Source organism: Hibiscus syriacus, unplaced genomic scaffold (genome assembly GCF_006381635.1).
Source record: "Hibiscus syriacus cultivar Baekdansim isolate YM2019G1 unplaced genomic scaffold, ASM638163v2 tig00110159_pilon, whole genome shotgun sequence".
Lineage (NCBI taxonomy): Eukaryota > Viridiplantae > Streptophyta > Magnoliopsida > Malvales > Malvaceae > Hibiscus > Hibiscus syriacus.
Genome location: NW_024062607.1, coordinates 652,957 through 725,045, shown reverse-complemented (window position 1 = coordinate 725,045; position 72,089 = coordinate 652,957). Strand labels below are relative to the sequence as shown.

The 72,089-nt window shown below is 35.0% G+C and overlaps 2 protein-coding genes and 1 pseudogene across 2 annotated transcripts in view; 1 reads left to right on the top strand and 2 right to left on the bottom strand.

Moving 5' to 3' along the window:
* The window catches only part of LOC120216231 (chalcone synthase), a 1,606-nt gene extending 1,447 nt beyond the window's left edge, over window positions 1-159 (top strand). Inside the window, exon 2 of the mRNA XM_039213719.1 lies at window positions 1-159. This exon is cut by the window's left edge and continues 1,090 nt beyond it. The gene's annotated coding sequence lies outside the window, so the exon portion shown is untranslated.
* Window positions 160-21,950: 21,791 nt separating this feature from the next.
* Window positions 21,951-39,676, bottom strand: LOC120216230 (annotated as a pseudogene).
* A 2,402-nt stretch (window positions 39,677-42,078) lies between these two features.
* On the bottom strand, window positions 42,079-45,482 carry LOC120216229 (transcription factor ICE1-like). The gene is made up of 4 exons (XM_039213718.1): window positions 44,328-45,482; window positions 43,789-44,013; window positions 43,012-43,182; window positions 42,079-42,383 (listed from the first exon to the last, which is right to left on the bottom strand). Exons 1-4 carry the CDS (start codon window positions 45,366-45,368, stop codon window positions 42,300-42,302), a joined length of 1,521 nt encoding a protein of 506 aa, XP_039069649.1. The 5' UTR covers window positions 45,369-45,482; the 3' UTR covers window positions 42,079-42,299.
* Window positions 45,483-72,089: the final 26,607 nt, after the last annotated feature.

Genomic DNA, 72,089 nt, shown 5'->3' with positions numbered 1-72,089 from the left:
ATGAAAACATGAAAACTGTGCTATGGTGTTGACGTATTTTTATATTTTGTAAAGCGTATGTGTAATTATGGTGTGATCACCTATCCCCTTGATTAAACAAGAGGAGGTTCACATTTTCGTGGAACTGAATTAAACTGGAATGAGTCCTTTACCTGCCCAGTGCCTCCACAAATCGCATTTGAAGGTTGGGAAAAGGATTGTCCATCTATATTCTGTAGCCCTGGTATTAATATCACTTTGTTATGTGCCGTTGCCTTCTCTCTCCTCCTCTCCTCTCCTCTTCTTCTCAATTCAACGTGTACACTAATAATTGATATCTAATAAATATCTAATACCAATAAATTAAATACTAAATTAATATATATATTCAGAAATACAAGAATTATAAAAAATTATTTAAAATTTAGTTGTTCAAACACATTTGTTTTTAAACCTTTGAACTAAATTAGGAAACTTTAAGTTTAATGATAAAATGTAAACTTTTTATCAGACTAAATAAATATTGATAATTGAAAAATTATAAAAGAATGAATTTCAGAATTTTAGTAAAAAATATAATAATTTATATAGTATAATCTATGAATATTAAAAGATGTAGTAGGAATGAAACAAAAATTATTTTAGTATATTTTTGTGTGACTTTCCAACTGAATTTTTATATTTGTTCTATTTATAGATATATGTCTGTACTAAAACATTATTATTATTATTATTATTATTATTATTATTATTATTATTATTATTATTATTATTATTATTATTATTATTATTATTATATCTTAAAAACGTATACAATAAATATAGCTTTGATAATTTGAAAATGAAAAAAAATAAGTAATACGGAATCAAAACAAGATAAAAGAATAAACTACACCTATAAAAATACAATACTTATAGAAAATTTCGTGCAACAACAATTTATGAATTTTATTTATAGGAAATTTTAGGGTAAAGTATATAAATGGTCACTGAACTTTTCAGATGCTTGCATTTAGGTCCCTAACTTTTAAAACTTGCAGTACAATCACCAAACATTTAGTTCGTTTGCAATATGGTTCCCGAAGTAACGACCGTTTCACTGTCATTAGGGTAAATTATATAAATGGAGACTTTTCAGGCGCTTGCATTTAGGTCCCCCTAACTTTTAAAACTTGCAACACATTCATCAATTATATTCTAAACCCCCAATTTCAAAATGCTTTAATTACATTCTAAACCTCAAATTCCAAAAATACTTCAATTACATGCCCAACCCCAAATTCATAATCCATTCTCAAAATCTTCCATAACAAAATGAACTTGAAGCAACAACCCTAAACTCTCAAAACATAACCCTAAATGTTAAATTTCCCCACCAATTAACCCCACATAATCAACAACATTTAGTTCATTTTGGGTCCATAACAATAAGTGATTATGTTGGGTTTAGGATTTAAAAGTTCGATTTAACCAACTATAAGTGAAAAATACTCAATTCGATTTGAAAAACTTATTTTTCGACTTGAATTGATTAAAAAAATTTGATATAAATTGACTTTGAGTTGTAATTTCATAAACTCAACTTAAAAAAATTTCAAGTTAAAATCGAGTTGTAAAATACAACTCGAATATCTCAAATTTTTTAGTAATTAGTGGATTAATTTTTAAGTTTGAGTCAAGTCCCTTGACTCTGTATGATATTGTATATCACATATGGAAAAAATATGACGAAATATATGCATTGTATACGGTTAAAAAACTATTTAAATTAGAATCAAACAATATTATAGTATTATAAATATATAATTAAATTTAAACAGAAACTCAAAAATTCGATTCAATTCGACTTGATTTAAATTTTATAAACTCAAATCGAAAAATTTTCGAGTAAACTATTTTATAAACTGAACTAAATTAAAATCAAATAATATTATAATATAATAAATATGTATAATTAAATTTAAACAGAAACTCGAAAATTCAATTCAATTCGACTTGATTTAAATTTTATAAACTCAAATCGAAAAAATTTCGAGTCAATTATTTTATAAACTGAAATAAGTTTTTAGGTCCAATATAACCCTAAACCCAACATAATCACTTATTATTCACTTATATTTGGTTAATTTTTTTTTGAAACATTTATGTTTTGAGGGTTTAGGTTTACTGCTTCAAGTTCAATTTGTTATGGCAGATTTTGAGAATGGATTATAAATTTGGGATTAGGCATGTAATTGAAGTATTTTGGATTTTGAGGTTTAGAATGTAATGCCCCAAATATCGAATTAGGGACTTTATTGAAAAGATTTAAAATTTGAGGATTTATTTGATTAAATGATAAAAGATGAGTAATGATTTGGATTAGTGGTTAGACTAAATTGTAACTATGGATGATTAAGAGGGCATTTTGGTCCTTTAAGGGGAAAATGAATTTAAAATTCATTTTAATAAGTTATTAAAGTAAAGGGGAAAGGGGAAAATAGGTTACCAAAAAGCCATCTCTATTTTCTTCTTCTTTCCCGTGGAAAAAGCTCTCTTCCATAGCAAATGTAAAGTTTTATTTGGTTAGTGTTTCCTTTCGATTCTGGTTGGTTCTTGCAAACTTAAGTGATATGTGAGCTTAAAGAAATGTTATATAAGATTAAAACTATGAGATAGAGGAAATATTGGAGATTTAAGAAAATGGGTTTTGAAATGATATGTTAAGATAAGAGTGTTTATTGATGTTTACTAGTAGATTTGAATTATCAAAGAGGTAAATGTAGGTTGAAAATGCATAAATCTGGCATTTTGTAGGACGCGAGGTTCAAAATACAACCCGCAATAAATTTGTTAGGCGATTCAATTTCTCGTAGACTTCACATTTTGCAAAACACGATGTCATTTATCCAAATATTAAATTGTATTATATGAAAAGTGTTTCCAAATTGAACGGGTCTCGATTCCTATAAAATGCAATATCCTTTAATACGTTTTACAAGACGTGAGGTAGTATTACGTGAATAATTTAGGACATTTCCAAATAATTCCTCATGTATACCATTTTCTTAATAAATGATTTTTTGTGATTTTTTTTTATAAAAATGCCTATCAAAACCTTATTCATTCAATTCCGATTCATTTAATTTAGAAGAAAAATAATTAGACATACTATCTTGTCTTGGATGGCATTTCTTAGAATATAATCATCACCTGCTATGCGTGGCTTGGGGTTAAAAAATATTATCGATTTTTTTATTATTTAAATAATAAAATCAGTAAAAAATTATTAAAAATATTATTATTTTTATCGATTTTATTGTTATTAGACGTTTTACTAATTTTGTTAACAAAATCGGTAAAACGTTATCGATTTTATTATTTTTTCTACAAATTTTATTATTATTGATCACTTTACTAAAAATATTAAAAAATAATATTTTAAATAAAAAATAATAATATTTTAAATAATTTTTATCAATTTTATTAATTAAATAATAATAAAACTGATAACATATTTTTTTTTATTGTCACACTGTAAAACTTTCCAATTTGCAGCCATGCTGAGTATAGCAGCTAAAGCAATAGACCTGCAAATTCATTCCCCAGCTATTTTGACTAAAGCTGATTCACAACTTGTGGTCGGCAATTCATTAGTTGAAATGACATTTATGCAAAATGTGGCAGATTTGAAGATACTCATGCCTGAATGAGATGCACGGATAAGATCATGCTATTTGATCACATTATTTAATTGAATATTTTTTTTAACATCGTTTATTTTATATTTTTTGAAGTGACATCCTTTCGACTGAGGTGACGAAAGACGAATATCCGGAGACGCGCTTTACCTGATTTTACGTTGAGTTGGATGCCACGTGTGAAAGGCGCATTTCTAGGGATGCGCTTTATCTTTATTTTACTGATTCAGTTGCCACGCGGTATTTTTTTTAATAATAAAAATTTTATTTTTATTGTTATTATAAATTAGTAATATATTATGTAAATTGTTTCAGTTATAATTTAATAATTATCGAATGTATTTTTTTAATATGTGTTAAAGGTGAAGTGTATTATCCACATTAATCGGATAGAACAACAGATGAAAACTAGTTTTTATTTTATTGTAGTTATATGAAAAATGTATAAAATTATTATATTACACGTATGGTTATATTATTATTTTTTTATTTTGATTATCGATCTATTAATTTTATCACTTAATTATTTAAATATTATCAATCTAGTCATCTGTTATTATTATTTAACCAAAATATTGATGCATAAGTTAATAAAATTAGTATAATTACACATTTAATATGTTATTATTATTATACATTGAGAAATTATAGAAAATGCAATTACATTTAAATATTAGAAACAAAAACATTCGTTTAAATAGAATATTAGGTTACATAAGTGTTAACGATTATGTGATGATAATAGAGCTGAACATTTTTTTCTATTGTGTTCGATGTTTCTACAATGCCCACATCGTTTTTGTTCTGTTTACTTCTCCTGAATATCCATATCATAATGTATTCTAGTAGATTTTGGACGACCTGAGTCCCTCAATAATAATAGATATGGTACAATTGTAAGCCAAGTTTGAATATCATCTGGGTCTCTTTCGTTTCCTATGGGCGGAAACTCAAATTCATATACCTTGAATACTTGTGAAAGTTGGTATACGGGATCAACATAATTTTTGTAGTCCAAATGCGAATGTGAGCAAGCTGCAATGACATGAGAGCATGGATATTTGAGTGCTTGAAAGAAACCACAATCGCACCACCTCTCATGCAGATTAACTCTGAAATAGTTAGCTTCAATCCCTTGTAACGGATGTGGCATTTCGGTTACACAAAACAATTCACGGGTGCGAGAAAAAATTGTAACTAACATCCCATTTGATGCAGCCATTTTTTTCTGTAAATCAGCTACTAGTCTTGGGTGGTAAATATGACCGTTTTGCATCCAAGTAAGAGCTTGTCCACCGAGCTTTGCAAAGAGTTGACCCAAACGAAAATAAGTCATTTTGACTAATGTCATGACTGGTAAATGATGCGCCCCCTTTAAGGTTGAATTTATTGCTTCAGCCAAGTTTGTTTTCATATGACCATAGCGATACTCCCCGTCATACGCATTTGTCCACATTTCTTTACTGATGTCCATAATGTACTCGCACCCTTTCTTATTTTTGCCAAACAACTCTTGTAGCATCGACTCATACCTTTGAGGTAAGAGTTCGTAACCTAAGCCATTAGGAATATGTAATAGTTAATATGAAGTATAAATAAGTAATATGAAAATGATAGAAAAATTGGGGAAAAGTAACATACCCATCCGCACGACTAATTGACGTTCATCGTTCTTCTTGTATTTTCCCTAATAGTTTGTAGCAATATGACGGACACAATAACGATGTTGAACATATGGAGGTCTATACATTGTACCCAAAGAGTCCATTGCTTCTTTTATCCCGGCTCCTCGGTCTGAAATAATGCATACTCGTTCCCTGGTGACAACATGTAAACGTAAATTTTTAAGGAAAAAAGCCCAAGACTCAGTGTCTTCTCCTTGAACGAGGGCAAACGCAGAGGGAAGAATATTGTGGTTTCCATCTTGGACCACAGCCAATAATAAAACTTGCTTGTATTTCCCAGACAAGAAAGTGCCATCAATTTGGACAACTGGTTTACAGTACTTGACTGCATTAATACACTGAGGGTAAGTCCAAAAGACACGGTGGAATTGGCAGCGATCACGAACCACTCAATCATTCACGTAATGATGTTGAGTTTCGAACTCAACAATTATCCCGGGATTGATTCTTTGCTCAACATGAAACCAACTGGGCAGCTCGTTGTAAGATGAATCCCATTCTCCATGAAGTTTGCAAATGACATTCTGTTTTGCCAACCAAGCTTTTTTATATGAGACGGTGTACCCATATTGTGATTGTATAGCAGAAATCAGCACTGCAACAACTATATGAGAGCTTTGCTTCACAATGGGCATGATTGCTTGGCAAATAATATTGGAGTCCAAGTTGGGATGATCCTGGTTTATACCTCTTGCACAACACGTATGAGGACCGTTGTATCTGGTTAATTCCCATAATTTGTTCTTCCTCTTTGATACACGAACCATCCATTGACATCCGTTGTCACGTTGGACGCAGTAGCAGACATATTTCTCTGTGTTAGATCGATCAACTCGGGACTGAACTGAGTTACGAATATTGTAACTCTTTATTGCCATCATTCATTCCTCCTTCGATGCGAACTCCATTCCAATATGTAAATCACCATCATTAACTGTTGATTGAAGTCCATAGTTGCCAACATCAGAAAGATCCAGAAATTCAGGCTCATACATTGCATCATAATCAGCCCCATACATATGTGCAGGAAGTTCGGCTGGTGTTGTATTTATCGGAACGTCATCCTCGTCATCATCAGAATGTTCGTTAAACTGTGGTGAGTCAGGTTCAACGAATAATCCCATTTCCGCACCATCTGTACCTGGCTCCCGAAGAGGTTCTTCTGGTGGAGATGATGGTTCATCCGATAATCTAATGTTGAGGTCAAATAAGTTCTCGCTTGTGTGTCCTTCCCTTGAACTTGAGGTCATTGTATCATGTGGGATGTGAATAGACTGTCGTCTCGTTGGCATTTCCATATGTAAGTCGAAAACATTGGCAGATGAATGTCTACCCCTTGAAGTAGAAGAGATGTTGCCATATGCATTATTGGTGAAACCACGTGGGTTGAGATCATAAGCAGTTGCAGATGAATGCCTTCCTACTGAACTTGATGGCATGGCATCTGGTGTTGGATTCGCCATTAATGATGTGAAATCATTACAGATCAGTTGTGTCGGGCTATCAACTTGATCAGCTTGATATACAATGCCAAAGTGAGAGGAATATGAGAGATCACGAGAAGCACGAACCTCAATAAAAGACGCAAACATTTCAATAAGAGATTGTGAACTTCCCATATGAGCATCAACCATTATAGAAACATCATCATCGTTTGAAAGCTGAAATGATGTATACGTGAGCGGAAAAAGTTCAGTAGAAAATCTGTACTGAAGTGAAGATAGTCTTCTCCGGCCTGCTACACAAATCTTTAACGAAATTTTTGTGATTAACTCCTCAAGAGTGATGTTTCTCTTCAAGGTTAAGGGGATATAATGATCTGACTCAAAAACAATCCCCTCTTCAGCTTGTTTAATTTCTCCATCATACAAAACAACAGCAGAAAGACAACTCATTTTCAGAGAATAGAGGATTGAGATTTTTGAGAAATTTAGAGTTTGAGAATTTCAAAGCTTGTGAATTGAAGTTTGTTTTGAAAGTTTATAATACGTTGCATATAATAGTGTCTATAACTGGGGTACTATTCACGTGAAGGCGCGTTCCCGGGGGCGCACCTTCCATTATTTTGTCAGAGAATATGTTATTATTGCCCTATTATGTCACTTATGTCCCCCAGGAACTATTCATGTCAATACCTATTATTCCTTAGGGGACCGTGAAGGCGTGTTCCCGGGGGCGCGCCTTCCATTATTTTGTCAGAGAATATGTTATCATTACCCTATTATGTCACTTATGTCCCCCGATAACTATTCATGTCAATACCTATTATTCCTTAGGGGACCGTGAAGGCGCGTTCCCGGGGGCACGCCTTCCATTATTTTGTCAGAGAATATGTTATTATTGCCCTATTATGTCACTTATGTCCCCCATGAACTATTCATGTCAATACCTATTATTCCTTAGGGGACGGTGAAGGCGCGTTCCCGGGGGCGCGCATTCTATTATTTTGTCAGAGAATATGTTATCATTACCCTATTATGTCACTTATGTCCCCCGGGAACTATTCATGTCAATACCTATTATTCCTTAGGGGACCGTGAAGGCGCGTTCCCGGGGGCGCGCCTTCCATTATTTTGTCAGAGAATATGTTATCATTATCCTATTATGTCACTTATGTCCCCCGAGAACTATTCATGTCAATACCTATCATTCCTTAGGGGATCGTGAAGGCGTGTTCCCGGGGCGCGCCTTCCATTATTTTGTCAGAGAATATGTTATCATTACCCTATTATGTCACTTATGTCCTCCGGGAACTATTCATGTCAATACCTATTATTCCTTAGGGGACTTTAAAGCACGTTCCTAGGGAACTATAGATGGATGGTGAAATCAGGTAAATTATAACCAAAATTTAACTTCTTTTGGAAGTTCACCAAGTTAAGGATAAAATTATATATATAGATAAATTTAAGTTCATAACTTAAATTAAAATGTTATGTGAAGTTTGAATAAATTAGATAAAATGTTATGGATAAATTGAATAAATGTGAAGTGATAAGTTTTTTGTGTCATTGAAATTGTATAGAATGAGCATCGACATGTTTTTACGAATAAATGTGAAGTGATAAGTTGATTTTAATGTATACGATTTAATATATATATGTTAATGATAATATCATATGTATGGATAAATTTAATTTCAATTTAAGTACTGTGAACTATAATTGGAATATAACTTTTAATTTCGAATACAATTGGAATATTAACTTGAATTTAATGTTAAATTTCGAATACTATAATTTATATTTTAAATCTAAATTTTGAATAATATTATTTATATTTTAATTTTAAATTTCGAATACTATAATTTGTATTAAAAACATTTATTAAACATTTAATGTTAAATTTGAATAAAAAATAACATTAAAAATATTGGTAGTAACAACCATGAAACATTTAAATAACATAACCAAATTACATAAATTTCTGAAATATAACTATTTAAATAACATTAAAATACAACTGGATCACCGATGTCGTCTTCTCGAATGAGTTCCACATGGCGGTGGTTGTCTATTTCGCGGAGGATTTCTTCGTGGAACTTGTTCTTCAGTCTCCTCATCTTCACTATCATCATCATCGGTATTTTCTTCATTTGGCGTAGATGATGCTGAAGGGGCTGAAGGGCCTGTATAAAATAACGACCCTGGAGGAGTGCTAGTAACCATCCCACTGCTCCCCGGGAACTGTGAAAACTGTGGAAACATTGGCATTGATGTCTGTGATCCAGATGGAGATTGAGGTGTCTGAGGAGAAGCACCACCAACCAAATAAGATGCATATGAACCATATGTTGGATCATTAAACATTGTCGTATATGCACCTCCATATGGTATAAAACCCTACGGGCTAGGCATGTAACCTGACGGGCTAGGAATATAACCATGCGGGCTAGGAATGTAACCCTGCGGAGATGACATATGAAATGGTGGGCTTGGCATATACCCCTGAGGAGATGGCATCTGAAGTGGAGGGCTGGGCATGTACCATTGTGGCATCGGTGGATAAGGATGTTGTGGTGGGACTGATGTAGAACCGGTAGCACATTTTCTCCGTCCATGCATCGGAGGACGATGATATTGAGACGGTTGACGTCTTTCTCGGTGCCTAGGAATGCTAACCCCTCGTGCTTCCGCCGAAAGTAGAAACGACTTCCCATTTTCATTAAACCAGTCCATATAGTTATCCGTAACCATATGACCAGTTTCAGCGTAATATTGTCGAGGGGCCAACTGTGCATACCGGTTCTCCCAAAGCGCAATCCAATCTTTGTCTCTCACCACCCAGTTAACATTTTTCTTTCCTCGTCTATCTATGTTATGCACGTCGTCTAAATTCCTAGGTGCTCCAGAAATATATTGCGTACAACCATACTGACGGAGCACGCGATCAACTGGATGCCACTCAATAATAGCATAACATATAAGAGGTATAACCGATATCCAAACCTCTAATGACCCACCAAGGTGGGGTGGGATGCAAGCCTTCACTTCATCGCTCGCATAAGGTATCTATTGAAACTGAAATATAAATATACAATTCAAATAAATAAAATATTCTAATTATATCTAGCATTTTAAATTAAAATATTAATATTTAAACAGGTGTAAAAACATATCTCAGGCCTAGCTTTTGTATCAATAAGTAGACAAATTTCCTCTAACCCAGTAGGTATACTTCTATGGTTCTTTCTTTTCATCGACCACCTATGAAATATAATATAAACTAAATATCACCCTATTTAATTAAAAATATTTAAATCAAAATTTAGTTCGATAATTACCTCAATAATAAGGGGAATACGTATGGTTCATTCACGATCGGACATAAGAAAGGCATGTGGAACCACGCCCGTGATTACAGAAGCAGGAGACATCCACCGATAGCATTTTTCTTATAATTTGTCGCCCGACACATTTCTCTAAAGAGAAATGCCAAAACTGCAGAGTCCCAACTATATCTTACAGCTTCATCAAAATCGATCAGATGTCGCAACCACATACAATACACCTGGTTGCGAGATTTGTCGGGCATCAATATTCCTCCAATTATTCATAGAATATATGCCCGAGCACATGCCTTTGCTTGATCCTCTGAAGCATTTTCATTTAAAACCTCAAAATTAGCTTTCAACCAAGATAAAGCTATTCTACCTCCATTAAACTCTGGCGGAGCAGCTCCTAGATAATCAATGCACATTGACTGCCAATCACCATTCGCCATACCACACATCATATTTTCGTCGACGGGAAACCCCATATGCATAGAGACATCCTCCAATGTAATTGTAGCCTCTCCATATGGAAGGTGAAAAGTATGTGTCTCGGGCCTCCACCTCTCAATCAATGCAAAAATTAGGACATGTTCGAGTTTGCAACCGCCAATGATTGTTGCAATATATCCGAACCCGGCAGAAGCCAAAAATGGCAAAATACGTTCCTGTGTCGATATACGTGGATTTTTAATAAATGTCTCTAAAATACGATCAATATCCTAAATAATATGCATTATAAAAAATTAAAATTAATATAAATTCATAATAAATTTAAATTAAACATTACAATAAATATTAACATTAATTATAAAAAAATATTACCATATCGCTAAAATGTCTGGAGATATGGTCAGCATCCAATCGCAGCAACATTTCACTTTCCATTATAACTGTAGACAAAATAATAATTAGCACAAAAATAATTAATTAATAAATTTAAATAAATAATAATTATATAAATATTATTTTAATAAAAAAATAATATTTATATAATTATATTAATATAAAATATAATAACTATTTAAAAAAATAACTGAAAAATAAATTTCTTACCACTAATAAGAAATTTAAAACTCAAAGATTCGGAGAATTTGAGTTATATAAGAAAGAAGAAGAAGATTTTGGTGTGAAGAATGAGGGAGGGTTAAGGGGGTTAATATAGGGGAGGAGGAGGGGTAGTTGGGGAAAAATCGGATGGGCATTTAAGACATTTAATGAAAGACGCGTCCTCAGGGATGCGCCTTTCACACGTGGCAACTGAATCAGCAAAATAAAGGTAAAGCGCATCCCCGGGGATGCGCCTTTCACACGTGGCATCCAACTCAGCGTAAAATCAGGTAAAACGCATCCCCAGGGATGCGCCTTTCACCACCTCAGCCGAAAGGGTGCCACTTCGGGAAATATAAAACAAACGGTGCTAAAAAGGGAGATATTCGATTAAAGGGTGTCAGTTGGTCAAATTGCCTATGCTAGCATCTGCTAATTTGGCTTCACTGCAACTGGGGAAATAGATTCACTCATTTGTAATCAGATCAGGTTTCATGAAGTGCACTTCTGAATGGATACGTATGCAAAATGTGGTGTGGTCCCATAAAAGACAAAATAAAACCATTACTTCTTACAACAGAAAGAAGAAACAAAGTAGTTGTAACATCAATGAAGCGAAAACAAAATTGAATATGACAAAGGGGTTTTTCTATTGATAATAATCACTTGGATTTCTTGTTGAGAAATTCATCAGGGATAACTTGAAGCAACTTCTTTTGCTTCAACGGGGCAATCTTCTTCAGAGTATTAGGGTTAGTAATCTTCTGAAACTTAGTTCCAATGAAACTTAGTTTCAATCCTCAATATGTTCTCTTTCTTCTTCTTCTCTCTTTTCTCTCTCTTCTCCTTCTTCCCCATCTTGTCTTTCCTTATATATTCCTTCAACCCATTAACCCTCTCTCTATAAGCTCTCTTTATCTCCTTTTGCCTTTCCCTCTCCTCCAGACTAGGCCTCTTTGCACTCAAGTGCTTCACCGACGCACGCTGCTTTCTCTGCTACTTCAGTTCCGACTCGACACCCTATCAGCAATCACGTCGTTGTAAGTGGGTTGACCAAAGGTGGGCTTGTTGGGATCGTCTGAGGAAGGCAGGGCTGAACGTTTTGCAAGTGGGGGGCAAGAATCATCGACGTCCATGGCCGCGGCGACGACAGTAGCGTCGCTGACATCAGCAGTGTCGGCAGCGATTTGCGATTCTTGGCGCCTTAGTTAGTAGGTTTTGCCGCCGAAACCTTCATCAAGGCGGCGAAAATCAATAATGCAAGCCATAACGGCTGTTGGGTTCTCTGTTAAACCTTAAAAATAGGGATGGCAAAAAACCCGAACCCGACGTGGAAAACTGAAAATCGAATTAAACAGGGACGGGGAAAAATCGTTTATGCTAAACGGGAACGGGGAAAAACCGTTTATGTTAAACGGGGATGGGGACGGGTTTAGTAATCCCCGCCCCGATTACCCTGCCCGATAAATATTAAAAATTATTTTATATATATATATATATATTAATAAATTTAAATTAAATTAAAAAAAATATATATATAATATTTATATATTTAATTTAAATATATATACCCGACCCGATACCTGTTTAAATAACTGTTTATGTTAAACGGGGATACCCGTTTCCCAGCGGTTTTCCCTGATTACCCGATGAGATCCCCGTTTAAATCCCCGCAGTTTTTTTAAGCGGGGACGGGTACGGAATTTTTAAACGGAGACGGAGACGGGGAGACCAATACCTAGCCCGAACCCTACCCGTTGCCATCCCTGCCTAGAAAAGATTGTGATGGCGGGGATTAAGAGAGTTATATTAAAGTGTAGATTGGACTTGGTCTGTTTAATTGCCATGTTAAGAATTCGGTCCATTAAAAGATTGTTGCGTTTTGGGCTAGATGGAGAATAGGGGTTGCACATTCGATTTTAACCTAATTAATTTGATTAATCGATTGGTGGTCAAAATAACTTTAATTAAGAACATTTAATGATTGTTTCAAATCATTTAATTTAATTAATTAAAATTTTAATATATAATTAATTTATTTTAAGTTTAAATTCCTCTAATGACCGATAATTAAAAGAGGATTGAAAACTGTGAATGGTACAACATTGCATGCATCTTAAAACAAATATGGTCACTCTTTTGATTCTTGGACTTTATTTGAGTAGCTTGGCCGAAGGCATATCCCCGTAGAAATACTTTCTAGCAGGCTAAGACTAATGCTTTAGTTATGATGTTGTAATTGGCCAACACTCCTTAGCCTCGAGGAATTTAGCCGACTTTGCAAAACATCATATCATTCAAGGAAGTTGGGTTCATTGTTTCGCAAGACTTGAGACTTTGGGTAAGTCACCGGAAAACTATCGATTGTATTCGACGGAAACGCCAGCAGAACCAACCATCACATATTACCATTCATCAGTACTAGTGCTCATTGGAATGAGTTCATGAATCTGCTACAAGTCTTACAGAATTGAGATGCAATAATGATTTCAAAAGGGCAACATCTAGCAACGTCAACGATAATTCGCAATCTAAATGGCCACTCATCAAAATCGTTCATAAGAAAATAAATTTCTCTTCATCAACATGCAGAATCAAATTGATCTAATGCAGGGAGTCCGCTTTCAAAGAATGTTGAATGAAGAGCCGTCACACACTGCTCGGCTTCATTGTCGTTAGGGATGGCAGTATGACCCGAACTCGACGGGGAAACCCGAAACCCGGTCAAGTTCGGGTCGGGTTGAATGATATCGGGTCGGGGTCGGGGATTTTTTCGGGTCGGGTTCGGGGCAAGGTATCCCCGCCCCGATTATATATATATATATATATATATATATAATATTTATATTTTTTATATTAATTATATATAAAATGTTTTCGGGTTCGGGTATAATATTTCGGGTTGGGTTCGGGGACGGGGCAAAAAAAATCCCCGATGGGGCGCTCCGAAAAAAAACCCGTTGGGGATCGGGATCGAGTCGGGGTCGGGGATAGAGATTCATTTTGGGTTCGGGGACAGGGCGAGCAAAACCCGCCCCGAACCCGACCCGTTGCCATTCCTAATTGTCTTTTACTATCAATGATATATTAATCGGGCTGTTTGGTTCGGGGAATGTGGGATTCTCATGGGAATGGAATCCACATTCTCCCGTTTGATTGGCCGGGAATCTCATTCCCGGTAATGTTTTATTACCAATAGTTGATTTTTTTTGGATATATTACCGGGAATGTCATTATCCCTTCCCTTAGGTACTGTTAGATTACCGACGTTTTGCACTAAAATACCCTTTGATATGATTTCGATTATATGTTTCGAGTCATATATGAGAATGCCCGATCGTGATTCTAACAAGAAACCCCGTAATGATAGCTTGAACTCTGAAATTGCATAAATATAAACATAAGAAGGCAATGATATGAAATAATAATTGAAATGATGGAATGAAAAGAATGGGGAAGTTGTTTGAAGGTGATGGAAGAGTGATGGTTGTTGTGGTTTAATGATAATGAAAATAGATGGTGAAGTATGAATGGTGTTGTCGTGGTAAGTGTTGTAAGGTTAAAGCGGATTGTGACCCGTTAGCTATTTGGAGCTAAGAACCAACAATATAAAAAGATGGAATCAAAATGGTAGGGTATAAAACGTGACCTACTAGCTATAGATGAGCTAGGAACCAACGTTATAACAAAAAGGAAATTGATGAAGACTACAAGAATATCTTGAAGCCGATAAAGTTCTATAAGAGAATGAGAATGAAAGCAACCTCTCAAAGATGTTTTATATATTCAAAATGTGTCTATAAATGATCCCAAAGGTGTCTATTTATAGTGTTTCTAAGTAGCATATGAAAAGACTTAAAAGATGAAAATATTCTCATCAATTTAGCAATAAAATGCACTTGAATGCTTTGTCTTCTTATCTTCAAAGTTAGATGAATATTCTAGATCATTTTGGGGATGAATATAGACAATTTGAAGCTGAATTTGGTCTTAAATTCGTCCAAGGGGTAGAAGACTCTTGCTATTCCATGCTGAAATTTTTTTAACAAGCGAATTAAATCACCCTTCATTGCATGATCCCTTGAAGAATATGAACAACCCTTGAATTTAGATGATAACAATCAGTTTTGAATGCCTTGAATGAGTGAATTAAGAGTCCTTCAATGGCTTGTCACTTGGATGAAGTTGAAAAGACTCTCCCTTGTGTCACGCCCTTAGAACTTCGACGCCTCAGAACGTGCGGCCTTAGTCGCCTTCTTAGTGATTGCGACTAAGTAAGCCTGAAAATGTCCCAAGCAAGGATGCTTAGAACCTCGACGGAAGCTAGACAAGAGAACTAGCACAAGAAGGAAGATAAGAAAGCTTTGAGAGAAGAATGCTCTTATGATTTCTCAAAGTGAAAGAGTGAGTACAAATGAGGATGGGAGGCCTCTATTTATAGCTAAAGCTCCCCTCAATGAACGACTAAGATCTAATTACATCGACGATCTAGATTGATTTCTATCTACCAAAAACAAGTAGGCATTATCTATACAATTTTAAATGCCACTAAAGTCTTTGTGGCTTCTAGAAGGTCCAAACCACCATTTGGGTTGCTCTTCATGGGCTAACCTCGGTTGTGGGCTCTTGGTCTGTGACATTCTCCCCCACTCGTTCCGGTGACGTCCTCATCACTCGTTTGGCATGGAATTGGTCGATAGGATAAAGTCCATCGGTATGCTCCCAACTCCCTTCGCAATCGGGTTATCCCTTCCATAGGATAAAGTACTCATGCCTCGGGCGGTGCCCCGGCCGTCGAATAACTCTCTCCGCTTGTATGTCCTGGATCTCCTTGTCATATGAGACCGCTACTCCGACTGGCGCTCGGTGAGACTTGCCTCGATCTGGATCTTTTGTATCCTGATGGTACGGCTTGAGTAGGCTAACATAGATAACATGATATGCTCGGATGGTTAGAGGCAACTCTAATTTGTAGGCCATGGTGTCTACTCGCTTCACGACTCGAAAAGGACCCTCGTATCTTCGCACAAGTGCCTTGTGCACATCCGCACGACGTAAAACATTAGCCAACTTTGCAAGGACAAGGTCGCCAACTTCAAAGTTCACGTCCCTTCGTTTTCGGTCTGCCCACTTCTTGGTCCGTTTTCCCGCCTTGTGCAAGCAAGCTCAGACTAAGTCGTGTTGCTCGTGCCACTCCTTGGCAACGTTGTGTGCTGATGGATTGGGCCCTTCATACTTGGTATCAACCGTGTTGGGTGTCAACGGTTGTTGCCCGGTCACGATCTCGAACGAACTTTGGTTTGTCGCCTCGCTCCGTTGTAAGTTGTAGGAAAATTGGGCCACATCCAATAGCTTTGGCCAGTCTCGTTGTTTGGCACTCACGTAGTGCCTCAGATAGATCTCTAACAGAGCATTCACTCGCTCGGTTTGCCCATCGGTTTGTTGATGAATGGCGGTGGAAAAGTTCAAGCTTGATCCCATCAGTTTGAACAACTTCGTCCAGAACCTCCCTGTGAATCGTGTGTCCCGGTCACTAATGATGGTTTTCGGCATTCCCCAATACTTCACCACGTGCTTAAGGAAAAGTCGAGCGGCCTCTACAGCTGGACATACCTTAGACGCAGGTATGAACGTCGTATACTTCGAAAACCTGTCAACCACAACCATTATACTTGAAAGTCCATCAGTTTTGGGCAAACCAATTATAAAATCCATGGAAATACTCTCCCAGGGGCGCTCAGGAATGGGCAACGGTTGTAGTAGTCCCACCGGCTTCTTCGCCTCGATTTTGTCTTGTTGGCATACAAGACAAGTCTTCGCATAAGCCTGCACATCTTCAGCCACGTGTGGCCAATAGTATTGCTCCGAGAGTAATGCCAATGTTCGATCAACTCACGGATGTCCCACCCACTTGGAATCATGGCATTCCTTCATGAGCTCCTTGCGTAAATTTCCATATCAAGGCACAAAGAGACGATGGCCTCGGTGGTAAAGCAATTCTCCTTCGAGACAAAACTCTCGGGTTCGCCCCTCCTTGGCTCCCTCAATGATTCGTTCGGCCACAGGATCATGGGGTAATCATTCTTTGATACTCTCAAGGAGAGTACCTTCCACAGTTTCGATGGCATACCTCCGGCTTAAGCCATCTGCTACACAGTTCACCTTCCCCGGCTTGTACTCCAAGGAAAAGTCGAACTCAGCAAAAAACTCTTGCTAACAAACTTGCTTGGGAGAAAGCTTCTTCTGGGTGAGGAAGTAACTGTTGGCAACATTATTCGTGAACACCACGAACTTGGACCCAAGCAAGTAGTGTCGCCATGTCCGCAAGTAGTGTACAACTGATGTCATCTCCTTCTCATGAACTGAGTACCTCCGCTCGGTCTCATTGAGCTTCCGGCTCTCGTATGCAACCAGATGCCCCTCTTGCATGATGACTCCACCAATGGTAACATCGAACGCATCGGTGTAAACTATGAAAGGCTTGGTGTAATCTGGCAGCACCAACACGGGCTCATTCACCATGGCCTCCTTGATCTTTTCGAATGCGTCTTGGTAATTCGTGGTCCATTCCTACACCTTATCCTTCTTGAGCAAGTCGGTCAAAGGTATGGCAATCTTGGAATAGCCCTTCACGAATCGTCGGTAATAGTTGGCTAATCCCAAGAATGCTCGCAATTCGGTCACCTTGGTGGGTGGCTTCCACTCGTCAATTGCTCGAATCTTGTCATTGTCCATCTGGAGCTTGCCTTCTCCAACGACATAGCCTAGGAACGGTACTTCCTTCTGGGCAAACGAGCAATTTTCCTCTTTAACATAGAGCTCGTTCTCTCGTAAGACTTGGAACACCCTTCTCAAGTGCTCGACGTGTTCCTCTAAGGTCTTACTGTATACTACAATATCGTCAAGGTAAACTATAACGAAATGATCTAGAAAGGGTTGTAGAACCTTGTTCATCAATGTGCAGAAGGTGGCCAGAGCATTCGTGAGGCCAAAGGGCATCACAAGGTATTCGTAAGAACCGTACATGGTCATACAAGCTGTCTTCGGTTCATCTCCTTCGACTATCCTAACTTGGTAATAGCCCGATCATAAATCTAGCTTGGTGAACCACCTTGCACCACCAAGCTGATCGAACAAGCCCGCAATAAGGGGAATGAGATACTTGTTCTTTACTGTGAGCTTATTTAAAGCTCGGTAATCTATGCACATCCGTAGAGAACCATCGTGCTTCTTTTGAAATAGCACCGGTGCACTATAGGGGGACTTGGATGGTCTGATGTATCCGGTATCGAGGAGATACTTCAATTGTCTATGCATCTCCTCTAATTCGGGCGTAGCCATTCGGTAAGGGGCACGAGCGGGTGGCTTCGCATTCTCCACAAGTTCAATCCTGTGATCCACCTCCCTCTTTGGAGGCAACTTCTTGGGTAATTCGGCAGGCATCACATCTTTGAATTCTGCCAAAACATGACCTACCACGTCGGGAACTTCCTTGGTTGTAGTTGGTTCGTCACACACCAAGATAGCTAAGAAGGTCGGTTCCTCCTTGCGCACCGCCTTCGAGAATTGAATTGCGGACAAAATTTTGGCCTCTACTCCGGGTCCTCGGCTTACTGGAACAATGCATTGTTGCTTTGGATCCAGGATGCACAAGCAATCGGCAAAAGGAACTGGGAAAGCATTTATTCGGTCCAAAAAACTTAACCCAATAACAAAGTCGAAGTCATCGAGAGGGATTACCTTGATGGCTTCCTTTCCGGACCAACCTCCGACGGTTAGCTCAATTCCCTTTGCGACTCCCGCAATTGGAACTTCTTCGCATTCACGGTTTTGATGGATCCCGTTACCTTCTCCACATGAAGGCCAAGTCTTTTGGCAATTTGTTCGGACATGAACAATTCTGAAGCACCTGTGTCCACCAGTGCGCTCATTTTTTGGCCTGCGATAGTGATGTCTACGTACATCAATCCCTTCTACTTGCGGCCCTTCTTGACCTCCATGGTGCTAAGGATGAAGCCAAGCTTGAGAGTCTCACTCTCCACCCCATCGTTCTCCTTGATGGCAGCAACTTTCACAAGTTGAGGACAATCTCGCTTCATGTGATTTCCTCTATAATTGAAGCAAGATAGTTCACCTTTCTTCTCCCAAGGATTGGTGAGCTTTTTCAGTCGGTCGTGTTGCCTCCCATTACCCCCTGTTGGCTTATGGAAGCTTCCTTTGGCCTTCTCTCCCCCACTATTACCTTTGGGTTTCAGCTTGGATTGGAGAGAGTCGACCTTTTTTACTTCAAATGGGGCAATAGCCTCGGCTGCATCTAATGCCTTAGATAGGTCGGTCACTCCCCTCCTCTGGATCTCCATGTTGGCCCAACGTTGTAGACCATCCATGAATACAAAGTACCCTTCTGATTTGCCCAAGTTCGGGATTTGCATTTTGATCTCTGTGAAGTTTTTAACATACTCCAAGATGGAACGATCGTGCTTCAATTGCTTCAGTTTTGCTCGAGCCTCGAGCACAATATTTTTCGGATAAAAATGCTCCTTGAGTTCTCCCACGTTCCTATTGGATTTGTACTCTCGGAACACCTACGACGCCACCATAACATAGCAACATCGTTAAGATAAATGGAAGTAACATTTACCTTGGTGGTATCATCCCCTATACCCATGCCACGAAAGAATTGCTACATGCCCCAAATGAAATTCTCAACATCTTGGGCATTTCGACTCCCCTTGTACTCCTTCGACTTAGGGACGTCGATCCTGGGTCTTGGTGCTTGCGCCTCCCCAGTCACTCCATTCAACACTGCAACCTTGTAGACAAGTAGTTCGCTCTTGAGCTCCTTTACCTCCCGCATTATTTCGGCCCTCATGGCCAAGTACATGCTCTCGAGGCCTCGGGTACGCTCATCCGCTGTCTCTGCCATACTGTTGACGAGCGTCTGAGTTTCTTCGCGAAGTACATCCTCCACAGTCTCCAGACTCTCTAAGCAAGATTCAACCGAGTCTTGAGTCTCTTGGACTTCATTATATCGATCTTCCAACCTGCTGACCCTTTGCTCGAACGAGGCCACGATATCCTTCGAGCTCCCTCGTTTCTTTGCCACGGCAGCGCGAGTCTCCATCACTTCGCTTGTGGGGACCTCGTCTTGGTTGTGTTATGTCATTTCCCATAGAACTAGCTCTGATACCACTTGTCACGCCCTTAGAACTTCAACGCCTCAGAACGTGCGTCCTTAGTCACCTTCTTAGTGATTGCGGCTAAGTAAGCCTGAAAATATCCCAAGCAAGGATGCTTAGAACCTCGACGGAAGCTAGACAAGAGAACTAACACAAGAAGGAAGATAAGAAAGCTTTGAGAGAAGAATGCTCTTATGATTTCTCAAAGTGAATGAGAGAGTACAAATAAGGAGGGGAGGCCTCTATTTATAGCTAAAGCTCCCCTTAATGAACGGCTAAGATCTAATTACATCGACGGTCTAGATTGATTCCTATCTACAAAAAACAAGTGGGCAATATCTATACAATTTTAAATGCCACTAAAGTCTTTGTGGCTTCTAGAAGGTCTAAACCATCATTTGGGTTGCTCTTCATGGGCTAACCTCGGTTGTGGGCTCGTGGTCTGTGACACTTGGCTCAAACTCATCCAAATCATCCATGCATAAAATTCCAGTAACAAAATTCCAGCCTACACTATCTTCAATAAATCAATCATATCTCAAGCCTCCAAATCAGATTAAGGTGATTCAAAAGGCGTTGGAAAGCTAAGAGATAGAGGAATAATTTCCAATTGATTTATAGAACCAAGCACATCAGAATCACATCCAATATTGGAAGACATTCTAACTGACATTCTTGCATATGATGAAACCATTTAACTTCTCTCATGCACCTAGACACAAAGTTGAACTTTATTCAATATTTAATTGAAAACATGCATGAAACAATTAAGAGTTGATTTAATAAACGAACTAGTTTAATTAATGAACTACTTCCCTAAATGAATTAGATGATTTAAATGCAATGCATGCTTGAATGAACAACACACTTATTAAATGCAATGAATGTTATGTAAACTTTAAATTCTCATGCAAATTCATGCATAAGCAACGTAGAGTGTTCCTCCCTTATTATTCCTCCTTCATCATGTTCCAAACTTGATGTAAACATACTCTCCACGAGTGCTTGAAACTCCTTAACCCTTGCTCGTGTAATGGGATCACTTGGATACTTCTCCGGGTCTTTGCTATTGGTGATCATATCACCCTTAATTTTTTTTTTTTTAAATATCATTCTTCTATCAGTGAATAATAAAAATTCTACGAAAGTTAAATTATAAATTTATCCTTAAACTATTTTATATTTACAAAAAAAATCTATAATTAAAATTTTATATGAAGTTCAGATATTAAAATAAAATTTTACCCTTTCATTAAACCTTTTTATATTTTCAATTTTGTAAAAAAAATTATAAAAATTTTATGAATTTAAATTTTTTAAAGAAAATATATAAATATTTTCCAACTTGTTAAAAAAACAAATATATAATAAGAACAATTTGATTAAATATACATTCCAATAATCTTTTATTCCTTTAATTAAACACGATAATCTTACATTCTTGCTAAATCAACCAAACACAAAATACAACATTCCCAGTAATCTTCTTCCTTGATAATCTTTTATTCTCACTGGTAATCTTACATTCCGTGAACCAAACGCACCCTAACAAGTATTAACACAAACTCTGTGTTACACATACATCACAATAAATATATTTGACATCATACCATTGCTAATATCGTCAACTGACCTTAGATGCGCCCTGAGAGATCATTTGAACATTCACTCCACTGGTCCTTAAAACGTGGAATGCCTGCCATGACATTGAATTATCCGTGAATACTAATGTTTGGTTTCATCGGATAAGATGCCATCTAATGGCGGTATTGACAGGGTATAGCAACTGCGGCCAGAGAAAATAGACACATTGAAACAGGAGTACCTTCTCAAGTATAAGTGAGGATATCTGGACATTGCCAATGAGAGAAATTATAGATCTGTGCTGAAGAAGATTGATGACTGTAATTTTTTCAAGTTCTTCTACGACATGGTCAAGTTTCAGTCAAGTGATGCAAACAGTGAAAATGATTCAGAATCATTCTCAAGACAGGTATAAAATCTGTTCAAGGTAGTATCAATTAAAACATGATGAATGGAATCGTACGCTTGCCTGCTGAATTAACTCTCTGCTCCACAGTTTTGATGGATCCAAAGTCAAAGAATACTTACTTGACTAGTAGCTACAACATCCACTGGGATGCCTAAATCTTCAAATATAGAAAATACCTGCACACAAAAAAGATTAAAACCAACTGTACAAGGGAAAAACAATGAGTATTTGGCACTAAAATCAGGAATAGTCTTCCAACCTTTGCAAGAAACCCAAAATGACCAAGCATGCGTGTGCTGACAATATCCAGCATGGTAACATTCCTTTTCAAAACTATGCTGGTGAGTACTGCCTGCAATGGGAGGAAATTATTAAAGCAGTTCAGATTTCATTAAAAAAAAATTAAACAAGCAATCATCCTCTACATACCTTACTCATATCTCTATTCCCAGTGATGAGAGTTCCTGGAGCATTACGATTGTAAGAATTTTTAACCCCAACAGGAATATCACCCTCCCTAGCCGCTCTCATAGATTGTGGATGCAGAACCTGAAGTGTATGAAAAAAATCCAAATTCACTGAGTTATCCATGCATCAATCAATTAATGATAGTTAAACTACTTCCAAGGACAGATCACAAAAAAAAAAGTCACACACACATTTATGCATGTGTCATCGCCAAAACTTGATAGTTGCTAATGAAAAAAAAGAGGAAGACAAAGAAGAAAATCAAATATAGCACCTGAGCACCAAAGTATGCAAGTTCAGCTGCCTCGTCAAATGTCAGACATGGGACAGGTTCTGCATGTGGATATATGTTTGGGTCACAGATTAAAACACCATCAACATCTTTCCATACCTGCAATGAATAAAATATTACTGTCATAACTTTTATCTACAAAAGGGTACACTATAGTATAAATTGGGTATAAAACTGTAAGCACTTGTTTTTACTACTTCTTGTCCGCGGTCAATATTGCACTTATAGATGCATGTTGTATTAAAATGACGGTATCCATCAGAAAGTGATACGAGAAAGAATATGGCACTGCTATCATCGTACATCAGCAGGTTTATGACTCATGCATGTTCACTGACCTGAATTTATCGCAACCCTAATGATTTTCCGATGGTTGTGGCTGTCAAATCACTACCACCCCTACCTAAAGTGGTAATTACACCAGATCTCCATCCCTACAATCAGAAGTTAACAAGATAAAAGAGCCCACAAAGAATATCGTATTTAAGAATGAAATCACTTTAAAAGGACATACAGCATTTCTACCTTTACAAGAAAACCAGTGACAAATGGGATTGCAGGATCACTGATCCAATCATCATTTAATCTTTTTGCAACAGCTGAGTAAGTTGCTTCCAAAATATCCGCATTTGTGAAGTCATCAGTGGTAATGAAACCAATTTCAAAGGCATCATACTGCATACAGGACACTGACTTATAATTTGCATTCCTTAAGATGGTAGTTTAAAGGAAATGCAGAGAAGAGAGTGTAATCACCATTTTTACCTCTCCATTCCAGCAGCTCCACGTTGCATTTCCAGCAGCTGCAGCAGCTCCACGTAGCAGCTACAAACCGCTTCCAACGACGCTCGACCTGCTGCCTCGCCTCGCCGAAGTATCCAGAAGACTCAAAGTTGCCGTCCACGTCGCTGCCCTATGGTGAGTCACTACCATAGTTTGGTGACTCACCTCAAGGGCCATTCTTTACCCGGTTCGAATCCATCACCAATGATGGTTATAAAAACCATCGACCATGCCTGCAAACAGAAAAACAGGAGAGACACAGAGACAAAAAAAAAAGGAAAGAAAAAGAAACAACAGAAACAGAGAGAGATACAAAAACTACCAACGATCCCAGTCCACAACAACACAGCAAAAACAAAAACAGAAGGAAAAAGAGAGGAGAGAAGCTTACCAAAGAAGCCTTGACCATCGCCGGAAGCACTAAACATCGCCGGAGAACCGAAAATACCGAAGGTATTTTCATAGATTTACTCCGATTAGGAGTCTTTTTGGGGAAACAAAGGTCGGATTCGGTCTTAGGGTGTTTAGATCTACGTTTTAGGTAAATTTGGGGAATTTCCGACCACCAGAGGCGGTGGTCGGCGGCAGAATTCGCGGCGGCAGACGGCTGCCGGATTCCCTCCGGTGAGGGAATCTAGAGAGAGGCCAGAGAGAATTCTGGCTCTCTCTCTGCTTGAGAAAAAAAAAATGAAATGGCTGGCCCGAAGGGCCAGCCGGTTTGGACCATATATAGTCCTTCCCGAACGACGTCGTTTCGGGAAGGACTATGCGCATAATTATGAAATAGTTAAACTCCGTCCGCAGTCCTCCGTATTTGTAAACTTTACATTTTAGTCACTAAACTGAATTTATAATAATTTTAATTCAGTCTTTGAATTTTAATTTTATTCATTTTAGTCCTTTTTATTAAAATAATATATTTAGGATAAATGACAGATTTAATCCCTTAATTTTAATAAATAATTTTTTTAATCCCTAGTTCATATTTTTAATTTATTTTATTATAAAATTTGAATTTTAGATAATTTTATTTTGGTCACTAAATTATTAAATTAGAAAATAAAATATTTAATCCCTATAATTTCAATTAATTAGATTTAGTTTTATTTTTATTATAATTTAATTATTTATTTTATATGTTTTCATTTTACTGTTTAAAATATATTGTTTTAGTGATATTTTTATTTTATTATATTGTTAAATATTTTTATAAATATACATATAATAAATAGTAATTTTTTAAATATTCATTTTTAATATCGAAGAAAAGGACAGTCTTAATACAACTGGATGTCCTATTCTGATATTTTAAAATTAAAAAGTAAACAATATTATTTAAATTAATATTTATCAATATCAAAGAAAAGAGCTGTCTTAAGGCACCTAGAAGTTCTTTTCGGATATTTTTAAATAAATAAATTTTTTATAATTTTGAAATAATAGAATTATAAATTAAATATATTTTTGAATTTTAAAAATTTTAATAATAGAGACAATTTATAATTAAAAAGTACCAATTTTGGGCGTTGTAGGGGTGCTCATCCTTCCCTAAACGTAACCGACCACGAATCCCTTTTTATTATTAAAAAGAATGAATTTTTGGTTATCAACGCAGATCAGTTTGTTTTTTTAATTGGTGTTTTATTACAACTCTTTTAAAAAAATAATTTTTAGGTATTCGACCTACCTGACCCAAAAGGCCGATGGCGACTCCCAAATTATTTTCAAAACTATTTATTCACATCAATTTCCCCGCCAAAAATAAATAAATTCGTGCCCGGACGAAAACCGGTTACGACGGCTTGGCGACTCCGCTGGGGACCGATCAATCTTTTAAAATCAATTATAAATTGTCTCTATTAATTATAAATTAAAAAATTCATATATTTAATTTTTAATTCTTTCTTTTCAAAATTTTTATATATACTTATTATTTTCATAGTATTTATATATTTTCTTATTAATATTTCATTTTATTTGCAAATATTTTATTTCATTATTTATTTTTTCTGTTAGAGGTTTGAACATTTCTCCTCACACACAACACTTGCATTGCATAACATAAAGCTCTATAATTGAGTTTGTCCCTTTTAAGTGGGAGTGAAAGCGACGTCTTCGTGAAAATTTATTCTCCGTGTCAGACCTAGCAAGTAACTTTCGGGGTTCATATGCTCTATGTCTTCGTGAGAATTTATTCTCCGTGTCAGGTATAGAGAAATGTATCCCCTCGAATTGAACTCGATCCGCTTAAGTCTGTAATGGACTAGGATTGAGGGTTGACAGCCCAAGGGGGCATCAACAAGGACAGTTCGAGTACCTTTATTCTTAGATCTGAAACCTTGCATATAATAAACCCTAGCACTTCACCTGATCTAAGACAATATTGAACCTCTGTCCGTAAGTGTACACAAAGGAGAAATAAGTTCTAGCTTTTAATTTATTCATTATTTTTTTTCTTTTTTCTGAATAAATGCCTGCGAACTAGAAATCATACAGTTAGGTTAATTTTTCCAAACAAAGCATGGAACTAGAAAGCATGAGGTTAGGATTTATACTTTGATAAATAGGATCTTTTCTTTCCATTAATTGGTACTAACCAATTTTTTTTTCACTTCTCATTTTTTCATACATATTGTTTGCTCTAAACTTGTTTATATTTGATTTCTTTTGTTTGCATTACATGATCATGGCATAACCAAAAGGTGTTTACTGGAAAGACTGTTCATCATATTGGAAAGAAATCGTAAATGGACAAAAAGTTTTATGATCAAACAAAATATGATGCGGCCAAAGAAAGACATCCTGAGGAAACTCCGAGGATAGAAGCAAGCAAAGCACACAGAGATCCTGTTATATTAATACCAAAAGTATTACACAAAGATCCTACCAGATTGATACCAAAAGCAGTCTATGGTAAGAGCATCAATCAGGGCATTCAGATTAGTGGAGGTTTTTATGAAGCTCAAGCATGTTATTTGAAGGACTTGAACGACCAAAACAAGAAATTGAGCACAGAAATGAAAACTATGCATGAAGATTTTTAGAAAATCAGTCAAGCTTTTCAAAATACTGGCCTGGGAAGTACCCCACAAGAGTGGATCACAGGGGTCACCAAGCTGAAAAAGAACTGCAACATATATGAAGATCTTGTTCAAGAACTTCTTGGACAGAAAGGATCTCTTACAAGGGAAAATGAGCAACTCCGAGAAATAACACAGAAGATGAAAGAGAATGTCATGGAAGAAGTTGCAGTCCAGACAAATAATATGGTTCTTAAATGATAAATTTAGCTGACTTTACAAGGAGATGAAGCAGACTGAAGACTCAACTTTTGAGCATAAATGGAAACTAACTGGGCTTTGGAGAAGTTAGAAGTGAAAGATATCCCTATATGTAAAGTTTTGTTTGATGTACCGAAACTTTTGTGTTCAATGAAATCTGTTCTAAGATAATCACTCTTGAGTAAACACCTTTTCATACATGCATTTGCATTTTGCATCTTTGCATTTTTCATTGTGCATTTATACTTTTATATTTGTTTTTGTACTATACAATTTGCATTTTTATTGTTACATTCACATATTTACATTTGAATTTGCATTTGCATTTTTTACGTTTGTATTTACATTTTCATTTTTACATAATTACATTTGGTTTTAAACTATTTTACATACATTTAAACATGAAAACATGAGAGTAATTCGTGGAGAATTCCATGATAGAATTTCTGAAATCAAAGTGGAGCTAACTTGGTCTTCCTAAACAAGGATAAGAACCATGAATGAGATTTTAGCAAGGGTTGGTAGAATTGAGAAACTACAAGAGCAACTTATCAAGACTCAACAAGAGATGATTGATCAAGTAAAAAATCCCATAATGATTCAAAAGAGCAAATGACAAAACTGATGGACCTGATAAATGTTGTACTCCATGGAGAGAAACCCTTAAAGGATCCCACTGTGAAGGCTATGAATAAGGTTTTGAATGATAATGATGAGTTCGATGTGATAGTGTCTGATGATCAAGAACCTATTAAAGAGCATGGTAATTCAATACAGATTCAAGATTTGGTCTCAAGGGGCAATCTAAGGAGTCTGGTGAATACTACCCCAGTTATAGCTGAAATGAGCATTCAGAACCCCCTCAATAACATGAGAGCATTCATTCGTTCAGAACAATCAAAGAAAGTGATAGCCTCGCGAGCAAGAAAAGCTCTAAAGGTGTTTCAAGAATCTATCTCAGACCTGTACCCTCATTTTGTTAAAGGTCAATACATTACACCAAGATTGGTGAAGGTATCACCAAGGCCTTATGCTCATTGCTATGATCAGAATAGCTTCTGTAATTTTCACTTGGGAGTATCTGGACATTCAACAGGGAATTATTGGTCACTGTTAAAGGAAATAGAGACGCTCGTCGATAAGGGAGTCTTGACACAAGAAATGATCAAGAAATGGGGAGCAAATAAGGATAAAAATCTTGGGCCAAGTACACACCCAACAATAGAGGAGTAATGATGCATAAACAAGTGGAAGTATTATTTACCATTGTAGTACCTTTCTACTTTCAGCATCTTGTTTGAACTTGTTTTTTTTGTTTCTTTCTCCGCCTTTTGTGCAAAAAAATAAATTGTGTTGCTTTTATGGTTATGAACAAAGAATCAAGTTTTAATCTTGAGATTATTGAGTATCAAGTAGATTAAATATTCTTTTAAATTTGCAAGAGTTATAGATCTATTGGCAAGTGATAAAATTATATCTTCCATATCCCATCCAACACCAATTACTCGACCTTTACCAAAACCAAATCCTGACACTACATTTATCTGAGACTCTGAAGAAATGTCTCTACCTGTTTTTGAGACACAAACTCTAGATGTTTACCTTCTCGGGTAGAGTCGATTGATTGATGATACTACCTTCCACCATATACATGACTTTATAAGTCACACATTTGTCCTTCCAAATACAAAACCATCATAAACCAAAAGACCTCAAAAGAACCAAACTTTCAACTATTCGTGAATTTTACTGCAAGAAGAGACGAGATGAGGCATCATGGACCAACTCATTGATGATAATTTCGAGTGATTAGGGCATACTCAAAGAAGAAGGGGAAAGTGATTGATTGAAATAAATATATCATGCATTAATTACATTTTTTTATGTAAATAAAGTTAATCTTGAATATTCATCCCCCTGTGGATACCTCTTTTTACAAAGGTTTCTGTGTATGAGATGATGAACGGCATTGTTTCATTTATCCTTTAATATATATATATATATATATATATATATATATATATATATATATCCTTTGTTGTCCCCATTTGAGCCTGAATAATTTTTCTTCTAATTCAACCCTAACCAAGGATCACCCTCTACATTGGGGGGCAAGGTAAAGGATATTGGCTCACAAGAATAAAGATTGTCAATACAGTTTTATTACGAAGACAAGTTTCCATGAAGTCATGAAAGTTTTGAACTACAAAGTATGTCAAATACAGAGTGCTTGAAGATCAATCCAATCAAGAATAATGGAAAACCTCCAAAATGCAAAAGGAAAAGGAGGTGCTCAAAGCAATTGAAGTATTATACTCATCCAGCAAAGAAAGAAGAAAAAAAAAAGGGAAAATTGAATCAAGATGGGTGATTTATTGAGCCTCAAGTTACAAGGTTGATCAAATACAAACAAGCAGAGCAAGAAATGCTGGAGATAGGAGAAAATGGAAATGAATCCAAAATTTGGCAGTCTAGAGGGATCCAGTTGATAGAAAATTCCCCAGCAAGGCAGATCCAAGTCAAACAAAACAAGATTGATGGCATCAGAATGAATTGATCCTTGGTTTGGTTTGATGACCCTTAAACACTTATTTGGGCCTTTTTATCCCTTTCTTTCGTAACCATAAGCCATGGCCTACGTTACGTACCTGAAAAGTCCATTCTAATCATACATGGATTTCTAAGTAAAAGATGATATCTTTAGAATTCATTCCGCCTACCAAGATTGATTTTTATTTGCAAAAATTAGTTTTTAAAATCTTTAATGCATGATATGAAAAATGATAAAGGTGGGTTCAAGATATAAATTTTTAAATAACATCTTGAAACCAAAGGAGGATTCGAGTTGAAAACCTGAAAAGGCGGCTCGAATATTGAATGGTGCAACGACATAAGAGACGATCTTAAGCTCTTAATAAAGCACCACACATCTCAAAAACGTTCATGAGATTCTGGAAACGAGAAGCATCTCTACAAGATGAGCATAACAACCATTTCTTCAAGTTAGTGGAAGCCCGAAGCGACATACTGAACCAACTTGAAAGAACCTACTTTACCAAAATCAACCTACACCTCAAATCAGTCAATAATTTTGACACTTGCCATAGGACTATGATTTTTGAATGATTTAAAAGTGTAGTTGATTTATTTGATATTCATTAAACTCATTGTTTATGATTCGATTATATTGTGAACCTGAAAGGGGTAATACTTTGCAAAATTCTTTCATTCTTCAATAAAGAAAGGAGAAAAAACATTTTCAGACAGTACAGTCTCAAATGAGGAAGGTCCTTAAAGCAATTGTTGCTTATTCTACCTCTGTTGTAGAAAAAGAATGAACGAAGCCAGAAGAATGAAGCGCTTCACATTTTTGAAGGCAAGTGGTCCAAGAAGTCAGAAAGTCTGGAGAATTGAACTTGTGACACTCTCCTATGACATTAGCAATTCATCAAGAAAGATTATCGTTTATATCATGCTGAGGGCGATAAGCATCACCAGACAGATTATTTTCCCCAACCATCAATTCATGTTCTCTAGAAGATTACATCATAAAGCCATGAACAAGTTACTACCTGCACTCTGGTGTTAGCTCAAGTCTTGATACATCATTGCTACTTCTTCTACGCCGATCACTTTCTTTGTCAAAATGATATCCATTATGTCCTTCAGAAGATTGTTGAATTTGAATTTGAGGACTTATGGCACAGAATAAGACATTGGAACAAATTCTACATTTGTATGCCGTACAAGATTCCAAAAGTTAAGATAACCAGTTTTACCATCAAATAAACCTTTCCATGGTTAGGGAAGAGTGGGATATGGAAGTGTGTATTTTGGAGCAGCAGAAGAGACAGTCACTGTGGCAGTCATTGCAAGAAAATGCACCAGCAAAAATCTTCTATTTCATTCTGATGATGTTTATTTCTTCCAGTAAGGTTGTTACACGGGATGCTACCGACAACAAGGTTGAATCCGCCAAATCTACTCATCAATTGCTCCAACTAATCATCATTCAGTTCTTGCACATCTATTTTCAAAGATATGCCAAGATAGTAAAAGATGGCCTCTGCATCACTGATTCCAGAGAAAAGAGATAGGATATTGATACCACCGGGAAACATGTCTCTAGCAGATCTTCCTCATTGTGTATGGTTTTTAAGGAAACCTAGAAGCATTTCCGCCTCATCAGATTCAAGTGGAGCAACTTTATTCCTTCCAACCCATACTAGATTCCATTTTCAGCACTCATCAAGAACATACTTCTGGACACTCAAATGTGGCTCATTGTCATAAGCTTCAAGAGCTTTACAGATCCTTTCTGTCAATTTGACACTTCCTGTACATGTTTATAAACAATTCAACTTTGTTCTTGGATTCCAGGAAGGCCATCATTTCTTTGTCAATGGAAAAACATCATCACATAAAGGAAGCAGAATAAGAAAAAATCTGTTCTTAATTGGCAGAATTATGAATATAGCCCTTTTCAGTAGCATGAAAAATGCTTTGAATCTACAAATTCTGGCTCTACATTGAATAAGTACTGTGATATCCCAGTCCAAACATTAACTGGAGCAGAGTGCCACGTTCTCGTGGTAGAAATAAGGAGGCTCAATAGCATCTTCTGGAAGTGTTCTTTGAATTATCTAATCTGATTTGGTATGAACTCCAAAATCAATCATTGGATTTGAAAGATGAATTTGCTCATAGTAGAAATAAGGAGACCCAATAGCATTTTCTGGAAGTATTCTTTGAGTTATCTGATCTGGTTCGGTAGGAATCCCATAACCAATCATTGAAATTGAAAGATGAACTGCATGATCATCTTCATTAAGAAGCTTCTTTTCAAGCTTCCTCTGTTTCTTCATTTTCTAAAAATCATAGCCCAAGTTTCGTCTTTGCTTGTAATTAGGGTCATTACATATTTGCTTTCTATCTTCTACTGAAAGAAGTGCGTCAGCAGCCTTAACCAGTTGATCAGCACATATAAAATCTGTCAATTCTGCAATTGATGAATCTGAACCACATCTCTTCATGGCTATTAAAGCCTCAGCCTCTGAATATCCTATTTTCGTCAAGTATAACAGTTTATTCTCCTCAACAGAATCAGAATTCATGATTTCCTCGATATCAGAAGAACTATCAGTATCTGTGAAATCATCCTGAAAGATCGCTTCATAATCAGATGAGTTGTTATCAGAATCATCTTGTTATTGTATCAGATTACTATTCAAATAAATTGGTTTCTCTCCCACAGAAAATTATATTTCAGAGACAACTTTCACTGAAAGCTGATAAAACATTGTGTCAGCCTGAAATGGATTACCAAGCAATTTATACCGCTCTGTCTGACTAAATCTCTCCAGATCCAAAAAAATGGTCACCTCATTCAGAAGACACATATCTCAGACATTTCTTTCAGAATGATTGAGTACTTCTTAATTTTGTGACAACAAGAAGAGAATTCCTCCAGTTACTTAACAACACTGTTGTTTAGTGACACCAGAATGAGAGCATTCTAAATAAACAGATTTGGGGCATGAAGAAAGCTACAAGTACCTACAACCATGCATTGTCAAAATTGAACCTTGTAGGAGCATGATATTCAAGTCAAACAGACATTAAGAGTGAATATGTATCAGCAAATATGGGGGCATCTCGAAAGCCCATTTCAGACAGAAATGTTCCATGTGGGCATCTCGAAAGCCCAGTTCAGACAGTTCCCTGTGGGACATCTTGAAGGCCCATTTCAATCAGAAATAGAATATTGGGGCATTTTGAAGGCTCGCAGCAATATGAATATTTAGCCATTTTGAAGGCCCATCTCAACAAGAAGTAATGTTGAGCATACTTTTAGCATCTGTATCAGCCAATGTTGAGGCATTTTAAAGGTTCCTTCAGACAGATCCATGTGGGGCATTTTGAAGGCTCAGATTAACAAGAAGCAAATGTCGGGGCATGCTGAAAGCCCCTTTCAATCAGAATGAAGAATGTTGATGTAGTTTGAACGCTCATATCAGTAAATATTGGGGCATGCTGAAGGCCCACATCATCCTATGTCAAGATCATTGACTTGAACAAATATTTACAATAAGACAGAAAGGTATGAAGAATGAAAATGATGAAACAGTGACAGTTGAGCTGACTATACATAATTTCTTCATTCATTAAACACTTACATCAGGGTCCTGTTGTTGAATAAATATCTACCCAACAGGGATAAAGATGGTCCCCAGGTAGACTACTCGATCCAGGGTTCAGTTCCTCAAGATCTCAGCGTTGAATTTTGCATTCTCTGTATCAGTGATAATTGAAAATATTTCTTTGAGGTTTCTGGCAGTTAGTTTCAACCATACTGTTGGGATTATGAAGCTGTTTTTCACATCAGTTTTTACTTACTTGATGACATTGGAAAGGAATACTCGACTCACTTACATTACTGTTATTCACGTTGTTATTGGGGTCATCATTGCCAGCCAAGATGAACTGATTTTCCATCTATTGGGTTTTATCATGCGCGTTTCATCCCCAGCAGCAAGAATTCCCTGGACTTTTTTCTGTACGTGGATCCTATAGTTGATGTGTTTCTACTTCTTACAACGCTCATTATGGAAAAAAAAATGTGATCAGTATTACACTTTCTCTTGCCTGAGATAATATCAAGAGCAATTAGTATCTCCTATTCAATTCGACACCAGCACATTTTGTGAATTTGACCAACTTTTTTTGGTCATACTAACATTTCTCTTGTATTCCCATTGAGTTTTGCTCTCAAGTGATCTTGTGACATTATACAAAAACTTTGAACACTAGGCAAAGAGCTTCAATGATTGAGACATCTGAGCAAGATACACAGAAAAGGATGAATGTGTTGTCAAATGTTTTACATCTGATTAGAAACCACATGAGATGATGCATGTGTTGTCAAATGTTTTACGAACCAGTTATTCTGATGCTGAACCAATGTTGTGATCATAAGGTTTTCACTTTTTGATCAAAGATGAAGTTTGTCTTCTTCAACACCAAGCTTAGAAGTAATATATGATGAAGATTTATTTCCACAGAAGGAAAGCTGAAATTTTAACAACAAGAAACTAGTGGAGCCAACTAAGGTTGAAAGATAGGTTGTAGTTAAGTATCTCGATATGATACGGTCCAAGTTGCCTTATTCGAGATTTGATTAGATGTGGAGACATGAAAGGAATTAGGATAAATTCTCCTTATGATGTGTTTCAAGAGTCAAATGAGAACAGACGTTTCCCTGCTGAATTTGGCATATCTACATCTACATTCTTCAAAGATGATAGATTCTCTTTTTAAAGATGATAGATTCTCTTTTCAAAGATGATATATTCTCTCTTCAAAGATGATAAATTCTCTTTTTAAAGATGATAGATTCTCTTTTCAAAGATGAAAGCTTTATTGGATTTCTACACAAGTCCAAGCAAAGAAAGTTGGTTTTATCCAAGACAAGATAAGGCATCAAGGTCATAGTTCTGACTACAGTAAGAGTTCCACAAATGAAACATTTCTTATGAGACTTAAATGAAGCAAAGAAGACACAAAGATACAAGTTGATCAGATGGTTCTTCATAAATGCAAGCTTAATAGCATAAGTTGCTACACTGATATCCAGAGGTAACCCTAACAATAAATGATCAAGTGAAGGAAGACCGAGTTCACCACTTTTAAGACAAATGAAGATTGCATCAACATTCATGCATTCATAAAAACATCATTTGTAAAATAGACAATGCATTACATTGATACATCTGAGTGCATTCAAACATGAAGTTTTACAGATCTTCGTAAGAACAAGAAGATTCATGGTGAAAAATACCTTACAAGAAGAAGGTATTCAAAATCGCAAATGCAGGAATCACGCAAACATCTGAAGAAGAGATAGACGCAATCCACGAGAATGAACATTATCTTAAGAATGGGGCATGTTACCCAATCAACATGTTATTTTGAAAAATAATGAGAAAACGATTTTCATATTTTCTCATTCAATCTTTTCTAAAAATGAAATTGTTGAATAGTAAGAAAATGATTTTCATAGTTTCTTACTTAGTAAACAATTTCCCACATCTGTAAGTCATACAGTGCATGATGTTTCCAAAAAGCCTTCGGGAGCTTTTTGATATTTTCAAAGCCTTAGGGTCATCTGTAGAGTTCATAATGAGAAGAACTCATCTGAAGAAGGAAGAAGAAGTTCATAATAAGAAGAACTTGTTCAACCTTTTGCTTGAATTCATCATTCGATGGATCAGCATTTCCAGAAGAAGTTCATAATGAGAAGAACTCATCTGAAGAAGGAAGAAGAAGTTCATAATGAGAAGAGCTTATTCAACCTTTTGCTCGAATTCATCATTCAATGGATCCACTTTTCCAGAGAAAGTTCATAATGAGAAGAACTCATCTGAAGAAGGAAGAAGAAGTTCATAATGAGAAGAACTTGTTCAACTTTTCGCTTGAATTCATTATTCGATGGATCAACATTGCCAGGTCAAGTTCATAATGAGAAGAACTCATATGAAGAAGGAAGAAAAAGTTCATAATGAGAAGAATTTGTTCAACCTTTTGCTCGAATTCATCATTTGATGGATTAACTTTTCCAGAGAAAGTTCATAATGAGAAGAACTCATTTGAAGAAGGAAGAAAAAGTTCATAATGAGAAGAATTTGTTCAACCTTTTGCCTGAATTCATCACTTGATGGATTAACTTTTCCAGAGAAAGTTCATAATGAGAAGAACTCATATGAAGAAGGAAGAAAAAGTTCATAATGAGAAGAATTTGTTCAACCTTTTGCCTGAATTCATCACTTGATGGATTAACTTTTCCAGAGAAAGTTCATAATGAGATGAACTCATATGAAGAAGGAAGAAGAAGTTCATAATGAGAAGAGCTTGTTCAACCTTTGTTTGATGCTATCACAGAAGGAAATAGATCAGTATCAGCATTTCCAGAAGAAGTTCATAATGAGAAGAGCTTGTTCAACCTTTTGCTCAAATCCACCTCTTTTAAGGATCAGCATTTCCAGAAGAAGTTCATAATGAGAAGAACTCATCTGAAGAAGAAGAAGTGCATAATGGGAAGAACTTATTTAACCTTTTGTTCGACTCGTCATAGAGAGAAATATATCAACATCAACATTGTTTAACCTTTTGTCAAATCCATCACAGAAGGAGGTGGATCGTCATTCCCAGTAAAATGTTCATAATGAGAAGAACTTATAGCTCAGAAGTTTAAACATTTCAAGCTAAAAATGGTGTTTTTATGTCTTTGCTCCATTCCTGTTCCACAGCAACGAGCAAAGAGGGGCAGCTGTAATCACCATTTTTACCTCTCCATTCCAGCAGCTCCACGTTGCATTTCCAGCAGCTGCAGCAGCTCCACGTAGCAGCTACAAACCGCCTCCAACGACGCTCGACCTGCTGCCTCGCCTCGCCGAAGTATCCAGAAGACTCAAAGTTGCCGTCCACGTCGCTGCCCTATGGTGAGTCACTACCATAGTTTGGTGACTCACCTCAAGGGCCATTCTTTACCCGGTTCGAATCCATCACCAATGATGGTTATAAAAACCATCGACCATGCCTGCAAACAGAAAAACAGGAGAGACACAGAGACAGAAAAAAAAAGGAAAGAAAAAGAAACAACAGAAACAGAGAGAGATACAAAAACTACCAACGATCCCAGTCCACAACAACACAGCAAAAACAAAAACAGAAGGAAAAAGATAGGAGAGAAGCTTACCAAAGAAGCCTTGACCATCGCCGGAAGCACTAAACATCGCCGGAGAACCGAAAATACCGAAGGTATTTTCATAGATTTACTCCGATTAGGAGTCTTTTTGGGGAAACAAAGGTCGGATTCGGTCTTAGGGTGTTTAGATCTACGTTTTAGGTAAATTTGGGGAATTTCCGACCACCGGAGGCGGTGGTCGGCGGTAGAATTCGCGGCGGCAGACGGCTGCCGGATTCCCTCCGGTGAGGGAATCTAGAGAGAGGCCAGAGAGAATTCTGGCTCTCTCTCTGTTTGAGAAAAAAAAAATGAAATGGCTGGCCCGAAGGGCCAGCCGGTTTGGACCATATATAGTCCTTCCCGAACGACGTCGTTTCGGGAAGGACTATGCGCATAATTATGAAATAGTTAAACTCCGTCCGCAGTCCTCCGTATTTGTAAACTTTACATTTTAGTCACTAAACTGAATTTATAATAATTTTAATTCAGTCTTTGAATTTTAATTTTATTCATTTTAGTCCTTTTTATTAAAATAATATATTTAGGATAAATGACAGATTTAATCCCTTAATTTTAATAAATAATTTTTTTAATCCCTAGTTCATATTTTTAATTTATTTTATTATAAAATTTGAATTTTAGATAATTTTATTTTGGTCACTAAATTATTAAATTAGAAAATAAAATATTTAATCCCTATAATTTCAATTAATTAGATTTAGTTTTATTTTTATTATAATTTAATTATTTATTTTATATGTTTTCATTTTACTGTTTAAAATATATTGTTTTAGTGATATTTTTATTTTATTATATTGTTAAATATTTTTATAAATATACATATAATAAATAGTAATTTTTTAAATATTCATTTTTAATATCGAAGAAAAGGACAGTCTTAATACAACTGGATGTCCTATTCTGATATTTTAAAATTAAAAAGTAAACAATATTATTTAAATTAATATTTATCAATATCAAAGAAAAGAGCTGTCTTAAGGCACCTAGAAGTTCTTTTCGGATATTTTTAAATAAATAAATTTTTTATAATTTTGAAATAATAGAATTATAAATTAAATATATTTTTGAATTTTAAAAATTTTAATAATAGAGACAATTTATAATTAAAAAGTACCAATTTTGGGCGTTGTAGGGGTGCTCATCCTTCCCTAAACGTAACCGACCACGAATCCCTTTTTATTATTAAAAAGAATGAATTTTTGGTTATCAACGCAGATCAGTTTGTTTTTTTAATTGGTGTTTTATTACAACTCTTTTAAAAAAATAATTTTTAGGTATTCGACCTACCTGACCCAAAAGGCCGATGTCGACTCCCAAATTATTTTCAAAACTATTTATTCACATCAATTTCCCCGCCAAAAATAAATAAATTCGTGCCCGGACGAAAACCGGTTACGACAGAGAGTACTAAGCATAAATTAATCATGGAGAAGTCAAGTACCCTAGTGAATGCTAATGTGAATTTTGAACCACAAAGAAATTCAGCTTTAGAGTTGGGAAAACATACATCTAGGAATGTTTTACTAAGAGGGTTTCCATGATGAAGATTTAATAACTGGTTAAATTATTTGGTGATTATACCAACGTATATAAATTCTACATTGAGGAAAAAGAAGATGAATGACATACTTGATGGGCCTTAACGCCAATTTTATTCAAATATGCTGCAAAAATCCTTGTGGACATGCACTCCCCAAAAGAAACCAAATAGTCTTTTGTTCGTAATGTTAACTCTTTCATCATAGAAATTCCCTTTACGAGCAGCTCCAATACTTGACCTACAAAAGGGTTTTTTCATGCAAAGAGAACAGAAGAAGAGACATCAATATAAAATCAAATGAATCAAGAAATTTCTGATGTTAGAAAAGAAAGAAGATTTGATGTCAACTCAAGAGTTGATTATAAACTCACCATCAACAATCGACCTTTCCACTCCAAGCCCATCAGCCTTCCTGGGTTTTAAGTTTGCAAGAAGATGTTACAAATTTAAATAACTCTTTATCTTTACAACCAACACCCAAAGGAGGAAAAAAGAAGGGAAAAAACCCTTTAGATTACTCTGACCTATGATGTAGCTCTTTTATAAAGTTTCAATTCTTCTAAAGCATCTACATTAGTAACACCACAGCTAACAGCTTTTTCTCCAGCCTAATCATCAAGCAAAATCCAACTTCTTAGCAATCCCTTGTATTTGGCATATGGAAAATAAATGAATGGATAAAAGATGAAATAAATAAGCGCGATTACTAGCAAAAGCTTATTGGTAGTCTTCCCCATTGCAGAGAGAACAATGACTGGTCGTTCATCGGGGAAACTGAGTATAAGTTCAGCAACCTCTCCATTCGCTAAGCGGAAGCCACTGAGGATCCGCCAAACTTCATTACGAACGTCAATTGATTCTCCGCTTCTCCCAAACTTACAGCTTCAAACTCATTCCTTTGGATAACATCCACATTTCCCCCCTTGACAACTAACTCTAAAGACTCCACTTTCGGAACAACGTGTCAGGCTGATACGTACAGAATTACAAGGCCTAAAGGAAGCGAAACTAAGCAGAGTTGGTGATGCCCATTGGCGTTGCAAAGAAGTCTGCTTTGGAAACGAATGAGATGGACCAGAAAATCGCAACGAAGCCGACATCTTAAACTCAACGAATCTCGTAAGCCAGTTATTTCGACGAATAATAACTAACAAATAAGCTTATATATCCCTCAAAAGATCTGATTAGAAAGCATCAGACAAAAAAAAAGAATTGACGGTGAGTGATTGGATAATACAATATCAGAAGAACAGGAAAAAAAGTGTGCATTATGGTATCCACATAATATTAATCAGAATTGGGAAAATATAGCAAAATACTCCAGACAGAAAGGAGAACAAAGAGCAGGCGGGAAGGAATAATTATACCAATAATGCAGGGATTGAGATTGAAGAAAAAGAAAGGGCTGTGTTTTAGTTTTATAGGCTCATCGAAATGAAACGGCGACCCTCTGACAGTGTTGAAAGAAGGAAATAGGAAGGTAAGCCCACAGCCACGCAGCAAGTGAAAAGACCAAAAATGGTCGGAAGCAAAGACCAGACCGCCGCCTCCCATCCTCTCGTTCGTCTGCCCAGCCTTTATTACGTATGTTTGTAGTTAGATCTGACGGTAATGGTGCAATCTGTTTAATTAGTAGGGCTTCACTCTCTTTTCCTCTTTCTCCCTTTTGTGTTATTTATTTATGGGTAAACTACATAAGTGGTCACTAGACGTCACTAGACTACATAAATTTTCAAGGATACCTTATAAATTAGATTTTTCTTTTCCCTTTGTGTTTGACTAAATGCAGCAAAGTTCTAAAGCTCAACTCAAATACTCAAAGCCAGTGCCATCAAAGGTCGAGGATGAGGATGTTGATGATGAGGAAGATGAGGAGGAGGGCTAACCCGTTGATGTTCAAACGAGGAAAATGACAGGAATATATGGGTGGTCAAATTGTGCCAGGTCACGTTAATATTTCACTACTCCAGTTACTACTGTTAACGGTGATTGATCAATTTGTTATATAAATCATTAATGTTAGTGGCTAAATCCTTATTTTTGAAATATCAGTGGAAAAAAGAAGCTTACTCATATTTCAGTGACTGTTTCTAGAGTTAGCCCTTTATTTATTATCGGTAAATTTTTTGTGTTTATTTTAATCCGCAGCTTTTGTTAAAAGAAATAGAAGGAAGAAGCTGACAATTAATTGATTTAATATACAGCTCCTTTTTCCAAAAAAAAATGATTAAGTGAAATAATGCTTGCTGCACATGCGAATACCAAAACCAACTTATAGAAACCCTGAATTAATCAAAGCAAGTGGGGTAAGGACAATAATAAATACCTTTTCATGAAGTTATAGCTGATTAATTTGGATGACCAAATGAGGCAAGTTATATATAAAAACAAAATGCTATAAAAATGTTTGATAACATTTAGTTGATAGTTGATATAGATAAAATGATAAATAAGTGTATGATACATTTAGTTGATAAGTACACATGTATTTTATAATACTTTAGTTTTTATTTGAGTGAAATTATTCGGATAAAATACTTTTGACAATGAATTAAAAATTCCTTAAAAAAATTAGTGAATAGTTTTGGAAATTTTGGACATATTTTTTAGATTTAATATTTACAAATATTAATCTTATGAGATTGATACGTACTATTAACCTTGTATAAAATATCAACATTACATTTTTTTTTACTTTCATGTTTTGCTATATTTTCTTAATTAAAATATTTTGTGAATCTACATGGAAAAACAAGTAAAAATGGAATGTTTTATGGTAAGGATGTAATTATGAAAATAATACTGCCAAATATGTCATTTAGCATCTTATTTTATAATTAGCTCTCCCAAATCGATGGGTTTTCTAATTTTTTATTTTCAGCTTATTTTGCACAATCAACTCTTTCAAAAAAGTGTTTACCAACACTAAAATAAAAGATTTGACTATCAACCAGCTGTTTATGATCAAATAAGCTGAAAACTCTTTAAAAATTGTTTACAAACACCCCGTATACTTTTAAGTACATTTGGTTTATAAAATATAATATTATTTTTAAAACTAAAAGTATTAAAATATAATATATTATTTGATATAACTCGTCAAGTGATTTCAACGATAAAAAAAATTGTTATTCTCCATAAAGTCTTGAAAACAGTTACGATTGCATATGCGTGTTAGTTGTTAACGACTAAAAAAAATTCTGAATTGATATCACCTTGTAATCATCAAATACTATCAAAAAAGTATATTGTTTAATATATTGATGTAAGTGTTATTTTATTTAATTTATTTCGTCTTATTAAAATGTAAAATTATAATATTTAGTTGATAAGATATAAAGTTATCCGAAAATGTATTTATTAAATTATTTCTATGATGTATTTTTTAAATAAAATTAAATTAAAAAAACTCTTTCAAAAACTCTAACAAAAACCCTAACGAAAAGCTGAATGGATTAGTTGAATTTGTCCTAATTTAGAATGGATAAATAACGTAAAAATTCCAACCGCAAGGAGCCAGAGCCCAGAGGCTGCGACAGGAATAATAAAACCAAAACATCATGCATAGAGATTTGATCCTAAAAGCTGAAATTACTGGACATAAAAAATAATGGAGTAATAAATTAATAAAATCCATCAGAATCTGCTTTTTTTTTTCTTCTAAAGTAAGATGGTAGCTAAGAAAATTAAGCATATCTGCTAACATATTCAATTGCTTGCGCCAACTACAAAGCTCACTACCACTATGATGAGAAGCAGCTAATTGAATTTACACTAGCATTTACTACTGCCACTCTGCTGCTCATACCATCAGAATACGCCAGCCATTCATCCCTCACATTACACCATCGAACCCTGCTGAATCCAAAAGCACTGCTTTGATTTGCTCAGGCAATATATCCTGCCCTTCCCTGCATTGCTGCCATTCGTCAAACACGAAATCAGAATTAATGAATTTTTCTTCCAGATATCGATATCTGCAAACTAACTAAACACCTTAACACTTTCCGATCTTATCTCCTAATTTTAAAACTATGATTGTGGTAGTTGCATAGCTTCAACTTCCAAAGTGAAACTAAACGCGAGGGAAAACAAGCGTCACCGTCTTATTGTTGATCTACATAACCTCCACTTTTCTAATATAATGTTCTCTGGCAACAGATAAAATATTTCCCACTAAAACCGTAATTCTTGCTTCAGTCCATGTGCAAACTAGAACAAGTAGTCAGTCTGCTACTCCTGACTCATGGTCTATACCATTATTTGAACTTGCCTTTTAATGAACATGTCTTTTTTCAACTACAGTCCAACCTAGCAATGATGCACAAAAAGATTACTGAATTCCTTCGATAAAAGCGCAATTTCATTCGTAGTTTTAGGAGTTGAACAGAAGAAATAACTTTCTATAGGGCCTTGGATTTTCCGCTGGAGTTGGCTAGACTTTAAAAGAAACCACATTCATCAAAATTGTTATTAGTTGAAATCATATGCGATGAATATATATGATGGATAGATATATGAAGACAGGAAGAGAGAAAGAAGTGCACCTCAGCTTGGAAAACATCCAGTGCAAACCCATTAAAACAGCTGATTACAGCTTGCTGTATGTCCAATCCAAGGTTGTCTAGAGCTCTCATAGCGGACAGCAAGAGACCTGGCCTGCGAGCACAGAACATGTGAATGTTGACGGCCCTTCCTTCCCTTAACCTCACCTCCACCTGAAAATTGCAAAACCCTAAATGTAAAAACTAGGCCAATGAGTTAATTATTATTACTACTCAAAACATGAAGGAAAAAATGTGTTGTATGTAACAACTAAATATCCGCTCTCATCTACACGAGTTCTATATCCAAATGCAAAGAAACAAAAACCTAGATATAATCTTCAGAACAATATTGACCAATGAATAACAAATATCATAAAGACAGTTCGACTAAGACTCCACATTTTGATGACAATATTTTCTATACATAAAATGGATGAAACATCGGTACCGTTGTTCATACAAGTACGTACACAAGAAGTCATTTATTTGATAGATTTAACAGGGCAATGTTAGCTTTCCAAGATCAACTTAAAATGCAAATCATTTGAAAGATTGCAAGTCCATAGTTGAATTAGAAAGCGTTCAAATTTAATGCAACATGCTAGCTCAATAATAACTTCAAATGCAGTTTTCTTTTTCACAGATGGTAAAAGGACTTCTAAAAAAACCCAGCTTCTAGGAGAAACTAATGAAATTCATGCAATTATAGCAAAACTAGCAAATAAATACAAAATGTTAAATAAATAAATAAATGAACTTTTAGGTTCAAAGGATTACCTTTGCGAGTTGGCTTTTAGGACTCGGGAATGAGCTGGGACCAAGTTCTTCCTTGACACGACCCGGAAGAGTAGGTAGAGTGGGTGTCAATGGGTGGAAACTCGTAGATGGTGGCACGATAGAGCCAGGTGGGATGGATTCAAGTTCAGTGTGAAGATCATTGATCCTTTGCAGAAGCTCCCTTAAGTAATCAATGGCATCCCCGAGTATCGAAGCCCTATCCATCTGTTATATAATAAGCACAATAAGCACCTAAAATAACCAAGGTATATACTTCAAACTAAAATGGCCTCAATACAATTATAACCACTATGACTCAATTAGTTCGCCATCCTAAAAGCAGGGGAACGGAAACTAAAATTAAGCATGCATGATATCAAACTCTCAATACAAATTGGGTGAAATGGCATTGAGTTCAAGGGTAAGATCAGATGCTACATATCAAGGTTCTAACTTTGCACACAATAGCAAGATCGAAATTTTAAGAAAATGCTAGTCCAAAATAATAATTATCAAAGAACTCTCAAATATAATTTTACCTTGCTAATCTTTGGCACAACAGACCTTAGCATGTAAAGTCTATCATTGAGCTTCTTCCTCCTCCGCCTTTCCGCCATCAAATTTTTGGCAGGCATCCCTTTCTTCTTACCCTTCTGATCCCCACCAACAGTGAGCGTACTAGTCGCATTTGAATTGGACCCACCATTCTTGCCACGCTCGTTCAGTTTGCTATCATCATTCCTCTCATCGGAATCATAATTGAAACCCGACACATCGATGCTGGCTTCCTCGATCTCCCCAAGCTCGTGCATCTTCCTCTTTCTGTCCGATGGTTCCCCCAAAACATCCAACTTATCAGCCACACCGGAGCCCTGACGCATCACGGCTCGCTTCTGAAACAAAGTTGGTTGAGAACCAACCGGAGGGAAAACTTCAAGGGTTTTCAAAATCTTTGCTCTGTTCATAAAGACAGCATTCCCCGATACATCGAAGCCCTCAAAACCGCCGCCACTCAAAGCATAACCATTTTCTGTTGTCGCCGTGAACAGCTTTGTACCATGAAAGTCGGAGTTCGAACTGAACTCGGTAGGAAAACCCATCAAACTCGGGGTCTGATTCGGCTGAAACTGAGCGAGAAAAGCAGTTTCGGAGATAAAATCAAAGGCATTATCAAAAGAGTTGTTGGAGAGGAGAGAAGAGAGGCAAGATTTAGGAGGCAAGAAAGGCTGAGGTTCAAGGGTAGTGAAGGGCTGTGAAGGAGAACAAGAAGCAGAGGAATCAAGTGGGTGGTGATGGTGTTGAAGGAGGAGGTTGTTATTATCAACCTGGTTCGAGCAGAAACCAAACTCTTTCATTTGAGGATCATTGCTCATACCTGGGTTCATGTACCAATCAGCATCAAGCATGGATTTGAAGGGAGAAAGAGAAGCACCCGACATGTTGAAGTCCTGTTTAGTCACAATTTGAGTATTGCTGCTGCTGCTGTTGTTGTTGTTATTGTTGTTTGGAGTCCAAGAAGAAACTGCATCTTCTTCCTCCTCTCCATCCATCCAAACCAGGCCATTAGCTCCAAGAACCATCGCTCTCTTCCGAGAGAGAAAAGGGAGTAAAGGAGGGGAAGCGGAAATGGGAAACCAGAGAGCGAAAGAAAAGTGAAGTTACTTTTTCAGCAGAGCATCACATTTGTGAAGAGAAGAAAGAGAGAGGATTCCATGATTGAGCGTTACGAATAACGCACCAAACAAAACCGAGTCTGGGAATTGGAGAGTAATGAAACAACGTACGTGGTTTTATCCATCTCTATGTCTATCTCTCTGTGCCTGTCCTCTACCGCTACTTTCGTTGCCCGTTTCTTTCCTGTCATGTTCAGTTCTTACTTCTTATCTTAGCCCATTTTTCTCTTAAAATTTCTATAAATCACCCGTATATTTTAATATGTATAGTATGCGGATATTTCTCTTAAAATTCGAATTCATAAAGTTAGTGGATTTCATTTTAGGAAGAAAACTCAATTATTCTTTTAAAATTAAATTAAGTGAAATAAATTTTAATTGAATAAATTTGTATGAGATAAATTATTAAAAAATAAGGATAAACTACATAAATTGTCATCAAACTTTTAGAGTTCTTGCATTTTGGTCACTCAACTTTTAAAACTTATAATAAAGTCATTAAACTTTTTATTTATTTTCAGAAATATCCCTGACGTTATCTCCCGTCAGTTTTATAACTGACTTGACACATTACCTCCCATTAACCCTTCTTCTTCTTCTTGACGATCCCAACAATATGTTTTTATTTTGTTATTGATTCGGCGAGATCAAAGGGTAGAAAATTACAAACTTTTCCTTCAGATACACCTCCTCTAATGCAATCGAGGTAATACCATTAATTCCACTCGATTTTATTCTTTTTATTTTCGTTTCGTGCTCTTTGGGTTTTCACATGAGGCTGATATATACATTTTGCATTCATCATCGTATTGTTGAAATGACAAACTCTCAATTGTTAAAACAACAGATGTACTTGCTTTATTTTAAGACATGAAATTCCTGTTGAAACACAAATCCAAGATTTCTTTTTTTTTTCTCTTTATAAATGAAAGAAAGAAACCCTTTACATACAGATTTGTAATCGTGTGAGGTTTTTGAATGATTGAAAGTAGGAAAATATTAGGATTCAATCTCCCAAGAATGTAATCCCTGCCATTACTGCTCAGTGGAGTTTATGCGTACTTGTTTCCAAATTGAAAATTGTAAATGCCATGGATTTCTTCATGCTTATTCTTTGATGTTAAAAGTACAATGGTAGTCATGGCTTCCTCCACCACCAAACTTGAATAAATATGTTTATGCTTTCTTCCCTTGTACGACCCTTTTCTTCTTTCTTATAATTTGTTAACTGTCATTGCTGGTGGTAGTCATGGCTTCCACCACCACCAAACTGGTAAAAACAATCCCATTTGTGTTGTTAAAGAAAAACGTGTGAATTTCATGGGTTTTGTTGGTAAGATCGTCAATTGTGTTTGGGGCATGGTTGAAGAAGAAAAGAAAACTTCCCGTTGAGGTGAACAATGAGTTGAAAATAATTTGTGTTCGATTGATGTTGTTTCTTAGTTTCGGATAGAGTTGATGAAGAAGAAGAAGAGAGAGTTAACAGGAGGTAACGTGTCACATTAGATAGAACTATCCGGAGGTACAATCATGGACCTTAATAAAGTGATCTAAAAGTTTGATGAATGTATTATAAATTTTAAAAGTTGAGTGACCAAAATACAAGAGTCCTAAAAATTTATTGACCATTTATGTAGTTTAACCAAAAATAAATAAACAAGTTAAATTAAATTTTATTGATTTTCAAGGACGAAGTTATTTTCATCTTGGGGTTACCATCTCTTTTTTTATATTGTTTAAAAATATGAGTAAAGTTTAAAGTAAAGTTCATAATTTTAGTTTATTTTGATTTTATCTCTCTCTTGTTATGGTTAATTATATTTTGTTTCTCTCATTTTTATGATTAATTATATTTTTTTTATAGAAGTCGCTAATTTTATTTAAAATAGGAAATATCTCATTTTACAATGAAGACCTGCAATCATAATAGTAAATTAAAAATATAATTAGGACAATTTTCTATAATCATTAAAATAAAACTATTAAAAACTTAAGATCACATAAAGACCATACAAGAGAATATTAAAACCTAACAAAGAAACTTGAATAATGATAGATACAATCAGATCTGATCGCATCGATAAAAAAACCACAGTAGGGAATTAAGATATTGAAAGACCACCGACAAATAGTAAATCAGACTCGAGCGACGTGAAAAATTACCCACGAACGCATAACGAGTATCCAAATTCAATCCAAATGTCCAAAGTAGAAAATATCAACAATATACTAGGTAAACGTCATCTTAATTAATCGTAATAATGTCAAATCAACCATTAGGAAAACATAAGTAAAAATAATGATCAAACGATCGAAAAACGTGTCAAAAGACAAAAGATTTCGTGTCATAAAGACAAATAAAAACATGACATACATACAAACTTATTGAAAATATAAAAACAAAAGGACAACAAAAAATATCAACAGTCGACAATCAATATTAAAGTTGATATCATAACCAATTAATAAAGATGAAAAAATAAATAAACATCGTATCAATAATTCGGACTCTGTCCCTACTGATATCATATCATAATAAATCTTATGATAACTTTAATTTGATAGCATGACTTAATATTTAAATTTAACAAAATTTCAATTAAATTTACTTTTATAGATATTACCTTTTAATAATTTTAAGATTTTTTAAATATAAGAGTTTATTATTATTCCATTATTGAGAGGTATAGATTTACTCAATTATAAAATTAAAAAATATTCAGAAAAAATTTACATAAAGTTATTAATCAATTTTAAAATATATGAATAGTAAAATTCTAATTTTATTCGAACTTAAAAAAATTAAATTATTCATTCATATTGGTTTGAAAAACTAAATTATTCATTCATGTTGGTTTGAAAAGTTAAATTATTTAGTTTAGCTTAATTTTTTTTCTTCAAAATTTTCAATTCAAATTTCTAAATAATACAATCTGACCAACGACCAAACAACCGTGAAAAAAGATGAAAAACATGACACAAATAAAAAAAATGAAATAGAGGAAATTGATGAAGTTGTTAAAAAAAAAAACTATATAATCACACAATTGAGTTTCACATGTTTAAAAATATCTATTAACTAATACATATTTAATAAAACAATCACTCCATATCAAAGTCGATGAAATTGATGACGAAAGTAATTACAATATTTAATTGTAATAATACTCTAATTTGAGAATTCGATGGAAACACACTAAAAGTTAAAGATTATTTGATAGTTTGACGACATTTGATAAAATTGAATCTTAATATAAGTTTCTGAGTTTAAACACTTTTTAATTGGGATGATAATCATTTATGATTTTAAATTCAATTTGTGTAGGTAGGTTTAAGCTAGTTATTTGAACTTCTGTGATAGCATCCTGTATTTAATGAAATCACACACTACATGTTAGTTCTTTTCTTCTTTTTAATTCCCTAATCTCTGTGAAAGATACCTCCGACATACTAATCCAAACCATTGATGAGAGAAATAAAGAATATAATATCGTTCAACAATCTTTCGGAACTTTTTTTTTTGATAATAATTAATAGTTATCGTATTTAAAAGATTTTAGATTCATTAATCGATTAATTTGAATCATACACTAAAGATGTTTATCATGCGAATTGCCTCTAATTCTATTGATAATTTAACTGGTATTTTTTGTTTGTTGGGGACATGTGTTCAAGGGCGGATCCACACCTCGCTTAATGTAGACAAGTGTCGATCATGAAATTTATTTATTATTTTGTTAATTATCGTTTTATTAATTGTGTTCACCGTAAAATTTTATTTGTCTGTTCATACATAAATTTTGTATTTAATAATAAAGTATACAAATGATCCCTCGACTATAGGGTACTACTTTATTAACTCTCTCGACTATTAAAAGTTACAAAATGGTCCTTTGACTATAGAGTGTTGCTTTGTTGAGTCCATTGACTATTAAAAGTTACAAAATGATCACTCTACTACTGATTATGTTTCAAGCTCGTCCTTTTTCATTTAAAAATTAATGATTGTCTAAGTTGAACGTTAACATGATGACTGAAATATGATAGTTGTTTGGGATTTTAGGATCATATTTTATCATATCACAGTCAACAGGTTAATGTTCAGCTCATAATGTCGTTAATTTTTCAATGAAAAGGACGAGTTTGGAACATAATGAACAGTCAGGTGACCATTTTGTAACTTTTAATAGTCGAGAGATTTAACAAAACAACACTCTATAGTTAGAAGACCATTTTGTAACTTTTAATAGTCAATGGACTTAATAAAATAGTACCGTATAGTCAGAGACCATTTGTGTATTTTACCTTACTAATATATGTGTGCTTATAGATCCACTATTTTATGTGGTCAGAATTGATGAGTTTAGTTTAACTAGGCCTAAGCTAATGAAGTAAGATAAACCAAAATGTCAATTCTAGGCTTCACCAAGCATAGCCCGCCAGCTTTCTACTTATTAATTACTCCATTCAAATTGCACACCGCGGTTACCTTTCCCCCCGCCACATTCAAGTAATTCTAACTGAAAAGCATTACAATTAATTACTCCATGCAATGTACGTAATCGCAAACCCATCTATTGATTGAGAATGTAACTTTCAAAACAACTCTCAAGTTTCTCGTGACCTCCTTTGCCATTCACCGCACCTACTCCCGGTTCACTTTATTTTGCCTTTTCCTTTTAAACTTCCCTCCTCTGTCCATTACACTTGTCTCCAATTCATGATTATTTGATTACTGCAGTGATTTAAAGTTCATCTGCTTAGATTCTGGCCATTTGCCAAACACGAGAGAGATGAGCCCTAATACCAAGAGTAGGAATGCATGTAAATAACTTTCAACAAATTATTAGCATAACAAACACCTATCTGTTCACGTGGGAGACTACAGGTACCTTAAATGTGGTTAACAAACTTAAAAAAGAAAATTACACGCGGCAAATATGCAACTATTCAAGAGAAAACCGACGAATCAAAACCCTAGGCCCCTACGCCTTCCGATGTATCGTTTTCATGCACAGACTGTTGTTTGTACGTACCCTTCCTTTGTTTTTTAAGTTAGCCGTTTGCAAACTCTCTCTCCCCTGGCATATGAAGTTTTTCATACAAAAGTAAGCGTATGAAATTTGCTTCCAAAAACGTTTTAATATCTAAATATTTTTTTTGTTAAAATTAGGTGTTTAACGTTTTTATCGGAATACTTTTAAGTGGTTGAACCGTAATGATCATTAAATTTGACCATTAAGTAACACGTGTCGAACCTTGATAATTTTGAAAAATTATTTTAAAATTTTAAAAATATATAAATATTTTTTATTATTTTAAAAAATCCCCTACGTTGCGAAGCAAGTCCCAAACCCTTTTTCCCCCTTCCATGGTCATCGACCAGCCAGTCGTGATCGCCACCACCACCTTCGTTAGCATCGACGTCAACTCCCTAATCAAACCCACGTTATCCTTTCATCATAAGGAGCCACCGTTTTTTGTGGAGAAGCGTTTGAAAGTTCATTGAGTTTTAAGCCACCATCGCTCCATTGATGTTTTTCTATTAATTCTGGTCATGCCAACATCCATAAGCCACGTCGTCACCACCATTTGAACTACTGTGCAATTCCGCTCAAAACCCATCTGGTGACCTTAATTTTGTTTGGGCAATTTAATTCAAACTGAGGGTGATTGAATACCGATTTGAAGTCACTCGTACATTGATGATAAGTCCAATTTATCAATTTGAAGATTCAATTTTAGGTTTAGGCATTGGATTGTTTGGACCAATGACTATTCATGTTTATCCGTTTTCCTCATAAATTAACCATTAAAACAATGTCCATGTCCATTTATGCATAGCACCCCATTTATAAAACCCAAATAAATGTTGTCTAAACTAAATTCCAAATTCCATTTGTGCTACCCAAACCTACCATACTTCATACCAGATCCATTTACATAACCCGAAGCCCAAAATTTAAGGTCTTGTAAACCCTAGTAAGGGTTTTCCCAACCATCAACAGTGTTGTATGTTCACTTGCCAGCAAAACATGTGCTCTCCTATGCCTCATCAGCATGAATCATGGCCATCGAGCAGTGCTCTCAAGTCCTCCCAGCGGCTCGTGTGATCCCTCACCCATGTGTGAACATTTCAGAACCTCTCTTCCCGCGTGAGCAACAATACAACCCCTATCGTTTGAGTCGATGATCCCTTTCACCAAACGACAATCCACGTCAATTGGTCCTCATTGAGCCTCGTCACGAGCAAAATAACAAATTGGTTATCCGTGATTATCCCCTGCCAAAATGGTTATGGCAGAGGTAACAAAGTAGCGCCAATTGAGCTCCTCAGGATCTCATGCAAAATATCAAAAGAAAAGATGTAATTTTTTTTCCTTTGATTTTGGATTTTTTTGTAATCTGGGTATTATAAAACCCATAGAATAAAATGTAAAAGGGGGTTCGGACCCTTTCAACTTTTTTGGAAAGCAATGAAACATGGGTCTTCTCCATTTTTTTGAAAGCAATAGAACCTTTTTTTTTAGGTATTCCCCATCTCATTTTCGATTTCCAATGTGTTGAGTATTTGTGTGTGCGCGCACTTATTTTGAAACAAATGAAAATGAAAAAAAAAGAGCAAGTTATTTACCTTTCAATCTAGTATTTGTTACCGGAAATAGAGAGCCATACCAGTTTCATCGGCCGGAGAGGGAAATCGTAGAATTTTGGGAGTCTAGGGTTAGTTCTAAGGCTTGCATGTGTCACCGGAGTCCGGTTTGGGTTAAGAATGAGAGGAGGAAAGTTTTAGGGAGTTTTGAAATAAAGAAACAGAGTGAGAAGAGGAGGTTTAATTGATGTTACTTGAGTTCGAGAGTTCCGTCGTGTGAGATCCATCGCCGGAGTCGAGGTAGTACAGGGGTCATTTCCTTCCGGTCGGTTTAGGAGTTTTTTATATTTTGATTTTGGATTTGAGCTTGGGAGTTTTGGGTAGAAGGGAGGTCAGTTTTTAGGTCTAGGTTTAGGCTTTATCTAACTCGACCACCGTGAGTGGTGGTCGGAGCATAGGTTGGCCGACTTTTTGCCAAGGGTGGTGGTAGCGTTCTTTCAAGGTTATAGTCGAGAAGAAGATGAGAGGAGAGGGTTGAGTGAGTCTTAGGTGTAGTGTAGGTTTACCTTGCTGACGCAGTAAGTGGCCAGAGTGAAGAAGGACTACTGAGGAGGTTACTGACGGTATGGGTGTGAATCCCTTTAAGTTCTCGATTGGGGATGAAAAGGGGAGAGTTTGGGAACTCTCAAAGAAGAGACGACCCTGTGTTTGGTTTAGGTTTAGTTTTATTTTAAAATTAGGTTTTTATTTAATATGTTTGGGTTAATTATCTTTTAGCCATTGAAAGTTTAGGGGTAAATTAGCTTTAGGCCCCCGTACTTTAGGCACGTTTTTGTAATACAGTCCCTCGTTTGCTTTAATTTTTCAATTTACTTCAGATGTGCAAACACAGTTTATGTTATTTTTCATCTTATTTTAGCTTAAACTAAATAGGAGAAATTGCATATAGGACCCTAGATTTACTTGAATTTAGTCATTATTATGAAGTTAGCATGTTTTAGTCCATGTATTATGTTGCTGGCTATAATTCAGTCCTTTTATTATTATTTTATTTATTTTGAATTATTCATTACCTTTATGTTTTTATGCATTTTGGTTCTTTATTTGAGGTTTCAATTTTAGATCATTATTTTAAATTCCTTTTAATTTCATTTTAGAGCCTTTAGTATAAATTGAACACTTAGGTTTAGATTACTTTTGACTTAGTCCTTATTTAGTATTTTCCCCCGTAAGATTAATCCTTAATTGTTAGAACTTTTTCACCTGAATCCTTAGATTTAGATTTCAAATATTTTTGTCCTATTTTAGATTACTTTATCTTTTACATTTAGTCCTTATATTTAAATTTTCTTTTAATGAAGTCCCTTGTTAGGTAATGACATTCTTTAATTAGTGGTATATATTTGCTTTGCATGTTAATATGTTTACATGTGTATGAATATGAGAATGATTAATTTAAGAATCACATAACTTCATTTTTTCATGTAATGTATAATACTTTCATGAGCACAACTTGACCCAACTCAAATAATTGGATGAAGGGTAACACCTCGTCATTTTAAGCTCATGGAGGAGTGATTGTCTCAATGTATGAGAATATTATTTTCGATAATTTTAAAATGAATGAGTATCCTGCCAAGTGAAGCCCTAAAACTTGACCGCACCTAAAATTTAGAAATGCGAGAAAAATAAATGTTCATTTATTTAAATTCTTCGAGAAAAGATCATTAGAACTTATAAAAGGTTCGATCTCGACATCTTTAAATAATCGAATATTCTTTTTCTTTCTAAAAGGATTGGTAATTTTTAATTTAATTTGTTTTATTTTGTTTTATTTCATGCATTTGAATATTATAATGGATTTATAATATTTCTTTATTTCAATTGGAGTAGGAATTGACTACCTCAGGGTATGAGAGGTCGATTTTTCTCTATAGAAATAATTAAATATTATTATGTTTCGTTCTAAAATTTAAAAAAGATTGTTTTAAGGGATCTTAAATTGAATTAAATTTGAACTTGTAGATTTCATTGCAAAGATAATTAATTAATTAACTAGGTACCGATTTAGGGCGCTATGGAGGTTAGGACTGTAAACGAGCCAAGTCGAGATCGAGTATTGCTGAGCTGGACTCGAACTCGAAAAGTTTAAAATTAGGCTCGACTCGAAAACTCGTGAGCTAAAAATTATCAAGCTGCTCGAACTTAAAATATAATATTGAAACTCGACTCAAAGTCGAAAAGGCTCGAATTAAAAAAAAATTCAGGAGCTCGATTGAAGCTCAATTTTGAGCTCGGTTCAAGTTCGAACTCGATTCAAGCGCGAACACAAACTCAAAACTGAACCTACAAAAATCTTATATTACATTTAAAAATATATTTTTTTAAAATTTATAATTATTAAAAATGTATTTTTTAATAATGTAGTTTTAAAAATATAAAATTATAATATAACATTTTTTTCGAGTAGCTCGCTAGCTTTTCGAGTCGAGTATTAAGTAGCTCGTTTTAGCTCGTTGAGAATTCGAGTCGAGTTCGAGCTCGATTCGAGGTCATTCGACTCAAATGTTGATAGAGCTTTGACCGAATTGATCTCGAGTAGCACACGATCTGTCTCGTCTCATTTACACCCCTAATGGTGGTGCTAATCCTTCCCCATATGTAACTGACTATCGAACTCAATTTTCTGGTACGCAAACCTTAAAATATTGTTTTAATAATTTTTTAAAAATTAAATCTTATTAAAATGACAAAACATTTTTTGTGTGCCCAATCACACCCTAATCAAATATTGGTGGCGACTCCTCGAACCACACACTTTTTTACTTTAAATAGGAAACACCAAATTTTTCGAAGCGAGAGCCTTTTTAAATTACATCTTTAATTAAAATTTAAAAATGATTTTTTTTAAATCAAAAACCGTTCCGACAGCTTGGTGACTCTACTGGGACTTTTTTAGAGAGTCAGGTTGATAGTCAATTAATTAATTGTCTTTGCAAATGAAAATTACAAGTTTGTTCTAATTTGGTTTTTGATCCCTTGTTTGGTTTTCGATCCCTTATTTGGTTTTAAATAAAATTTTTTTGCCATTTGATTAACCACTAAATAGTAGTACTGACTTGTTTGCTAATGTTTTTCAGATTAATTATGTTTTAAAGGAATTTGAGGATTGAGTTTTGTGTTATGTGATTGTGTATTGTTTTAGTTTTTCCTCACACACTTTACAATTGCATTTGTATAACATGAGCTAAAACTCTGCTCCGTCCTTTTTATGTAGGGGTGAGAAACTACTCCCTCGTGTGGTTTTTACCTCCATGTGTGTTGAAAACATTTTGATGTTTCGATATAACAAATAAAGTGTTAATGAATTTTAAGATTTTATATTCGATTCAAAATTATATATTCGATTAAATTATTCCAATATAAAAAATATTACTCCAAGTTTTTAAATGTCAATTTTACTCATTACTTAAGTATAAAATTGCGTTTCAATCTTAAAATATTTTTGAAATAATTTTTACGAAGTATTTTGAACCATAATCGAGCCAAAAATAAGTTTTATATAGGGAGGTACCGATACACTCTTTGAATGTACCGATACCCTTCAATTTCGAATGAAATAAAGGTACCGATATATAGTCGAATATACTGATACCCCTCATGTAAAAATTGACTCCGAGAAATATCGAATACCATAGGTGTACCGATACCCCTGGTCAAATAACGGTCGAAATATTTGAATTTTACACGGTAGGTACCGATACCCTTTGAAGATGTACCGATACCCCTACGCTCCCAACAGATTTTTTAAATGAAAAACATACAACAACTGCTCTATTGAATTCACCAATGATCCCTAACGTTCAAAATTGATCCAAGGTGAATTTAAACAAGTTCTTAAGCCATTGATCAACAAGAATTAAGAGATGAACAAAGAGAAAGCCTTAAACATCAAGTTTGAGCAATTCAAGCCAAATTCCTTTAAATATTCATTTTGCTTTCAAGAACACACTTTGTGCTCAATTGTATTTATTCTTGAGTGTTCTTTTCTTGTTCTAGAATTGTGCAAACATCTTGCCTTATGAGGTTTTTCTGTAAGTTTGCAAAGTTTATAATTTTTCTCTTTGAGAAATAGTGTTCTCAAGAATTTGGGGTATAATTATTGAGGGAGTTATAAGGTTACTCTTTATCCTCAAAAGAAAGACAAATTAGTGAATTTATGGAAATCCTTAGTGTGAATAGATAAGGTAGTGGACGTAGACTTTGGTTGAGAAAGTCGAACCACTCTAAATTGCTGTGTAAATATTTTCAATTTTCTACAAAAGCTTCAACCGACGTTTTAATTGCCAATTAACCCCCTCTTGGCCGATTCATCCAATCAATTAACTCAACAATTGGTATCACAGCTACACTTATTTGAAGGTTTTACCACCTCTTAAGTAGATTCGGGAAGAGTTCAATCGATATTCAAGTCATCAATGGCCTCTACATCAAACTTCGACTTCGGTCCTGATTCTCAGCCCGTCAACAAGCTAACTATGCTTATTGGAAGAATAGGATGAGATACTATATTCAAGCTAATGACATGGGAGCATGGAAAATCGTGATGAATGGATACCTTGAACCATCCACAGATCCGAATTTGTTGAGTGAAGAAGAGATGGGATTATTCCAGCTCAACTCAAAGGTTATCCATATTATTTTCTGTACACTTGTACCAGATGAACACGGAAGAGTATCATCTTGTACAACTGCCAAAGAGATATGGGACAAACTACAAGTCACACATGAAGAAACTAACGAGGTAAAAAAATCTAAAATCAGTCTTCTTACTTATAGCTATGAAAATTTCAAGATGAATCCAGGAGAAGATATCAAAGCTTTGACGGATAGATTTTTCGTGATTGTTAATGGCCTCAAGGCATACAGAGAAATCATTCCAAACGAGAAGCTTGTGAGGAAGATAATTTATTCTCTTTCAAAAGCTTGGCAATCGAAGAAGACGACGATTATCGAAGCTAAAGACCTTAAGTCTTTAACTCTTGATGAGCTAATTGGTTTTTTCCTCAAGTATGAAATGATGATTCAAGATGAGGTAGACCTCAAGAAGAAGGACGAGACAAAAAAGGAGATGGAGAAAAAGAAGAATGTTGGAGTTACTCTCAAATCCACAAAAGATGAGAGTGATTCTGATGATGACGATGATGAAGAAATGACCTTATTAGCCAAACGGTTCAGAAAATTAATGAAGCCCAAAAAGGAAGAAAATTCAAACGAAATGAAGGCTTCAAAAATAAACCAAAAGAGAAAGACCCGATCATTTTCTATGAATGCAAAAAGCCCGGGCATGTAAAATACGATTGCCCACAATTGAAGAAAAATGGTCATTCAAAGAAGAAACAAAAAACACAGGTAGCTACTTGGAGCGATGATGATTCATCAAATGAAGAGGAACAAGAAGTAGTAAACATGTGCTTGATGGCCACCGAGGAAGATTCTCAGGTAACCTCTAACTCATTTGATTTAAAAGATTATTCTTTTGATGAGTTATTAGAGGAATATAATGAGTTGGTTTTGGATTATGAGAAATTATTTTCAAAATACAAGAAAGATATTTCAAAACTGAAAACCGAAAAAGATCTCATATCCAAGACAAACATTGATCTTGAGATTAAAATTAATGAATTGCAAATCAAAATCAAAGATTTTGAAAAGAAAATTTCTGATTTGCATAATTTACTTTCAAGAGTTAAAGATGATCATCATAAAGAAATTTATGATCTTAAACCTTCTTTCAATAAAGTTGGACCAAAATGTTTTGAAAAATGAGAAAGTTCAAAATCCAACTATATTAGAAAGAATTTTCAAAACTACAATCATAGAGGTCCCAAAGAACCTCTAACGAAAAAATCATTGGAAGTATACGGGTCCCTAAAGGACTCAATACTACTAAAGATAAGGATATCCTAAATAAATGGATACCCAATGGGACTAGAATTTTAGGGACTAATGAATATAGACCCAAAAGAATTTGGGTACAAAAAATTAGAAATTAATCTATGTTTGTAGGAAAAGGTGCATTGCTACAAGGCACTAAATACAAGTTCAAACTCATGGTTCCTTGATAGTGGATGCTCAAGACATATGACCGGAGACAAGAGCCGGTTTATAGAGCTTAACGACAAAAATGGAGGAGTGGTAACCTTTGGTGAAAACTCAAAAGGTTACATTGAAGGTATATGTACTATAGGTAATACCTCTTACATACAAATAGAAAAAGTATTATATGTGAATGGGTTAAAGCATAATCTATTGAGTATTAGTCAATTATGTGATAAAGGATACAATGTTTATTTGAAACAAATGGTTGTAAAATTATTGACATTGTATCTAATAAGATTATGCTCATTGGTCATAGAATATGAAACATTTACATGGTGCATTTAGATTAAATAAATATGACTAATTTATGCCTAGTTGCTAAAGATGAACATGATAGTTGGTTATGGTATAGGAGACTAGGACATACAAGCATGAGTGTTTTGCAAAGACTGATTCAAGGAAATTTAGTGAGAGGGTTGCTAAAATTAAAATTTGATAAAGATAAAATCTGTGATGTATGCTCAAAAGGAAAAAAAAAGTTTTTTTAAATCCATTAATGATGTATCAACTAGTATAGTATTACAATTGATCCATATAGATCTTTTTGGGCCAATAGCTTGGGTGGAAAACAATATGGCTTTGTATTGGTAGATGATTATTCTAGATATACTTGGGCTCTATTCTTATGTACTAAAAATGAAGCATTAGAAAATTTTATCACATTTTCAAAAGTAATCCAAAATGAAAAAGGTTACTCCATTTCAAGTGTTAGGAGTGATCATGGTTTGAAATTTGAAAATCTTGGATTTACTGAGTTTTGTAATTCTAATGGAATTAACCATAATTTTCAGTACCTAGAACACCTCAAAAAAATGGAGTTGTTGAGAGGAAAAATTGAACTTTAGAAGAAATGTCTAGAACCATGCTTTGTGAAAATAATTTGCCAAAATATTTTTGGGCAGAAGCCACAAATACCGCTTGTTATGTTATAAATCAAGTAATGATTAGGCCTATTTTAAAGAAAACTCCATATGAAATTTTCAAAAATAAAAAAGGCTAACATTAGCTATTTTTATCCTTTTGGATGTAAATATTTTGTTTTAAACAACGGTAAAGACAATCTTCTCAAATTTGATGCTAAAAGTGATGAAGGAATTTTTCTGGGTTATTCCTTAAATTCTAAAGCTTATCGGGTATTTAATAAAAGAAATTTAGTGGTAGAAGAGTCTATACATGTTATTTTTGATGATAATCCCCTTTCGAGGAAGGATTCTTGTGTTGATGATGACGTAGGTATTGTAAAAGCACATGATGTTGGACATGACATTGGAGAACCATCATCAAAGGAAGAAGTGAAGGATGAGGAAACTCAAGATGTCTTTAAGAATCTAACCATTGAAGAAAGGGAAATCACATACCCAAGAGAGTACAACTATGTCAAGGATGGTGAGATATTAAGTGATCCATTCAAAGGGAGTGAATTTGAGATGAGCATGATAGGGGAGCTTTCATTTTTCTCGGGGCTCCAAATCAAGCAAAAAAAAGATGTCATCTTCATCAATCAAGCAAAGTACGTCAAGGATATTCTCAAGAAGTTTGGATTAAAAAATGTCAAACCCCAAGCCACTCCAATGAGCTCATCTACAAAGCTTGACAAAGATGAAGGAGGTAAATGTGTAGATGTTAAACGTTATAGGTCTATGATTGGCTCTTTGCTTTATCTAACCGCAAGTAGACTGGACATTATGTTTAGTGTTTGCTTATGTGCTATATTTCAATCATGCCCTAAGGAATCACATATAAAAGCCGTTAAATGAATCTTTATATACCTTAAGGACACTCCTAGTATAGGACTTTGGTATCCTAGATACTTTAGCTTTAGCTTACATGCCTTCTCTGATGCAGATTATGGAGGATGCAAAATAGATAGGAAAAGCATCTCCGGTGCTTGTCAATTCCTAGGAAATATGTTGATTTCTTGGTTTTCAAAGAAATAAAATAGTGTTGCATTATCTACCACTGAAGCAGAATACATTTCAGTGGGTAGTTGTTGCGCACAAGTTTTATGGATGAAACAACAACTTTTAGACTATGGAATTAAAGTTGGTACCATTCCTATCAAGTGTGATAATACTAGTGCTATTTGTCTCACTAAAAATCCCATCCAACACTATAGAACTAAGCACATTGAAATTAGACATCATTTCATTAGCGATTATGTCACAAAAGGAGATGTAGTTCTAGAATTTGTTGATACTTTGCATCAAATAGCTGACATTTTTACTAAACCTTTAGACAAAGAAAGATTTTGGATACTTAGGAGAGAATTAGGTTTAACTCGCCTTGACTTAGTGTTTAAAATGATTTTAGTACTTTTAATTAGAAAATGAAAAATGCTTATAAAAATAACATTTTTGAATGCATTCTATGCTAATAGTTAGGGGGAGTTTATGATCTTTAGTGAAAATTAATGATATGTTCAAATAAAATTTAAGGATAATTTTGATTGATTGAACATAGTTAATTTTCGAAATATGAGTTGCCAATACCACTAGAGCTCATTAATTTAGCATTGTAAGTGTTTAAAAGCAGATTTTTGACATTTTTGTGCACGAGGTATCGATACCCCCTAAATAGGTATCGATACCCCTTGCTAGGTATCGATACACCTTGAATGTGTACCGATACCCTCTTTGAAAGTGTATCGATACCTCTCTATGGGTACCGATACCCTTTATCGGGTTTAGGCTTTAAATCTCTAAATAAACATTTTGTCAAAATCCCTAAACTCAAAAACACCCGCTGGTTCCTCCTCTCTCTCACCCAAACTCTCCATTTGCTCAAAATTAACAAATTTAAGTCAGATTTCACTCGATTTCAACTCCTAATCCTGCTAGCATCATCAAAATCATGCAAACAACAACAAATTTCACTCAATCTCGATTTTTCAAGGTAAACTTTTCTAAAATAATATTTTATTGATTTTTGAACATAGGACTAGTTTTAGTTAGTTCTAGTTCGAAATAGTTATTAGGTATTTGTTAGATTGTAGTTTGAAACTTCAATCTTGGAAATTTGATAAACTATTTCAGCTTGAACCTATCGTTTATCACCAACTTGTCTGCATTTTCTATTCTAATGTGGTTTGTGTCCAAAACAAGTCCCAAACTGCCACTGTCAGCATTCGATCTTATCTCCTAGGCCAATACATTCATATTGACTCCGACTCAATCGCTAACACCTTTGGTCTAGATAACAACGGTTTAGATAATGAACAAGAAATAGTAGGTACTCCTTATAAAGCCAAAGCTAGTGCAAGTACGTTGTCATATCACCATGAGCGTTTCTTCATCTGATCATCTCTTGGTGGTTTAGACCATCCGGAGGCAAATACTCCACTCTTAGAGCTTTAGATTTATGGTGGATACATTGTATCTAGAAAAATTGGAAAATAAACTTACCACAAATATTTTTTGCTGAACTATTTGAAATCGTAAACAATGTACCTTCTAAACATGTAGAAACCTTAGTTTACGATTGTCTTCTTAGTAATATTTTTATCAAAGCCAAACATAGGGTGCAACTTGATGTTGCCATCCCTCTTAAAAACCAAATCAATCTCAAATCGTTGTGTAAATCAGGATGGAGTGGAAATAAATATCAATATGTTCGTTCAACCTTGAAAACACCGGGTGCTAGCTCTTCACGAGCTACTCCGGCACCGGCACCGGCTACTGATGATCCAGAGCTTGAAGATCTTTTTCGGGATGTCAGTGACCCCGTTAACCTAGTCGAGGACGAGCCGGTCCAGTAAGAGAGTAAGATGCCTCCATATTTTCGATCGTTCATAGAGACATTTGACATAAGGTTTGCATCCATAGAGTCCTACTTAACTGTAATAGGGGCTCAACAATTGGAGAACCAACGAGAGATGCGAGCTAACCGCGAAGCAACGAACTATCGGTTAATGTTATGGACGAAAGGCTCAATCCTCTTACACTCGATATAGATGCTATGTGAGCACATTTTCCTTCTCCCGACCCACCGATGGATGACTAAACCTTTTCTTGCTTGTTTTCATAGGTTAAAGATTAACTTAAAACAATTGTTAAAACATTTTGAATGATTTGGATGATTTTGTGAATATTTGGTTTGAATGTTTATGTGTTTGGATTTATGTGTTTGATAATTAGTTTTTGAACTTAAATTGATTTTCATGTTAAAATATGCATCATTTACATCTTAGAGCTATTATGACCAATTTCCAATTTATATATTGTTTCTGAATATTAATTATCGACTAATGACTAATATTTCTCTTGACTGTGATCTTAGCAGCTAAATAACTATAAATCAATTGGCTTTTTTTCCTTAAAAACTTGTTTAAAATGTTTTTCATAGAGTCTTTTTGATTTAACAAAAAGGGGGAGAATAATATAGTAAAAGGGAATAATTTTTCAAAATTGATTTCAAAAATAATTTTCAAAATGAAAATCTTAAAATTACTAAAATGTTTTGTTATATCAAAAAAGGGGAGATTGTTGGAAACATTTTGATGTTTCGATATAACAAATAAATTGTTAATGAATTTTAAGATTTTATATTCGATTCAAAATTATATATAAAATTAAATTATTCGAATACAAAAAATATTACTCCAAGTTTTTAAATGTCAATTTTACTCCTTACTTAAGTATAAATTGTGTTTCAATCTTAAAATATTTTTGAAACAATTTTTACAAAGTATTTCGAACCATAATTGAGCCAAACATAAGTTTTATATAGGGAGGTACCGATACACTCTTTGAATGTACCGATACCCCTCAATTTTGAATGAAATAAAGGTACCAATACATAACCAAATGTACTGATACCCCTCATGTCAAAATTGGCTCCGAGAAACATCGAATGCCATAGGTGTACCGATACCCCTGGGAGGTACCGACACCCCTGGTCAAATAACAGTCGAAATATTTAAATTTTACATGGGAGGTATCGATACCCTTTGAAGATGTATCGATACCCCTACGCTCCCAACGGATTTTTTAAATGGAAAACATACAACAATGGCTCTATTGACTTCACCAATGATCCCCAACGTTCAGAATTGATCAAAGGTGTATTTAAACAGGTTCTAAAGTCATTGATCAACAAGAATTAAGAGAGAAACAAAGAGAAAGCCTTAAACATCAAGTTTGAGCAATTCAAGCCAAATTCCTTTCAATGTTCATTTTGCTTTCAAGAACACACTTTTTGCTCAATTGTATTTATTCTTGAGTGTTCTTTTCTTGTTCTAGAATTGTGCAAACATCTTTTCTTGTGAGGTTTTTCTGTAAGTTTGAAAAGTTTATAATTTTCTCTTTGAGAAAGAGTATTCTCAAGAATTTGAGGTATAATTCTTGAGGGAGTTGTAAGGTTACTATTTATCCTCAAAAGAAAGAGAAATTAATGAATTTGTGGAAAATCCTTAGTGTGGATAGCTAAGGTAGTGGACGTAGACTTTGGTTGAGAAAGTTGAACCACTCTAAATCGCTGTGCAAATATTTTCAATTTTCTACAAAAGCTTCCACCGACGTTTTAATTGCCAATTCACCCCCTCTTGGCCGATTCATCCGATCGATTAACTCAAAAGTATTGGATACTAGATCGCTCTTGGAGCTCACACCTTATGGTCCTCGTTATGGTATTAACCTCCGTATGGACATAAGGAGGTGTGCTCCCTCAAATTAAACTAGATCTGAAAGCATATGATAGGCCAGGATTGAGGGTCTGGTAGCCCAGGGCACCGAAAAGGAAAAATTGAGAACCATTTACTTTAGAGCCAACCCAACATATAATGAACTTAGAACCCGAACCTAGGTGGAGCCTAACCCAAACCTTAAGAATCCCGTGAGGAGAGTACATAAGTAAAAGATTTTTGAGTCTTTTAATTTTTGTTGCATAATTTTGCTTTTCGAATAAATGTATGAGAACAAGAGATCATGTGGTTAAGTTTACTTTTTTCGAATAAGAATGTGAACTAGATGTCATGAGGTTAGGATTTTTATGTTAAACAAAGCATGGGTGTAGAAAACAAGTCTGAGTAGAACTGTTATAAAAGCATGTCAGGTATCATGTTGGGTAGGATCTTTCTTTTTTTCGTAAATATTTTTTCTACTCTTTTGGTTGAGTGGTACTAACAATTTCTTTTGTTTTATCTTATTTTTCTCTATTTTTTGTTTGCATTTGCATTTTCACATCATAACCAGACAAAGTGTTAATTCACAAATGATTGACCAAATTAGAAGGTTTTCATATCGGCATAAGAGTTTCATAACTAGGTAGTCAAATGTGTAAGGACACGACTTATAAACAAATTTGATCGACAAAATTAGAGCTCAAAATCGATCGAAGACTCCTATTAAATGAAAAAAGATCGAGATGGAACCAAATTATCATATGGCAGTTGAGTCAAGAGTGAGAAGATCCTTCACAAGGTATCAAGGTCACTTTTCTCTTAGAGAATCCCACGGAAATGGAGGTCTAGAGATCCAACAATCACAATAAGTGAATTAAAATGAAGATAGGCAGATCAACACATTGAGAAGTCTAACAATGATAATGAAGACAATATCAAATTGTGATAAAGGCCTAGATTAAGTAAATGAAAAAAATGAAGGTCTTCTGTCTAGTGTAAGGAGAACTTATGGTCTGATGAATATTGTTCTATGGTAGTCACTTTTGGAATTAACACCTTGTGCATTTGGATTTGTATTTGCATTTGCATTCTTGTTTTGCATTAGCTTATTAATTTATTTATCTTGTTATTATTGATTTTATAATAATTATTGTCATTTTGTTATCTTATCTATACTAACTTGTTTTTGTATTGATTTTCTTTTTTGCATCACATGATCATGACATAATCAAAAGGTGTTGATTTGTGAGTGGTCATCAGAATAAAAGGTTTTCATAATGGACAAAAGTTTTGATGATCAAGTAGAATATAACACAGCTAGGGAATGACATCTTGAGGAAGCTCCGAGAATAGCGGAGAGCTATGCAGCCAAAGATCGTATGTCTGACGAAGTGCAAAAGGAGATAAGAGATATCAGAGAAAAATGTCCAAGATGATGGATAGAATAGCTGCTCTGGCCAAAGGAAAATAGACTTCTGCAAAAGAAAAGAAAGAGCTCAAGGAAAACAATCCCAATATGTCAAATACACATTAGACTACTTTAGAACAAGATGATCCTAGCCAATCTGAAAAATCACGCACAATCACCATTCGTATAAACAAGTTGTCTGGAGACCCCAAGGAAATGGTGACAAATGTAGAAGTTCAGAAAGGTAAAAAGTAGCCATGCAATCAAAACTCATTGATACATGCACCAGAGTCCATAATACATGCTTCTTTGGACTAATTTTTCTACTCGAACCTATTAGAAGAACAAAGTCTCGAAGATTCAAAACATATCTATTCAGTAAGCATAATGTTAATGAATTATTAAACGATTCTAATGTTGCTCCCTTTAATGTTTCATATTCAAGGTCAAATATTTTTGAAGAAAGGGAGGATGATACATGCATTGCAAGGCTCACATCAAAGGAAGAAGTAATAACTCTTCCAAATGATCCACTCGTCCAAACTTTGGAAAAGAAGATCAGAACAACAGCAGACTTGCGGCAACTTTTTGAATGGGATCCTGATCTTATTTGGTTAACATGTCTTCTGGAGATACAACCTTCTGTCTCTTATCTTTCCAAGAGTTCTTGAATCGTATCAATCCAATCTCGGGAACTCAAGATACATTCATTTTAGTGAAGATAATGCATGCAGAAATTCCTATACGAGATTAATACATAATGGCTGTCCCTTTTTCCCATATATATATGGGGTAAGGGGTTGGTAAGATAGTAGGCTACCCCCAACACCAGGTTGAGAGCAGCTTCCGTAAGAGACCTCCGAATTATGAAATGCCCTCCGTGGGACTCGATCCCACGACCTCAAGGTTAAGAACCTTGTGCTCTACCAACTGAGCTGGATGGTCATTTCACGAGATTAATACATGATTGTGTAAATATTACGAATTTTCTATATTTATATTGATTATTTGTAATATAATTTAATATAGGATGATGCATTATCCTTTAGGATTAGATTTATTATTTTATTAGGAATTAAGGTTGGGTTAAAATATTATTTTTAGTTATTATTATTTATTAGGAATTAGAGTTAAGACATGTTTAATTTATTATTATTTTATTCATTAGTTATTTAGGACCTTTAGAACTCGGCTCCTATATAAACGAGGCTTCATTCAACTTTGTAAATAAGATTTATTTGATTAATAATACAACGAGAGTTCATTTTTGCAAGTGTTGATTGCCTTGTGCCTTCGAAGCTTCTTCTCCGCGAGTTCTTTCAAGTTCTTGTGAGGGAGATTAATCTTCACACTCCAAATTGCCTTTTCATCGTGACTAGGAGGGTTGGTTAGAGCCATATAATCATGTTTGCCTTTTCATTTCGACTAGGAGGGCTCGATAGGACATTATCTATCGATTTTCCACATATTTATCCACACTATCAATCATCTTTACCGTTCACCTTCATAAGGGAGATCTTTTGATTTCTTGATTATCTTACTTTATTTTCAATTTCTTTATCTTCTATTTATCTTGTTTTGATCTTGTTTCTTACCTTGTTTCCAGCACCTAAAAGAAACCCTAAGAACCCTACTTGCCGCTGCCACCTTCCCCTATTCAATCTCCATTGTTCTTTATCGAGTCTAGAGCTTTCTAGGTTTGATTCTTCAACAAGAGAAACATTCTTTAACCCGCCACCGCTTCCCTATCACTCGTGGACATTTGAGAGTATACTTTCAACATCAGGGGAAGTAAACCTGAAAACTCCAGTTCAATCCAAGTCAAGAGGTGGCTCTCATTTTGATTTTATCCCTATAACATATAATGAGTTATATGATAAGCTATTAGAAGACCGAGAGGTGGCCCCATATTATGTGAAACCTTGGAAACCTCTATATCCAAGTTGGTATGACATCAATGTTTGTTGTGAATATCATGATGGAGCTCAAGGACATTCCATTAAAAATGGCATCGCCTTCAACCATCGAGTCCAACATCTTTTAGATCATAGAATATTGGAGTTCGAGATGAAAGGTCAACCTAGTTTGGTAGCCGATTGTCTTGTTAAGATAGAGCCAAAAGTGTTCAAATGTAAAGGTATCAGTGGGGACATCTAGGAGGAAGAATGTTTACTAAAGTATGAAGCTCAAGTTTGTCATTTGGGGACATCTAGGAGGAAGAATGTTGGTATAGGAAATGCCCCTGAGGAATGGAAAAAGGGTTCTTCAAACTGAAAAACGATGTTGAACAATGGAGAAATAATTGCAAGGTGCATGAAGGTCGAGCCAAGAAGTTTTTTATTTATTTACAGACTGTATAAAGAATGCGTAACACAACTGTTAATGATTTGGGAATATGTCAAGTCAAAAATTAGATGTTGAATATGTCTATAGTCAATATGGAAACTTTATATCAACGCCACAAGAATGAGAATGACGTCAAGCTAGAAGCCACTAGTGCCAAGAACAAGACCTTGATGAAGATTATAGATGATTATAGAGATCTTGTACGAGAACTTCGTAACCATAAGATTTTCTTACAATGAAGAATGAACAACATTGTCTACAGATCCGAGAATTGACACATAAGATAGAGGAAAAATATGACATCATGAAAGAAGCTATTACCTAAGCAAGCAATGTATCCCACAAATTTGTTGATTTAGTTGGCTTTGCAAGAGAATTGAAGCAGTTTGACAACTCAACACCTGAGCATGAGTGGAAGTTAACTTGGCTTTTGAGAGAGATAAAGAAGTTAGGAGATAAAGTTATCTCTTATATGTAAAGTCTGTTTGATATACCAAAACCTTTATGTTCAATGAAAGTTGTTTAAGATGGTCACTCTGGAATGACACCTTTTGCATACATGCATTTGCATCGCATTTATTTATTTAAGCATTTTACATGCATTAGTTATAAAAACATGAAAATAACTTATAGAGGGTTATGTGACAGTAATACCAAGATCATTCATTCATACTACTTCCTCATGATCATGAACAAACAAATGGAAACAATGGAGTAATATCATGAGGGATCACAAGATCTGTTACAAAAGCAGTTGGTTGTGTTACAACAAGATATGAGGAATCAAGCATCGAGTTCTCTGCAAGGTGTACCTAACCAAATGATCCAGGGGATGGCAACCAAGGCTAATGATAGAGAGAAGATAGCTAACAAAGGATATCAGTGTTATCATACTAATATGTCGAGAATAATAACCTGCCGTGGAGCATCCCACTCAAACCTAGGGAAGAGCCTCATTATTTATGAGCAATTTGAAGATAAATTCAAGTGGTTGAAGGAAGCAATTGGAGCTATAAAAAAAGTTAATTCCTCTTACAAAGAACTAGAAGCGAGAGAACTCAGCTTGGTCCCTGATTTGGTCATCCCACAAGAATTTAGGGTGCTTAATTTTGAGAAATATGATGGCACCAGTTATCCCCTAATCCACCTAAATATGTTTTGTAGAAATATGGAATGGTACTTAAATGATGATAATCTTCTGATTCATTACTTTCAGGATTATCTTGCTGGGTCAGCTGTAGTATGGTATAACCGTTTGAACAGAAAAAATCAAGACATGGGTCGATCTAGCTAATACATTTCTGGGGCAATATCGATATGTTAAAGGCTTAGCCCCAAAACGTCAAGATCTTCAAAGAATAAATATGAAAGTTACTTAAAGCTTTAAAGAATATGCCTTAAGATGGAGAGGGGTGGTAGCACAAGTTCATACTCCATTTTTAGAAGAAGAAATATCATATATGTTTCATGATTCTCTTCTTGCTTCTTTCTTCAAGTTGATGCTGGAAAATTCAACAAAGGACTTCAATGATCTTATGACAGCTGGGGAGTTAATTAAAAATGCAATAAGCAAAGGAAACTTGAAAGTCACTTCCAAAAGCTCAATCGATTGAATGGCGAAAGCTGATGAGGTGAATGAATGTCACGTCCAGAGTTTCCATAGACATAAAAGAAAAGGAGCAGTAGTCGTTCGAACTGACCAAAGAAAGTCTCGCGATCGAGAAATTCTTTGAAGGTGTTCTAAACTTCTCTATCATATCTGTACCCCCATTTGATTAAAGGTCAATACCTCACACCGAGGCCAATAAAAGTGCCACCAAACCCTTCTACCCTTAGCTATGATCAAGATAGTGCCTGTGATTTCCACTTGGGGGCATCTGGGTATTCTATGGGAAATTGTAGGTGGTTGGTAAAGGAGATAGAAATGCTTGTTGAAAATGGAACGTTGACACAAAAATTGATGGAATAGTGGATGACGAACTCAAGTGGGGCATCAAAGCATAATATGTAGCATCCGTTTGAGTCAAGTGCCACTGTACTAGATGAACAATATAGGGAATCCTAATTATGAAGAGATCATTTCATTCATCATGAATATTTATTCCATTTTATAACATCTTGTTTGAATTTTTTTTGTCATTTCTCAGCTTTTTTGTAAGGGTATTTAAATGAACTTGTGCTACTCTTTAAATGATATTGAAAACTGATAAAATAAGGACCCTTGACCTTACCCCAGAATATACATTCGAATACAATACCCTTCTCTTACAGGGACCAATATAGCCTTCTCCTCTCATGAGGAAATGATCAAGAATCTTGGTATTCAGGTATGCATAGGAGCGGACAACATGGAGCATCTCTTATGTATGTCATTGCAAAACTGACTAGACTACACTTCTGTTGAGGACGTTAAGTGATGATCCTAATCTTCATAAATAGAATGGTGGAGTTGATAAATTTAATATATGCCAGTTGTTTGGGAACTGAACTCTAAATATGAGATTTTATGACCATCAAAGACACGTAGACCATAACAGATTCTTCTCGATGAGCTTAAGAAACTCTAAATATGAATACTAAAAAGGTTAATAAATTATTATTATCATATATTATACAATAAAGCTGAGCTATTCCACTAAAGCAATTGGTTATAAAGGAAACTCAAAAGCTCTGGTTTAATGAATAAATTACATTCAAACCATGGCATTGCTCGGGTGATAGTTCAGTGTTTGCTCCACTGCAATTGTCAAGTCGAAGACTTTGTAATAAGATGAACCCTTCAGCTAGCCCGATAAAGGCGATTATAATATAAATATACAATAAAGTTGAATTCAGCTAGCTAAATAATGTCAAATTAAATCAAATTTATCTCATAATGAGTTTCAGTAAAATTGACTAAGGGAGTTGAGGAAAACCTGTTATAGTCGACCTCACACAAGCACTCAGGATTTTATATCTAGAATGATGTCTATGCATTACCTCTGCTAAGGAAGTCTATGAATCTTGAATAATTGGAAGATTTTAGAGATCCAAAATAGAAGTGTTCTAGAAAGTTTAGTAATTAATTATGCTAGTTGCATCATTTTGTTTGCGTCCGATTAAAATTTTAGGCCAAGAAAGAGGGGCATGCTATAATATTCACAAGGACCAAGAAAGAAATGACATCTTTGGTAACTGTAACCTTAGAAAATAGGAAGCCAACCCATCAATTTTGACACTTGTCAAATAGCTATAACTTTGAAAATACTAAAAGAGTTGTTGATTCTTTTGATGTTCTGTGAACTCATGTTTATGAATTGCTTCAATTATGAGCCTGAATTAAGGGGTAATACTTTACAAAATTATTTCATTCTTTTATTTCTAAAATAAAATAAAGGAGAAAAACATTTTCAAATAGGATGATCTTAAATGTAAAAGGTCCTTGAAGCGGGTGAGGCACATTCTACCACTATTTGAAAAAAAGAAAAATGAATAAGCGATGCCAGAATAATGAAGCATTCCACAATATTGAAAGAAAATATTCTGATAGATCATAAGGATTTAAGGATAGAACTTGTAACACTTCCTTGTGACGTTGGAGATAACCCGTCAAGAAGCAGATAATCCGTCAAGAAGCAGATAATCACCTTATTTGAAAGGGGCACATATCCCAGTCCATGACAAATTGCAAGAGTGAGACCAATCAAGGATGAAATTTTGGCACCCAAATAGGGATGAGTCATAAGAATACCCGTTTTGGGGCATGACCAAAAACCCAGATCATGTTGAGATAACAAGGTTCAGAACACGAAGACATTGAGAATGAGTCTCACAACTTGAAGTGTCAGGGGAAGAAGCATAGCTTACCTTGTAAAGGAAACCATTCAAGCATCAATTAACTGTAGAGTCCTAGAAAAAATTAACTTTGATAGCACAATTGAGTCAATGACAGAAAGGGGCATCAAGGTCATATTTCTGACAGCAACAAGAATTCAAGAAATGAAACATCCCTTCTGAGACATTAATGCAGATAAGAGGCAAAAAATACATAAAGACATAAGATGATCAGATGGCTCTTAAAAAATGAAAGCTTAAAATTATAAGTTGCTACACTGATATCTGAGTAAACCCTAGAGAAGAGTGATCAAGTGGAAGAAGATCGAGTTCTCCACTTTGGAGTCAAAAGAAGATTGAATCAGCATTTATGCATTTATGAAAACATCATTTGCATAAAATAAAATGTCTTACATTGATACATTTAATTTCATTCGCGTTTCACACATGAACACATGGTTTTTACATATATTCTAGTGAAAAGAGAAGATTCATTATGTCAAAATCCCAACAAGTGAAAGGTAGAATTCAAACATCAAATTTTAGGAACCGTGTTTAGAGAGGAAGAACCTAAACAAAAGTGGGGCTCAATCCACATAAGAATCATTACTTTAAAGTGAGGCATGTTACCCGACTATTAAGTTATTTTGAAAAAAATGATAAAGCAATTTCCAAATTTTATCATCTAGT

Excerpts from the sequence above, each read along its gene's own strand:
- LOC120216229 (XM_039213718.1), bottom strand. The coding sequence starts at position 45,368 with ATGGTTCTTGGAGCTAATGGCCTGGTTTGGATGGATGGAGAGGAGGAA. Across the intron at positions 44,014-44,327 it reads TTGTGCCAAAGATTAGCAAG|ATGGATAGGGCTTCGATACT; the intron begins GTAAAATTATAT and ends ATTATATAACAG. Across the intron at positions 43,183-43,788 it reads CTAAAAGCCAACTCGCAAAG|GTGGAGGTGAGGTTAAGGGA; the intron begins GTAATCCTTTGA and ends TGCAATTTTCAG.